Genomic DNA, 72,089 nt, shown 5'->3' with positions numbered 1-72,089 from the left:
TATGCAAAAAATTGTTTTGCGCTTTAGTGCCTCTTTAGAGAATTGAAGGGTACTTCACTTTACGACAAAACTGCCGCAGAAATTAAACCTTCAGTGTTTAGACCTAAGACTAACGCTTTACTCAAACTAGGGTGAGACAGCTGAAACTAAATTGGGAGCAGTTTCTGGAGCAGCGAAATTTCAATTTTGGAGGAGTTAGAGGCCTTTACTAAGTTGTCCTGGGAGCTTAGAAATACCCATGTTTAGCAACGTGGGGGCACCAGTGCTTACTTTAATTTGCTTATAATACAAATTACACTGAAACAAATTTTGATGGAAGTTTTTGATCAGATGATCGCTAGGTATGAACTGCACTACTTTTTTACATAAAGCACATGTGACCTATCTAACACTCGTAACACGTGAAATAATATCTAAAAATGTTTTGGTGAAAGCTAGGTTCTGCACAAACATTAAAATCTCGCCGCATACACTATCTCGTAAAGCATGTGCATATGGCACCAAGTGATAAGCGAGTGATGCTGATAACGCCTCTCCACATGAGAAACCACGCGCTAATATTATAGCACAAGTTGACCAGTGTTAATATTTTTCCAATATCTATAGGTCATCACCATCGATGAAGAACTCCCAATAATACATTGGCTTGCGATTGCTGCCCCCGCCGCTCCTTGACTCGCGTAAAGGGCTCACGCACCACAGGAGAAAAAATCCCTGTCCACGCAAACAAAGCGCTGATCGTAGAGAGGCAGGTTTTATTGCAAAAAAAAGAAGAAAAGAAAGAAAACGAAGTCACACTGCCGCCGACCGAAACACTGATTGAGATAAGCCAAAAGCTTGTGTAGTCCAGGGCCGGCACGCATGCAGCAACACCTCTTTACGCACTTGTTGCGAGTTTCGATTACAAAACGAAGCAGTGGCAAATCGCCATTAATGAAAACTGTGTCAAGTGATTGCCGATATGTAACGAGACACGAATAAAGCACCAAGGTGTCCGTTAATATTGTTTACAATGGTTTGAACACTCGTTTTGTCACCGCGGCTTCGCATGTAACCAAGTGTTTCTCTCTACCTGCAAACATTGATGTGCAGATTTCACTTGCGATGGCTTTTTATATATAAAATGCAATGAGAACTCTCGCCTGTCTAAATAAATTAGTAGCTAATGGGTGTAAACCAGAAGTAGGTTGCACACATTTTGCCGCTCACGGAACCCATTTTGAAAACCCATGTGCACGTGCCAGAGCATCCGGGAGACGCGTTGGATGCAGGGAAAAAATAACTCCACGTTTACAGTTACTCGCTCACAGCAAACACGTACTCGTAGGTGACCACATGCAGCAGTGTCAACATGAAAGCCACAGTGCCTTGAGGAATGTGCTATGCATGACAGAGAACCAGAGAGTCAACCCCGCTATGCTTGCCACCAAACTCGGTGGTTTTCGCTAGCCGACAGTGACGCTAGAACACACAGCCTAGTGTTAAGTTTGGGCTGGAAATTCATCTGGGCAGACGCCATGGTGCGTAAACCGGTCCACTGGAGAGGCTCTCAATCCCTTCGGCGCCCAGTCTGCCAGACGCTGTCGAAGATTTGAACGATTACCCAGACAATGCGGCAAGCAAAGACGAGTTCCCGTCTTTTACGGTGTGGACCTTTTTGTCGTCTCTTCAAGCAGAAGCGGTGACTGATGCCCTCGGCGACTCATCGGGCGACGGGGAAGCTGGCGTGACCGGCGCCAGAGCTGACGGCGGAGTGGCGCTCTTTTAATCCTCACTCAAGGAGCTGACCGGCCGACTGCCTATGCCCGCCAGGCATTGTCCCTGCTGGCCGGAGGAGGCGACGTCGTGTCGCCGCGACGCCACGACAAAAGAGGACAAAAGGGACGGCGTCTTCCTGGAACAGACCGCAGCGGCCACCGCAGATCGCCCGGCTAAGTGGGCGAGCTGTGCGGAGGACCCTTTAAAGTATGCTGCTTGGATCGTGGGAACTCTCGACTAGCGGCACACACACGACGAGGCAGAACCCTGCTGGTGCCACCTTGCAGTGCAGTGTTCACGTGGACCGTGCATGCTCGTCCCCCTCACCTGTGTGTGTGTGATTGGTGTTCCACTCGGAGAGGAGGAGCCCAACAGGGCTTAAAACGACGCCGCAGTGCTGGACGTCGCTCTGAACTATGTAACGGTTCAACCACCACGCTCGTGGGTTGTGAAACCCCTAACCTTTCTTTTCTGTAAATATGTGTAAATATTGCCATAAACCTGTTTTGTTCTCGTATCCATCAGCGACCTTCCTCCCATCCCTTACACTAGCTAGTAGAAGCAGCTAGCTCGATTCACGGCAGCACATTTTTGTGAGTCTAAATTTGCTAAAGTTTAAAGATTATGGCGACCATGGGAGCCTTTGTCACCAGAAATGAGGAAAGTGAAAAAAAAACACAATTAGGTGCATCTTATTAGTCAAACATGCCATTTTTCCCCACTGAAGCTGAGGTCAGCATCAAAATTCTAGCTTTCGAGGCTGTTTCGGAGCAGTTCGGTGCAATTTTCTTGATTACTATGCTTTTAGAGCAGCTTGGCGCAAAACAAAACGGAAATATATCAAAAATGCGCAATGTGAGCAGCTGTCTCACTCCTTACCAATGCATGTGTGTTGGCAGTACACGCGCAGGCCGCAACAGCCTCGTTTGCCTTATACATTAGCTTATTCCAAAGTGATCGAAGATGGATTTGCTTCATCTTTGGTACAGGAGGCTGTGTGCAAGTCATGTGTGCTCAAGGTAATGAGCAGAGTTTATGCTCAGATCCAGAGGTTTCCAACAGCCGGGTTTCCAGATTATGCGGTCGCTAGATCCTGCGAAAAAGTGGTGAGATGGATCAAACGATTCAGCAAATGCGAAGTCCGTGAGAAAAATAATGAAAGCCACTTTAGCCTGCTGCCCTACGTTCAAGTTCTTTATGGATACAAGCTCTTATTAGTACATAAAAATACACAACACTTGTTAGACTTGTTCACAAGATGGCGCACAATTAAGAGTGTCGCACCCAGATAAGATGTGGCAGTGGTATGTACGGCTCTTAAGAAGCTGGGCAGCACTTGCACACTTGTTAAACTCGGGACCAAAGGCAATACCACAAATAAAGGTGAATGTGGTCAGAAACATCGAAGCTCCTCCATTCTTTGTGTTACAGGAGTAGTGTACAAGATTCCTCAGTCATGCGCCAACAGTTATATTGGCCAGACTGGTAGGTGCATGTTAGATTATGGGGGCCAGAGAAGAAATGAGAAAAGAATGTCCGAATATCAAACTTAATTGCTTATTGTACACAACGTCACTGAAAGCTACTGTTTGACAAGATCAGGGGTGCAACAGTCAAAATACAACTTGAAGCAATTTCAGGGACAGAAAAATATTACTTTTGAAGCAATGTAAGTTTGTATTACTTTTGAAGAAATGTAAATTTTGAGCAGGTTACAGGGAAAAAGATGCGCAATTTTCATCACTGGATACCAAACTTTGAACAGTATAAATAAGAAAGCTTACATTTAGAAACAAAATATGTATAAACCATTCGACATCAACTAAATTGTGCATTGTTAACATGAGCACTGCTGTTTCAACGAAAGTGGTATTTTGAACCACCCCACTGAGCCAACAATGATAAAGTCCATATTAGCATTTGCTGTGCTTGTAAAATCGTTTGACAGACTCTGTAAATTTAAATGTGGATCGGCCAAGCTTGCGACGATGAAATTTGGGAGATTCCTGAAACCAAAGAGCAGAGGTGGTGAAAGAAAAAAAAAAACTGGTGCACAATTTGGTTTTTTTTTTTTGGAAGCAGAAATGTCATACACTGCTCCAAATTATTTCCAGTAGCATATTTAGACATCAGTGATTACACTAATACTCATCATTAGGCAGCGTACAAACGCATGAGTAAGTGAAAATTATGTGCAGTGTCCCGTGACTAGGAATAACAGCCCCTTCCAAATCTCAATACGCTTTTTCATAAAGCACCGGTGTAAAATGGCAAAGGGGGCCTATTCATGATTCCCTGCACGAGTTAGAATCCAAAGCCAAGAAATTTTCTAATCACTACGCCTCCCCTTCCCCAACTTCCCACCTTGTTTTTTTCCCACCTTGGGGTTAGGTATCGCTTTGGCTCTCTCTCGAAGGCACGTTCGACCAGGTAAAGTAACAACGGCGTGCACCCATTGACCTAGCGACAGTACCACAGATGCCCACCGCCAGGACCGTGGCCGGGACGACGCAACTTCAAGAAAAAAAAAGGGGGGGGGGGGCTCAGAGCTTTCAATGAAATAAAGAGTGTCCAGTTTTTTTTTCTTTTAAGCTTTATTCATGAACTGTGCGATATTTTACGGCAGCTCTTAGAAGATGAATCAGTTTTCGAAGCTTACCAAGTTTTCGCCTGTAGATCAAAAAAGCATTGAGAGGAAGTGACAGTGGCTATGGGCCCATCCTACAGACGTAATCTATAAGCGAAGAACCCTGTGATCTGAGGCCACAGATGGCAGAGGCCTTGCGAGAAATTTTTTTCGAAAGGGGCGCCACCTTGATTAGAATGGTTCCCAGCTAGGCAAGTAGATGTGGTAGACCATTATTTTCTGCTCCCCTATATACCATAGAAAAATATTGGGAGGGCAGAGGCACGGACCTGGTGTGCCACCCCCTGGCGACGCTACTGGTGGATGGAAACCAGTGTGGTCGAGTAAACACATAGAGAAGGAGAGCCGGGGAGGAGGGTGAGAGTGGCACAGGCTACTGTTAGGTTACCTTGGCGAGAAAAGTAGCTCTAACTGGAGCGGCACATTTATGATGTAAGAAAGAAGGTTGCGTACAACGTGCTGGCCGAACTCACATCAACGGGCAACAAAATAGACGGGAATAAGGTGAAATTACCAAAATAAAGGGAAAAGAATTGGACTCCCTAGCTATATCTAGACTCTCTCACAATTCGGACAACAACGGGGCACATTCTTGAGTGTGATGACAATGACAGCAACTTCCTGCAGTTATACACACCTACATCCTATTTCGAAATATATGTAATTGGACTGTTCGCACGTTCATTATTAGTTGTGACAGGGCTCCCGTGCGGAAACTTAAATGTTCCGCTTTTATGTGAGCATTCATGGTCGGTGCTCATGTTAACCCCATAGTTGAATAACAACCACAACACAAAATAAGAGAGGTGACAGTGGCCCTGCAAGCCGCTGTGAGAGTACCCTCACGTATGTAGCGCACTGTGGCATGTCGCCGGTAACTTTTGCTCTCTTTCCAGATTGTGTAGTCTGCAGAAGCCCACACATGAAGCCAGGACAAAACAACGCTGTTCGAAAATAAAGACACGGCAAAGTCACGGTAGAATCCCGCATGCAACCGCCACTTTTACTTTGCCAGTGTGAGGCGAGATCCCTTGATCCAACACTGCACGTCACAGCGATTGCAGCACTCGCGCCTCCGGTGGTGGACCTCACGCCCAATACGTTAGGGAAACTGCATGACCGACTCTTGGTACACTGGACGGTACAGCAAGCAATAGAGGAAAACAAGTGGTCGGTGCAGGGTGAATCAGTGGTCGGAAAGACAGTGACAAGAGACTTTTCGAAAACAGTCAACCATAGATTCTTGGCTCTCTAACGCATTTGTAAGTAGTGAAAATAAACATTTTTTATTATATAGAAACCAAATGTCAGTGAATTGCTGAGTTAAACCCTTTTATAACATACTCTTTCCTGTCATGCAAGTTTTGGTTCATGTCAAACATTAGTTGGCAAAAAATTAGAGCTCACTCAAACTCACTTATACATGCTTCGCGCCTGGGGCTCATCCTAACCCACCAAAGATTTCTTAAACCAGACTCGCTCGGCCTCAAGCTCGCTAAAATATTACTCACCCTTACTCACTCAAGCACAAGGCTAAATTTGAGTATGAGCGAGTCTCGACTAAGTCAACTCACAAGTGAGGTGCTTACCCAAGGTGTCAAGTTAGGGAGACGATAACAGAGCCCCCAAACTTAATAGGCTATATTAAATCTATGAATCAGATTGATACTATACAGACCGACTTTTTTTCTGGTGTTGCGCTGTAAGTAAGTTCACGATGGTGACAAACAGATATGGTTAAGGTGCTTTTAGTTCGCTAAAAAATGCTCTACTTTAAAGAGCAAGTGACTACCAGGAGCTCAGCCCTTAAGGAAAGCGTCACTTTGAGACTTCAGCTTTTCTGGTTTCTATGAATAGAAAGCACTTACGAGACATTTTGAAACTTGCCACTCTGTACTAGCACTGGTGTCCAAGCGATATCCAACACACTGCCCTAAACAAGCCTTGGAATGCAAACCACAGGTCAACAGCAAAAGAAAAAATGTATTTCTTGTTATTATGGCAGGACGACAACACTTGCTAGGCTAAAAAAGAAATAATTGGAAAACCTATGTGTTTTTGAAACACCCGACAGCGTTGCACAGATCTTGTGTAGAATCTGCTGCCATCTAGCAGACATCGAGGGCATCTCTGCAATGTTGAAGGCTCGGTGCGCTCCACCTGTGCAGGCACGGAATATCCATATTAACTTGTGGTGGCAGATAGGGGCGGCAATGCCAACAAATTTTCGTGGGCCATGGTGCTCAGACTGAGGAAACTGAGATGGCAAAAAAATGTTTGCAGGAGATTAACCTCTATGTTATTTGACTTCCTCGTGGCTGACGCGAAGGGCCAGATCTGTTGCTCATTTTGCTGCTTAAAATTAAATGCCTGTTTATGTTCTCCGTTCTATCCAGATGTGGGACAGCATAGGCACTCATCAGAGCGCGCTCTTTCATGCCATGCCAGAATGAAACGGTTTTGGCACCGTGTGAATGCAGGCACAGACAAACCGGCCTGGTGCACGAGCTTCAAAGTTGCACCACTGCTACTCATGCTTGCCTCTGCTGCTGTTTACAGCAATACTTTGTCGATTGCATTGCGATAACAATTACATATTAGCCACGTAGCTTCTGCATGTCATCGATTCTCATCTAATGGAATGGTTGAGCTCGAACATGTTGCTTATAGTTTCTTGTTTATTGTGGAGTTTAATAAGGTAACATTCGGTGGTGTGGTTTGCACACGCATTGCTTCACTATGTGTATTTTTTCAAGCATTCCATGTGCTCTTTCAGAGGGGGCGGCCAATTTCATAAGGGCAAACCGAATGCTGTGACCCTCCGCCTGTTATTGTTATTTTTTATACCCCAAGAAGAGTAAATATGTTATTCCAAATGGTGATCCTCCTTCATAAAAAATCTTTTATCCATCTTTGTGTGCAGTAAAATGTTAATAGATGTCTCAAGCGTGTCAACACTGTTCGAAACTGAAAAAATGCTGTTCTGGCAAATCTGTTACCCTTAACTGTGGGTTCGCTCCCACTGTTTATGCGCAAAGGTGGTTTCGCAAATGTTCAGTAGGCTATACAGAACTGCCCTGCTGCAAACGGCGTGAAACTGTAAGGTGCAAATAAGCCCCGAAAGTGATGACGAGAACCCAAATATTTTACACCTATTGTGCTGTTTACGAGCACCCCCCCCCCCCAAAAAAAAAAGGTTATTCAATGAAATACCAGCTAATGAGCACATACTTAATGGATACGCCTTTCATTTTTCTTTTTCACGCACAGAACTTAAAGTTTCAAAAAATTTACTTGTGGGTTGATGCTATATATAGCGTACGTTGATGACTACAGCAGCTAAGCATTAGTTATTTGAAATATAAACAAAGAGTAAAAAGTTTCATTTCAAGTCATATGTGTGATAAATTGGAGGGGCTATTTTGTGAGTATTCTATCTAGAACGGGGCAGACATGAAACAAAAGAATGAAATGAAGCCACACTAGATTGGCCAAAGCTATTCTCATAGTCTAGACATGAGAATAGCCATGGAAGGTGCATAGAACGGGTGGAGGCCGCGATACGTCAATAAAATGGAGCCAAAATGGCATTCGAACAACATGGATACGATTGAAATGAAGCACTTGAGCCCAAAGAATCGAATGATCCTGTTTTGCACCTGACTTACCTTAATCCTGCTGCGAAAATCACAACAATTTGACTCCTCTGAATCGCAACACCACTTAGCATCAAGCTTTGAAAAACAACGCGTGCCAATATTGATGATGTGCTGTATTCATTTTGTATTTTTACATGTGTTGAAAGCATTTCCGAATTCTCTTAGCTTGCCTACAAGCTTTTTGATCCCTCTTGTTCTTTTATTCTATTTCCTCCCATTTTAAATAAAACACTTACAAATTAACCCCCATGTCGACATAGGCCATTTCTAGTAAATTACGCTTTGCAATGGTGTAACAGAGCTTCCATAGCCCCCATCTGTGTCTCGCTATAGCCTCTTCTCAGCCATCCTGCATTGTTCCTCATGAATAGCAAATAACTAAAGCAATCCTTATTTTAAAATCCGGCGACTGCTCCGGTCCATTTACATGGCCCCTAAACAACCTCCTATAATATTTTTCAGTTGTTCGAAGTAAACACGTGCGTCATTTGCAAAATGCTGCATGATCTGTGATTCTCCACGTGGCAGCGCAACAAGCCGCCAGTGCTCCACAAATTCCAAGAAACAATCCCTCCATGCCTTTCGGGCTGGCACGTGACATCAAAAAGTTGAATCTGACGTGCAGAATAAATATGCTGCAATTGGTCAAGCAAGCACCTACGACTTCCTGTTAACCTGCAAGAAGCTGTCCACGCCACTTGTCGTTTGTCGTGATGCCCACATGCATGCACGTGCTTGCAAATCAGGTACTGCGATCCATAGGACAGGGTTCATACCGACACTATTCGTATAAGCACAGGCTGGCACAGCAACAGCGATTCGCCAACAAGCACAAAGTCGACAGAGGGTGGAGTCACAGCAACCGTACCAAGACTGTGTTTGGAGCAATATGTCATCGATGATGCATGCCGCGCAAGATTGGGAGAGGTGCTTGGCAAGAGGGCAAAGCGGCTTCGGGAGAGGTACCAACGGAAGGTAGTGAAAAGAAGAATGAAAGGAGTGATTACTGTGCTTAGATAATCAAACGCATTTAACTCCGCTATTACAGCACCATTTCAAAAAATTTTAACAGTTTTATGGTTATTGTGCACTTGCGCAGAACTTCTTCCCCACAACTGAATTTCCACCTCTGGGTAGTTTAATATTGCAACTGGTTTCTGGCTGCATGCAGTGTAGCACATATTGCATGCCAGCACTGTTCAGGTATTAAAATAATCCTGGGTGTATGGCTGTGAGATTGGTGCCCTCGAAATCAAGTGGCAAATGTTTAGACCAGCAATGCTATTTCCACTGATACACACTGTCCAACATGGGACTCTGGTGCAGCATGGCATAATCTACATTGATTTTATTAGGATGGTGCAGAAAACTTGGTTTGGCACATTTGTGCGCGGAAGCAGCATCACTCGATGAGGAATGGGGGGCGTTTACATTATTAAAACCACATGAAGCTATTAGACAAGGCAACGATAGGAATTCAGATGAATTATTACTTGAAATTTTATACTTTGTTTCTGACTCGCCACAGGTTAATTTTCAAAACGAACTGAAAAGTATTGTTGGGCTTACAAAGCAAGAAAAAACGAAAAACTAAGTCAGACCTCCTTTTGTTGTCTGCCAAGCTAACCCTGCTAGTAGTAACATAATCGCCACCACAACTTTCTTTGCTGCGAAGTAACTGACATAAATGTTGATGCTACTTTTACTTACTCGTATTGATGTCATGAAGCTTTTAAACGTCACTGCTCATTTTATCTAATGCGGCTAGCAAGTTACACAAGCCTTGTCTAGCGTACTAACCTCCCACACAGAGAACGGCCTCTAGTTGCAAAGGACCACGCCCCACGTAATGGCCACGCTGAACCCACGGCAGACTGCACTAGTTGGCCCTGTTTTAGGTGCATCGTAAAGACGTGGTTATGCCAAATGGTGCGACATGTGCTGCGAGTATGTACCATTTAGCTCACACTGCCGATCCACTGCACAAGTTTGACACCAAGGCACATAAAATTAGCATTGGTGATAGGCAGGCACTTTTCTAAATAACAACCGAGACATAGGCAGACGACGTAGGCTCCTGTCACGTTGTGGTAAACTTACACAAATTGCAAGTTAAAGGTTACCTGTACTCTACTATGGACCCTCGAATCGAAAGAAAAAAGATCGATCACTCGGGTCGCACGAACGCGACAAGCCGCAACTGTTCGTCCAACTTACTCGCCGAATACTCGCACACTACGGCGAGCGGTTGATTAAGATGCACGTGACAGGTATGAACAACAAGGCACTCGTACAGAAGAACAGTCACTTATACTCACAAATGTAATCTGGCTCGTCGCTGGCATTGCTGAGGCAGCTGAAATTTTCTTTTTTCTGTGGAGAACCCAGTTGACAAAATCAGTGTTGCCAGGTCTTCGTAAGGGAGCGTCGATGAAATCGGACAAAACCGCCCGAAGTGTGGCCAGGGAAGTACTTATTCACAACAAAACTAAAAATAGTTTCAAGCCTCTTTAACAAAAGTGATATTTAGCACTCAGAAAGGCAGCGATGGTGTAGTCAATCAGCAAATGTCAAAATCTACTGTCGCTCAGCTTGGCGAGCTGGTATTACGACCGAGGTCGTGGTTGGCGCAAAAGACTGTGAAACGAAATTTTTTTTAAAGAAGTAGCATGCAATCGGTAGCTTTCATGCAGCACCAGCTGTCTGTATAGCCAACAAAACAAGCGTACTACTTCTTACGACTGTGCTAAGCTTGCGTTGCGTGTCACACGGACTCCTATCAAAGCGGAGGGAATAAGACGGTCGCGATCTGCGCATCGCAATTTCCGACTCTAAGGCTGTGATTTAGCTAACGTCTTCACCAAACGTTTGCGTGATTCAGCGCCAAACACAACCTGAGAGGTCTGATCACGATCAAAAGACGCCGTTATAAAGCATCAGCAACAAAAATCAGGCGATCCTAGCAAAATCGCGGAAACCAGCATAAGCTGATCCAATTGCAGCATATATTTCATTTCATCATGCCGCAGTTCCGGATGGTATGCAGCTGCAGTAGTCTTGAACTCGACATGCGTGAAAAGCTATGGTTGTACGTGCGAGAATGACGCGTAAATACCAAGCGAAAATGACGGCCGTAAAGAGGTGAAGAAGCGCACAATTTTCGTCCTAATTAAACTTAGTGGTAGTATAAGGTGCTAGACGTTGCCAAAAGGTTGGATTCAAATTATACAATTCAATACAATAATACCGGTTCAGCCACACCGTGGGTTCGACGCTTCACCTAGAAATAAACACTGGCTACACCCTTGATACGTGACCCAGCATGGTCACACGTGTGTGTAATTTTAATCTCGGATACACCTCGCTGTGATTGCGACATACGCCAGACCGCGTTAACACAATACGGCAGCTCGTAAAATACAATAACTAAGCGTATACACGTGAATGCTTCATTAGTAAGAAATGTGCAAAGCCATAACAGTCCACCCAAGCCTGTCCACTATTAATTTAGTCCTAACATTACTTTGGAAAAGTACCTGATTATGTTACCAGCGAGCGTATAAGCAAAACATCGGAAAAATAACGAGGACTATGGAAGAGTTTGCACAAAACGAGCGCTGGTTTTCAGCATTTTTACAGCTTAACCGCTAAGGAAAGCTCTGCATCGGTGCGAAGCGATCAGTCAGATTATCGTGTTTTAAGGCACAGCAATTGCACCTGCTTCTTTTCGTCGCAACGATATTATAGAACACTACATTACCACTGTTTCATATATTAAACTGCGGAGCCAGTATAGGATGGTTTTTTGAGAAAGAGCTCTAGTCTCAGGGCTCTCATGACAGAGAAATAAAGAAGAAATAATTCTGCATATGGCAACTCAACCATGAAATGGATGTACTGCATAAATTATAATAAAGCACTATCTCAATTGGGCTGCGATTCAAAAGATTTTTTGAGGAAGCCATACCAAATCACGCATATATTTACAGATTTTGCCGACTTCACTCAGCGCAATGTGTGCTGTCTGTTGGTGTTACTGTGTTCTGCGAATGGTGCTCAAGTCTAAATAAGGATGCTGACGGCATAGCACCAACACTCAACTTAGCCTATCTGTTTCAACCCAGCGCCGCACATTCGTATATGAAGTCACAGATATATGATGCAGCAATTTCCTCCGAAATTCGCCTTATGTGGTTGAACCACCATATCCTTTAGGAAGATGTGTAGATTTCAAATAACATACTGGTAGTGACACCGTTCATTTTGTCTGATGTTCTATATATGCCATGCGGCATGACGAATTCCACACAGATATTTCAGCATTTTCCCCAGCCTTGAATTCTGTCATGCTTGCCTCAACAATCAACTCATCGCGAGTTCATCAGATGAGCACAGTTCACATCTGAATTCTGTTCTCCAACATCTGAACAAGGCACATTTGTCAGCGTAAACAGGTGTGCATTTGATGTCCAAAAGCTCACCTGTCCTATCCTCATGTTCTCCGCATCCAGTATTCAGCTCTACCGAGGCAGATTTATAGGTGTTGAGAGCTTCCCATCTCCGAATACTAGATGCTGATAAGACCTACAAGCTCCTTCATCTTATTTTTGTGAACTACGTACTATACTAACATTTTGTACCATGGCGCCAGGCCATTATACATATTCCCTTCACTTCGTGCTATTGTTACACAGAAATGCTACTATATTGAGCTCCCTTAGACCAAGAACTCCCATAAAAATTTTGGGTATCTACAAATGCTTGCGCGACAGTATATGCTACTTCCTGAATATCAAATGAGAGTTCCACTATACGTCATCGTACGACATCTTGGATGCAATTTGTGCTAGATCACCGACTCGTCAAAGGAGTACATATGGCGGCCATTCAGTTTCCTACGTCCTGAAATCTTATACCCACTATTTGAGCAGCATCACGGCATTTTTTTTGTGGAGACTGAAGCCAATAGATCCTCAAAATGTCACTGTATTATTTGGTTGGCCCTGTAATCCTATCCAGCAATGTGACAATGTGACTGAATCTTGAAGTGCCGCAAAGCAATCTACTCAGGTGGTACGTAAACCCGCCTGATGTTATACTACACCTTATGTTATTTTCCTGGGAAAGTCTTTGGATCTCCTGTGTACTTGGGTATATGTGAAAGACTCTCTTATTGTGATATACCTAATTGGGCTTACAAGTGGGTGTAAATGGTAAGTGCTTATGTCATTACATTATTACATGGAACAAGTTATGTGATTATGTGATTATGGAACAAATTTGTCATAGAATACGTGAGTACATCTCTTATCGGTACATGTTACACTCCCTCAGTTACAATCGTTGCATCCATATTCCCATGGACTGCAGCAGATGTCAAACATATCCGAAACATGTCATAGGAGCTGTAATCATTGTCAATGATGCCCTGTGAAATAGCCCAAAGAACATGTTGACCTGTCCCAGAGAAATATACACCTTAAGAAAGTGGCGACTGGTTGACATGACAACAAATTCTGCCATCTGCAAGAAATATAAGCTTCGACGCTGCTAGACTTTCAGTGGTGCCGTGTCATAACCAGTACTAGGAGACATATTAGATTCGACACATTGTGTGACCCAAGAACTGACCATTTATGCCCACTTGCAAGCACAATAAGGCATATTACTAGACTGTCTTTCATGCCCAAACATGCGGGAAATCCAAATGCTTCCCCTGGCAGATAAAGTAATGTGTATGGCATCACGTGGGTTTACGTACCACCCGTGTTTAGTGCTTTGCAGCACTTCAAGATTCAATCACATTGTGACATTGCTGGATATATTTGCAGGCCCAACCACTTGATTGGGCGACGTTTCTGAGGATCTCATTATGCCATTAACATACTACTGCCTTGCAACAGACAAACTTGTAGGCTTGTGTTGATTGCATGGTTCAAGGTTGGATGGAATATATTCTTACTCCAGACATTTCTAGGTCACGCACTGCTGCTCCTGCTTTTGTAGCTGCTGGCTGCATTACTCATGTCATCCTTGGTCCCGACAAATAGAGAAAGCCAATATGAACCGACAGTATTTCACCAAGCCATACCTCCCAATGAGCAATGGAAATAATGAAACGTACATGCATGTCAGTCAAGGCAGACATTAGTTGGAACACTGTAAAACTTGCTTTAGGCGTGACTGTAGGTCTACCCAGTGACCATGTTCTTTTGCTCTGATCGACACGAAGCCCAACTTCCTGCCAGTGACTACACATCTCGTCAATGTTACATCATAAATAAGCTTCTACCTATAGCTGCGTGACAGCGCATTGGAAGGCACATATGGTAGCAGTGAACTAGACTTTTGTACACGCATGCATAATGAAATGATATGGGCTAACCATCCCTCATTGTTGTCATGCTGCCAACTTTTAAAAACCTTTCTCTCAAGTAACTTTCACTGAAGTTTCATGAAAACAAGGCAGATGGTTCACTTCCTATGCAGAAGTCATCATCAGTGCACAAATGGCCTGAAGCAGCAAAAATATCCCACTTACATAACAGTATTAAACATTCCTCATAATGCCAGGATTAAAATTGCATGTTAGCTGGTTGTCAAGTCAATCTAGCTAATAAAGCTTCTCAGCGTCATTTCTTCAGGCAAAGCGAAAATATTCTTTCTGTGTTTTATGCATTTGTTATATCTGAAATATTTATTTATGTGCAGAAAAAATGCCCCATTGAATGTGTGACACCTGAGTTATGATGGCTACAAAAATTATTGAATAACAGCTGCAATGTTATCATATGATTCAGTAAAACTATGTTTTGCGTGGGTTTGTAATTGTGCTAGTTTTCGAGTGCCACAAATAAAAAGTGAGAATGTAATTCCAATTTTTCATTGCCTAGTACTTATGCTCAAGTGCTATGAAAAACAAAGTGTAACTTCATGTTTGCTGTGAGCTGGACTCCTGAAACCAGACCTCACTTGAAAAAGGTGTAGGCACTATTCTAAATACCTGAATTTTCAATCAGTTGGAATGAAAGATGGTGTGGTTTTGCATCTTGAGCTTTGTTTCTTTTGTAGATCAACAAGCTCGTGGTCGTAAGTCATGCTTGATTGTCTTTTCTAACTTATTCACATCATAAAAACAACGAAGCTTGTGAAGCCACATTTGTAAAAATTAAAGATTGGGACCGTGCATGCGCCCCCGAAGAGCAAAAATCAATATTCATGGAACCAATGTGATGAATGCTGTGAACCCTGTCGTACATCAAACGGTCCTCCAAACATTTTGAGAGGTATGCTTGGTCATAACTCTGACATGGTTTAGTAATACAACTATAGGAGCCAGAAAGCTTGAATAGAACTGACAGATTAAGTTGGTATGGATTTATGATATTAGAACAGGACATCAAAGAATATTAAAAACAAATAAGCCACAGCATCACAAGTGCCGATTTGCGACTGAAGTTTACTCAAAATTGCAGAACAGATATATACGTCCTCATGACAATATGCAAAATCGACCAGCAATACCAAAAAATAAAAAAAAACAAGTTGTACCCAAAAGTGAACTATTTGTTTACCCTTCAGTATTATTGAAAGAAAGCTGATGCATAATTGTTTTTCATTTTGACTGTACCTTCTCAATTAGTTCCATTTTTTTTCAAAACATCATCACAGAACAACTCAGGAAGCCTGTGCTCGCGCACGTTACTCAAAAGTCTTTTTTCCTTCTTCGTCGTGCCAATCTAAAAACCAGAAAGTTTACTGGATCTCAAGATTAGTTATAGTAGTTCTTACCCTACTTGTTTAAGTGAAAATCCACTAGTATGAGCTCTTTTTGACTCCAGTGTTGCCGTAATTGTTGTGTATCTTCTGCCTGAGTAGTTATTTTTTGAGTGAACTCTAGCACACCAAAATAATGCTGTTATTCAGACTCCCGGCAGCTTTATTGCAATGAACTGAAATTTTTGCTGACAGTAAGTCAATGCAGCAATATTTCCTACAGTTCACTGAATCAAACACACATTCAAGGCAAATCAAGAAAGAGGAGGGCTAGGGATAGTATTTTTCATTTTGAAAAAATTGTTCAAAGCAATGCACAGCATCAGATTTTAGGAAGGCCATTTAAATTGAGGAACTTATCCTATCTATATACACTAAATAATAATAAAAATAATGAACATGCGAGCCGAGTCTGACAGGGGGTATACAAGAAAGCACGTTGATTGCCATTCTGTGATCAGCTTCGAAGCCTCACTTTAGCTTAAGCAAGCCTGGCTTTATCCACTCATTGGATGTAGAAAAATAGTAGAAACACAGTACAAATATTGCCCTCTCATATACAAAGTGTCATTAGAGCAACAATTCGGTTTTTTTATATCTAACACAGTTCAAGTTTGAAATATTTAAAAGACATCACAAAGTTTACATGCCTCTCTTACTGATATTTATGTCTTTCATGCCTTTCATTAGGCACAACTACTACACTAACATGTCAACGTGAATATAACAAATGACTCAGGCGTGAAAGGTGGTCAAAGAAGACCATGCAGGCCATTGCTCATTTATTCGACGAACACCATCTGCATGCAGCCCCTTCAGTGCCCTCTATCTCCTTTAATTTGCACACACTCCCAGCAACGATGAAGGTGGTGAGCTTATTAGAGAAAAATTTGGTGACACGGTTTCTATAAACCTGGAAGCAAGAGTATTTTAATCACGTAAAAATAAGTTGTGCATGTGTACATGCCCCTGTTTCACATCATGGCGATGAGCAGCAGGTCGTCGGAACATTCTTATGAGATCGAGATTGTGAGATCGAGATTTTGGTTGGGAACGTTGAGTGTTCCCAGTGTTCAAGATTTCTTGCAACATCCACTCTAGCATAAGTTCATGGTTGGTGGTTGACGTGTTCATTGTGTCGCATTGTAGACTGCCTTCATGCCTCGTCCACTTGCAGTCAGCACTCTTGAGGGTATGTTCAAGAGCTGTACTGAAGCCATTGTTAGGAATCCAGGTCCAAGTATCTCCCATCAGTGCATAAGAGCTGGATTTGAGTAATGGCTTTCTTCTCCATCAGTGTGTGTTCATTTTAATGTTCTTGGGCAAGAAAGGCATCGAAGGGAGGTTTTCATGACGTTTCAGTGCTGTGCATGAACTGCTGACATGCCTGAAAGGTTTTTCCTTTTGTTGTCGTGTTGTCTCAGTCAGGACCACACAGCCGCCTGTTGCTTTATGATATTTCGCTTCTTAGGAATGCTCTTTGCATGCTTCTTCAGTACTTTGTAATTTTATGAAAGCAGGAACTAGTAGGAGTTGACTGTGGTGCTTTTCTTTGGTGTTCCACATACTTCTCGCTAGATTCATTTGTACACAAAGGAAGAAGTCAAAGTATGGTGGTAACATTCGCTTTGAGTTTTCCGTTATTCTTATTGTATTTTAGGCAAGGTTGGTGCCAGGATTGGTCTATGCCGGGGGTGCACCCACGATAAGAGAGGTCCTTCAGGAGGAGCAGAGAGGCGGGGAACTTGGCCATTGTGTTATGACTATGTTTCCTCTTGGGAACATTGTCGTAACACATGGTCATAACCCAACACAAGGGTCAGGCAAACATTTGGGAAGGGGGTGGGCCTCCAGTCCAGACTCCTTGAGCCTACCCTGGCAACACCCACGATTCCAGCCTGTGTCATTTGACTGCTGACGACCTCGAGTGACCGCTCTCCCTCACGCACTCATTGTTTGTCAGTTACTTACTCCCCTTATCAGTTGAAGGCTGTTCATGTGATGAAGACGAACCTCCGTTGGTTCTTGTTTTGTCATTTCCTGATGGCGTATCTTCAGTATTTTTTCTCAGTGTATTTTTATTTTACTTGGCAGGAAGATCAGCAACGTTACAACTTATTCAAAGATATTTCCTTTCAGTTGTGAGGACCAGTACTGACACCAGCTGTCAATTGATCCTCCTCATGTTCTGGAGATTACAGCCATTTTTGACACATTTCCCGGCTTGTAACGTGTACGTCCATTGATTTCTCGAAAGACAGCCAGCTAGCTTTAGCCTGCCCACTATAACGGAAAATTATTAAAGGACAGCGAGTGTGAAATAAAACTCTCACTGTACAGGAACCAGCTTGCCATATCTGTGCAGAGCACTTTCTTCTTTTGACAGACTTAGAAAAGAAAAGCAGGAAAAAGAAGGCGGAGAGGGGTCTGTGGTTCTGCATTTGATAAAACAACACGACGCCGTAAGCGTTCATGTTCTTGTTTACAAACGATTTAGCCTACGTGTTATGTGTTCTATGCATCAGCCCGTATGAACTCACAGAAATGTTTTTTTTTGCGCGTCGTACTGCGTAAGCTAGCTTATGTTTTGGCTACAGTAGGGCAATGTATATATGTCATCAAAATAATCAACAAAAAACGTTCCACAACAAAATTGTAACGCGCGACGACCCACGGAGACAAGGTGCCCGATGCCCACGCACTTCACCAAACTTTACCAACCGCTCGCTGCAATGTTGTAGGCAATTCGTGGGGTCGTTGCGATACTGGATGCGAGCGTCACTGCGTGTTTCAGATTACGACAAATGCTTGTGTTGTAAGATTCAATCACCGTAACGCAACTAATAACTCCAGTTCCCACACGTCGAGTACTTGAGTGCTGCTAACTGGTACAGCGCTGTGACCGCGAAAAAACCAAATCGGTCGTGGCGATAGCACAGCAGGACACACGATACGATACGCTTTGCGTCCGATGTCCACGAAATCGAAAGCGCTTGGCATAGCGTCGCCGGCGTGATGCGACAAAACGAACGCCGGCGCACGCGCGCGCAGGGTCATGTCGAAGTGGGTCACGTACGGTAGTGGCATCCGCGGTTGCTTCAACGCACAGATCTGCACGATTTTCATCTGGGAAAGCACCGCATCGGACGCCTGACAGGCGACAAACTCGAGAAATGTTTATTAGTAAAATAGTCTACCTTGTACAACTTCAATCAACAATCATGCATATCAACTAGCTGTGCATGATTTATTGACAAAAATATATTTGTCGTGTGCCCGGCATATTACTCTCTCGAACTTGAAAATTCGACACGTGAGTGGGACCAGAACAGCGCCAAAAGCAGCAGACGCAGAAATCAGCTCATACCGGTCCAATGTTATGCCAACGAAGTTGACTCTTTAGCCGACGCCAGCAATAAAGTACGAACGACAGGCCAAAATTGCCAGCCTAATTGCATGGCTCCACCCATATTGTCTGCTGGTTGTACAACTCGGTCCAATGTGGCCGTTCTAATACGCTGGCACAGCCAATAATGGCCGGAAGTTCTGAATGCTGGTCCAACATCACCGTTCTATTCGGCTGGCACAGCCATTACTGGCGGAACGCTGTCAATGCTGGTCCAACATCGCCGTTCTATTAGGCTGGCTCAGCCATTATTGGCAGTATGTTGTCAAAACTGGGCCATTCTCGGGCCATGAACTTCCGATCTACCCCAACATTGGGCCATATATATATATATATATATATATATATATATATATATATATATATATATATATATATATATATATATATATATATATATATATATATATATATATATATATATATATATATATATATATATATATATATATATATATATATATATATATATATATATATATATATATATATATATATATATATATATATATATATATATACATACATATATATATATATATATATATATATATATATATATATTATATATAATAGTGTGTTATTCCGTATCAAGAGTACCGGTCAATTTTCCACCATCTCCGATCATACTTAAAATGGTCATGGAGGTATATGTGACTATGAGAAGTGGTTACGAAGGCGTTATGAATAGACAAAATTTGTGTTACCTAGAGGGTGCGTCAAACATTTCGCACCCAAGTGAACTGTGTCATGTATGCTAAATAATTTATGCAATAATACTGGTTTGAGTAATAATACGATAAAATTTTTACAATAATATCAAGGCTCTACTCTTTCATGATTATGATAGCTTGTTCATTTGTTTGGTTTTCTTTCTTTTTTGCTTTTGCGAAAAATTCATTATACTGCATTTTTAGCAATTTTTTATAAGAACCAATTTTCGGCCAGTAATATATTGACATTCATGCTTTATTTGTTCTTATATCGAATGACTAAAACAGTTAGAGGGAAAATAAGCGAAAGTATTGTAAAATATGGTGACAAAGCCTGCAAAAACAGCATTTTGTTTGTAATGTGGCCTAATTGTTGCAGTGCAGCGTTCAAAAAATTATGGCTTTTATATTTCTGCCTAATATAGCTTATTAAGAACGCAGGTGCTGCTCTGTGTGGTGAGCAGTAGCACGAGCGGGTGGAGCAGTAGAACTAGTATAAATTTTTTTCATATCTTTTTTATTCTTTCCGTATTTCTCTGCTATCTGTAAAGCCTCACGCAATTCCTTACTTGACCTTGGCGTGCCTGTACTTGTCCGCGCTTTTACCCCGTCTGCGTGGAGAAGACTGCAGCTATTATGTGTTCGTTCTATCAATCCTGAAGGAATATTTCTACTTTATATTGCTTGTGTATGTACTAAAATCTTACTTGAGGTCACGGCTGTCGTGGATAGCTTTCTTGGTGGATTTCAAATTCATGGAAAAGCCACGTGTCTAGCATTTCGCGACCCCCGGGTCCGTGGCCTCTGACCATTGAAAGCACGCTTCACTCAACGGCTACTGTTCTCACCTCCGAAGTGGGCCATAAAGTGGGCTACACGTCCACCAGTGTCAGTGGTTGTTTTTGTGTGTGTTTAACTATGTTTTGTGCAAAAAAGAGAGCTCATAGGACTTTCTAAGACACTGCTAGCATGTTAACTATTGAGCCGCATGGACGTTCCCTTTTATTGTTTTCTATAAATGGGTTAGTTTTTTTAGTCACCAGCTCTGTTTCATTCTTCGGTATTTCACAACTTGAGTCATCGAGTTATAGGCACGTTACAATGTCTTTATCGTTTTTTTTTTCACATACGCATGTCGTGTTGCGATTTTCCTATCTAGCAGTCAGTGAAATATGCATTAGTCGTATCTACGGCACTAATAGCTAGCTTCTATACCAAAGTTGTGTATCTTTAATCGTAAACAAGGGTTTCGCGTTGTAGTTCTGCCAAGCCTATTTAAAATGTTGGGTTGGTGAATGCTCTAATCGTTGGTAGATAGGGTGGAAATATTAATGGATATAGTGAAAACTGTAGTGGGCCTAATGGCTGATAGCGGCGAGAGTGGAAAAAATGGTGGCAGAATGTGGTGGTGGTGGCGAGCCAATAGTGGTGACGGTCGAAAATACCGGCTCATGGTGGTGAGGCAAAACATGTTTGGTGGAAGGCTTGGTGAGCAAGGTGGATGACGTTGGCATAATGGAAGCTTAGTGGATGACGATGGCATGATGAAAAGCACATGACAGTATGTGAAATCACTTATTTGTAGTGTTTCATTCTTGAATGCGCAGAGATATATGTTTACAGTCAAAAGAAACCAACGCTGCTCAATATGCTTTCTAGTACGTTTTTTTATTCCCGTGGTGTCAACAACGCTTCAATTTTTGTAGAGCATAGAATATGCGACCGGAAAAATGTGTACATTTCGCGCACGTACTTACCTCAGTTTGACATCCGCGATGTGTTTCTTTGTTTTGATGCTTAGAAGACTAGAGTTGTCTCTGTGAAATGACAATAAATGTTTTACATCGGCTAGGAGTTTTCGACAAATAAATAGGCTCCAGTTCGCAATAGCCCCTTTCAATGTTAGAGCAGAACACAGTGGTCACTTGATGTCGCCAGGCTAGAAACGCAACTTTGGTGATTCTTGCACACTCTATTGTTTGAGCCGTACCTTTAGGTTAACAAAGTGCGTGCGAATATGCATAAACTTTCACTTTCGACATGCGTTGAGACGAGCCCCAGCGAATTTGACTCTCACCCTTCTGTTCTACTACCATGATTTCCACCAAAAGTTAGTCATACCGACCAAGCCCGTACAAGTGTTATCGGCGCTTCTGGGTTTCAGAATACATAGTTTTGATGAGTAAAAATGACAATACAGCACAGCTGCGGCATCATTTACCCTAAATGAAGCCTTTTAGGGGCGAAGCTCCTTAGGGCGTGGGCTGTGCGTCCCCTGTAGCCTGTATGTAGCCACCTCTAGTTTAGTTCTTGCAGTGTTCACTAGATGGCGGTACCGTCCCCTGTACGTAACCACCTCTAGTTTAGTTCTTGCAGTGTTCACTAGATGGCGGTACCGTCTCCTGTATGTAGCCACCTCTCGTTTAGTTCTTGTAGTGTTTACTAGATGGTGGTACTTGTAGCTGATGATGAAAAGATGCAAGATGTTATAAACTAGAAAGCGGTACTTGTAGTTGATGAAAGACGCGAGATCTTATAAAATAGGAATGATGTCACATATGGCGCGTGTCATTGGTTGAAGGCAATCGTTCGATTTAGTGCGGCGACGTACGCTAGGGGGAGCGATGTAATAAAATCGAGTGGGCAAAATGTACAGAGGATTCATGGTTTAGCAGGTTTACCTCCGGAGCTTCGCCCACTCATCATAATTCACTTCGTGGATATGGCGGAATTTTTTTTATTGTGTACGGTGTCCGCGCAAGAAGCGACAAACATCGATTCGACGCGCTTGCAGCACTTACATCAAAGGTACGCCTCGCCTCACCGGCAGCCGCCGGTCGCACTCGCAGGCGCTTCACTGGCTCTTATGCGAGAAAAAAGACACGTCAATTCACATTCTTACTAAACCAATATGATAGCATAATGTTTCTAGTGCACTGAATTCCTTTTGGACTAGCCGTTATGTAGCTATTTCTAGCGACAGAGCAACAGCGGTGCGCTTGCACGACTGCGGTGTGCGTGTCGCGAAAAGCATCAAAATCAATTGTGTGGACGTATCTTTCATATGAGCATAGAAGCGTCATAAAGCTTGAACCGATATATCCCTTCGGTAGGAGCGAGAAACTGATAATGAACTTGGCAGTAACCACCGATAAACTCTACCTGCTCCTCAGTTCACTGAGTTGTTTTTTTCTTTGCGGTTGTAAATTGTAACAAAAACATAGCGCTGTTGCCATTATCGCAGTGACAATCGTTACAGGCAGCAGCTGTTCGTGTTTATCAAATGTGCCAATTTTAGTCAGTGCAGATCCTGTCCCTCCCATTAAACGACAAACAGAACTGAAGTTAAACAGTGACTCTGTGAGTTGACTACTTCAACACCCCCACTGTTATCTGTGGGCATGGCGCAGTGGTTACTGTACGCAGTTAATAATTCAAAGGTGCCAGGTTCGATCCAACGCTAGTGGACCTTTTTTTACGGGTGCTTGATACATTCTTTTTTATACAATTATTTTTATTATCTCTTTAGCGGCAGCTCGTCACAGTGGCTCTGACGCTGTTTTGCGCACCAGCATTGCCTGCTGGAGCAGGCCATCTACCATCCGCTCCACCATACGCCAGCATACACCATGTGCCACCATTTCCACCGCCATATTCCCCCGAAGTGGTGGCTGGTGGAATCCACCATTCCTATGGTGGACGTTTTTTCAATAGGGCGGGCAGCACTGAAAAATATTGATCCGTGTTGTTGTATAAGTATAGATTTTTCCTTTTACGCGATAGCGTTTACGAGCTTGTTTCGCAGAATTTCCGGCGTCGGAATCTTTGGTTGTGAGCAAAAAATCATCTTATGCGTGACCTAAAACTTAGAACAATGCGAATAAAGTAGATAAATCATAAAAATTCTTGGTGCACAACGGGGACCGAACAAGGGTTCTTGGGCCCAAGTGTGCATTGAACCTAAGTCGTTTGCATGAAAAGCGGAAGTTCTACCACAGGGCCACGACTCTGATTGTGCAGAAAGTGAAATGAATTCCTCTCCTTGGAAATGCAGTGAAAATAGCTTTCATGCTTCACAAACACACGCGTCCTGTACACATGCTTCGCAATGTACCCTGAAAACTGCAGTATAATGCGTAGTACAAGCGTCCACTCAGGGTCATAATATGTGATTTTCATGTGCTTGAACGCCTGTACACAACTACAAAAAGCACACACGCCAGTGCACCTATTTCTTTAAGGCCACGTAGTCGGCGCATAGCGAATTCAAAAACGGTTAATGCACCAAGTGTTTGAAGTTTGTACTATGAACAGCATGTCACTGTCATGTTCAACTCCTAAAGGTCAACTAATTTTGTTGTTCTGGTTGTTTTTAGGGTGATACAGAATTATTTTAATGGTCGTATATTAGCTGAGAAATGGCATAAATGCATTGTGTGAGTGAATTTACTCGATGTGATGGACGTTACTTGCATGAAACGTCGATGATGTTCAGTTATGACCTTTAAATTGATTAAACGCTGGTATACATACTGCAACCGATGAACTGTATGTAGGCTGCCGTTTTGTAGTATTCACACATGGAAATAAATCTTAACATAGCGACAATCTAATATTTCTGTTATTTAAATAATTGAGGCAGGAATGCACCATTTCTTCAGCCACTTTTCTGCTTTTCTTATAAGAATCCGCAGTATTATCGAAGAAAAACAAAAGAGTAGTTAAACAACTGTATATATATATATATATATATATATATAAACAAATGTGTGTGTGTGTGTGAGCCCCCTTGGCGAATGATGGTGCCCCAAAAGTTCTCAAAGTCTATACGCTGCTTTCTTTGACAAAATCATGAACAAATAAATTACTTATATTTTTGTTATTTAGTCAATAATGCAATCGGATTGTCGCACAAGTATTCTCTGCCAATGACGTAATCAAGCTCACAACCACAGGTATAATGTCTCTCATTGTCTTCCAGGTAATGTTTTTAATGTTAAAGAAAGCACTCTGGTGTTTATAGTGTTACGTGGAAATAGGACCAATTCAGTCGTACACAACAGGAAAGCTCAGGCACGAACGTCACCTTCTTCAACTCCCTTCTCAATCGAGGCCTTTTTAGATCTGCCCCAGTATACACTAAAATTTTAGTTAAAACCCCTCAATAACATATTTTATGCCAGCCTTAATGATTGCACGTTGTTTTATGATGCCCATTCGACATCCAAGGGCGGCCGGATGCATCCGACTTGTCACGCCGACGAATGTTTGGCACGATCGGCGTTCAATCGGCCACCAACGGTGGCCAGAACAGTGCAGCCAGCGAGCGTTCGGTGCATTCGGCATTCACTCGTTCACCGACGGGTGGCCCGAACCACGCTGCTGACCAAGTGCCGACATAGCCGGCAGCGCACCTTGGGCTGACCCTTTCGAAAGTCTGTGTGCCAGAGAAATCGGCTGCTGACTATACATCCAAGCGATTCGCCAATCGTCGGCAGACTGCCATGGTTGCTTGGGTTCTCTTCTGAAAATTTCTGGTTATCTTACTAATTAACTGTACTATTCAGCAATATTAAAGCCGTATTTTTACTTGGAACGCTAAATTGCGAAAATTAGGCTGCATTAAAAATGCTGTTTCAGCAAACTTTCCCCACAATGTTTTGGAAATATTTTTGCTGAATTTGCACTCGAAGTATTTTAAGCCTTCAGTATAAAACATACAAAAGAGAAAACGTAAATGTGCTAATGGCTAAAAAATCAAGCTTTTCACAAAAAACACTAAAAATGCAGCATATAAATAATTTTTATAAAAGCGAAGGAGAGAGAAATTATAATAAAAGTCGTAACAGTTATTAAAGAGTAGCGCCTTGACGGTAATAAAAATATTTCGAATAGGTTACTCAGACCAGTAATGTTATATAAATTATTTAGCGAAAAACAGTTTCACTTGAATGCCGAAAAATTGAAGCGCCGTTAAGCAGCAAAAAATGTCTCAAAAATTAAAACGCCTGAATAACCACATTTAGGATTCACCTACACGTCCACAATTTGTTTCAGCATGATCGCAGATGATCAAAAATTATGGGGTAGACTTGATATGGGAGGACCCGTATGTGGTTATATAATATATATATATATATATATATATATATATATATATATATATATATATATATATATATATATATATATATATATATATATATATGAATATATATATATATATATATATATATATATATATATATATATATATATATATATATATATATATATATATATATATATATATATATATATATATATATATATATATATATATATAGTCAAGTAGATCCTCCGTGAGTGGTCACAACGTGGTTTATTTCGACGTTTGGGCCTAGAGTTTAGCCTTCATCAGGATTAAAGGTACAGTTTGTAGGTGCTCAGCTTTATACGATCTCAAATGAGAGGGAAAGAGGAAAAAAGACAGAAAAAAAGAAGAAAAGAAAAAGAAGAGGAAAAAGTAAAAAGAAGAAAAAAGAGAAAAAGAATATAAGGTGTACTCCTCCAAGGCGCCCCCCTCCCACTCTTCCCTCCACTTCCCCTTTCATCTCTCTCCCGTTTCTCCCCTTCACCTGTCTGACGTCAGCAGTCTGTGTATGCTTCCTTTCAATAACGCATTCTTTCCGACAAGATGGCGCCTCCTGGCTCTGGCGGTTCGGTGTAGGGCAAAAAAGAGCTTTTTTAGGAAGTTTTAAACCTTTAACTACTCGGCGCTCCGTCAACATTTCGTCGTAGAAAGAGGGGTGCCCGCGTATTGCGGAAGAGGCTGGTAAGCGGGCGCAATGAGAATTCCTTGCCCGCTTCTGGATTACGCGTGCAGTTGGGGCCTATATATATATATATATATATATATATATATATATATATATATATATATATATATATATATATATATATATATTAACTGTCTTCCTCTATCTTTTCCGCTTAGAGCTAGCTGAGCTTGCACCAGTGCCCGAGCACCTCCCCTGCTTCCTCACACTTCGCCACACTGCGACATTGAAAGGCCAGCTGCGAAATCGCTTCTGGAAGACGGCATTGACTGTTGCGCTCCGGTCTGTCTTGCCCATGCAGTGAGTTGGTCTGATGAGGTGCCAACGATGTCTCTGGGGGGAAATACTGGCTGTACTTGGGCCGTCTCCCTGCGGCACGCCACGACAAATCATGTCGGGGTGTCGAAGTTTCAGGGGGCCGGCATTGGCAGCGTCTTTGCAGCCATAGGTGTTAGCCTCGTTTCGGCTTCGCTGGCGTATGCCATCATCGCTCTCGCGGTTCTCGTTGACTGTGGCGTAGTGGCTGCTGGTCTCAGTGACGCTGGTATCTAGCATCTTAAACTGCCGATTGCGGTTCAGGTGGGCACGTCAGAAGTCGGACGCGTCTCCGCAGCTTTGAAGAAGTGCATCTACTTCGCGTCGATGCAGAACCACGACGCGAGCAAGTCGTAATATACGGCGCTGCTAAAACAGGGGTGTAAAACCAGCGAGGGTTGCACGTAAGTAAGCACACATGTAAGGGGTCCAATATTTGTGGTATGGTCTCAAAGAGGGCAGTAAAATTCCTGCGTACGTCTCGCATGTGTTTAGTCGTGTCGGTAGAAATTGATTTTTCAATCCTAACATACACGTGGAGGTCTTCCACACATTTGGGGAGTGACGGCGCTGAAGTCTGCACTAGCGTCCCGATGATGCTTAGGGCACATTGGTGGCTGAAGTGAATATGATTGATTGATTGATATGTGGGGTTAAGCGTCCCAAAACCACAATATGATTATGAGAGACGCCGTAGTGGAGGGCTCCGGAAATTTCGACCACCTGGGGTTCCTTAACGTGCACCCAAATCTGAGAACACGGGCCTACAACATTTCGGTCTCCATCGGAAATGCAGCCGCCGCAGCCGGGAATTGATCCCGCAACCTACGGGTCAGCAGCCGAGTACCTCAGCCACAAGACCACCAAGGTGAACTTGTCCGGTTCATTGACTTGCAGCACGTCAGGCACTGAACTCTCTGCAAGTCCTCAAGTCCCCGTTAACATGGACACTGCATCGCCAACAGCCGAGGCTTGTGGGTGGTATAATTTCCTAGAGGGGCGGGACTGGCGAATTCCAAAGGGGGTTGGGGTGCATGTAGTTCTTCTCGCAGCCGGTAACGGTGTCGAACACGTCTCCTTTTACGCCCACGATTTTGTCTGCACCGGGACTCCGGCTAACAGATGAACAATCGAAGTACTTCCCCTCATCAACTAGTTCACTTGCAGTGGGCTACTTGGCGGAGGGTAAAGCTGCACCGTCGGGACAAGGTCTTTTGCGAGCTAGGGTGTCGACAGGTGCACTGTCGAGTTGGTGAATCACAGAACTCTCATCCGCGGTAGAGTCTAGGTCGGAGGAATAGAGAAGCGAGCGAAGCACATACGTTAATCTGCAAGATCATTTTGCTCAAGGTGGCTTTGCAGTTTCCTTTAGGCTGGCTTCTGTTAACGTCCGACGGGTGTTTTGTATACCGCATTCATCCTCTTAAACTACTGCTGAACTAGCTGCAATTGATGTTGCGCAGAAATAAGCACTAGAATGGTAACAATAACAAAGGGTTGTCAGAAACAAAAATGTTTGTGCTGCCCTTAGCAGATTGTTGATAAAAGACTCCATTTCTCAATAATATACAGCATCGTTATATCTGCCGCCAAACATTATTTGCCAGTGTATACATTCGCATGTTGGTATTTCTAGAAATGAAGAGGCCGATCGCTTCGCTCTAACTTGTGCCCAATATGCCTGTCAGTGCCAAGAAATTTCATGCCGGTTTACCAGCGCTCTCTTGCGAATTCAACGACATCTTTTAAAGCAGTATCTTTTAAAGCAGTGTCGCAAGTGAATTGTTTCCTTCTGGCATTCGTGCTCATAGATTGAGTCGTCATGAGAGATCCCTGTCGCCTAAGCTAAAAGTTGGGTCTGCGTCAGTGAGTCAAAAATGTGAGGGAAGTTCAAATTGTTCCAAGTGTGGCTGCATTAAGACACTAAAAGGCGCTACTTAAAAGTGCCCCGCATTAGTTGTGTAGCAAGCACTACTAAAAAAGGACTATGGAGTAACTGGACTTAGATGGGCAACCCTTGACGATTGCTTGTTCCTAAGAGGATGTGCTTCTATGTGTGACCAGACTCATAGAATCTTTCAACTTCGTTAACAAAGAGAAACTTAGTGTCGCGTTTGTTGAGATTTTATGCGACTATTTTTTGCGTGTTTTTTACCTATTTTCTTTACTTTCCTTTTTTTCTCTCCTTCTTTTTCTCGCATTTTCTCTGTGTCTCCCCTTGCTGAAGGAGAAGCAGGCATTGTGCCTGTATAGGTGGCAGTTGTCAGCCTGTTCCCTGCAGATGTCCTCTGCCTTCGTGTTTTTCATATGTACACAAACCAAATACCGGCCAGGATTGTTGTCTAAGGCCTTCGTATACTTCTGCTGGGATTTGGCAGCGTCGCAAACGTGGCCGACAGCCGCCGGTGATTTTCGATGCTCTGACCAGGCATTGCAGGTGCCGAAAGAATTTACCGTTTCGATCAATAGCTGCGCATCATCCTGGAGTCCTCAGAACTCTGGTAGTTCTGAAGGAACAACTGATGGCAATGTAGAATACGAAAATGCGGAAGTTCTCAAGGTGAAAACGTCTAGCTGCTGGACAAGCAAGGACGTCGCCCACGTGACGTCAGTGTGTTGGACGGTGAGATGCCTGAAAAATTAAGGGCGACAGCAGTTGGGATAATGGTGTTTCTAGCACTCACAGTGGTGGTTCAGACCCGGCAGTTTGAAAGCGTCAAGCAAAGAACTTGTTGACCAAGCGCACAATCTTAGCAGCATCGTCGTGTGAGCCACTTGGACAGCCCTTGCTGGTGGCAGCGGAATATGCCGTCGTCGCGGCAATCAGTGCGGCGTTGTCATTAATCAGTGAAGCTGCGATGAATGTACCGTTGAGTTACCGACAGGCTCTGACGCCTTTCCTGAGTGGTACTTGTAGCCAGGCAAGAAAGCGGGCGATGAGGAGGCTAGAGCGCCATTCTTGTCGAATGGTGATTAGCGGCTCCTGGTCACTGGATCCATGCCACTAGGAGCATTGAGCGAATTCTCACAGAAGAGAAGCCCGTGCGATGTCTTGTCGTGAAGTGGTTTTGCAGTAACGATGAAGGCAAGTTGAGCCGACGAGGATGCCTGGACGCCTTCCCCAGACAACGTTGGTAGTGCCGGTAGGTAAGCGTTTGGCGAGGAAGATTGGACGCCGTCTCTGCCGAACTGTGCTTCTTGTCCAGTGGGCTTACGGTTTCCACATTCTAGAAAGTGCAAGCCATGTTCCCGGATTGACTTCTCAACAAGACTGAACACGGACGAGCACAAGTGCGTTCCGCTGCGATGTTCAGGTGTCTACTGCACCATTGTAAAGATACTCAAACACAGCAGTCTTTTGATGATGATGATGATTATGATGACCTCTGAAGAATGGCGCTCACCCAAAAAGGAGGACGGGACAAGAACCGGGTGGCAAGATACCTAAATGAAGCTAAAACCAGTCTGAAAAAATGATCTAGAGATAAAACAATGATTAAAGGAAAATAGTGGCTCAGCAAGTGGTCAAACCATCTCTTGTTCCTAATAGACATAACTGCGGATTATAAACTAAGGATCCTGAAAAGTTAGGATTCCTTAGCATGGTAGTCTTTTTGTTGCTTTGATGTAGTCCAACACAGTAGAGCATACATTCCTGTGGCAGTAACCAGATTAAGTGCCGCCAAGTGCTAAACGTACTGTAACGTTTGCTTCTATTCCTAACTTAAGCAATGGGGCTTCTAAAAATCTTTTTCGATGAGCCAGCTGTTCTTTTTCTTACTTCCCCTTTCTCTTCGGCCTCGAGGTAGCTAAGCTTACACGACAGTGCCCAAACGCCACCCCTGTTTCTCATATATATATATATATATATATATATATATATATATATATATATATATATATATATATATATATATATATATATATATATATATAGACGTAGCGAAGAAGGAAGCGCACTGGCTCCGTAGTAAAAACGGAAGCGAGAAAGCACGACATACGAGGAAACACTTTTATTAATCACATACGTCAGCGTCCAAGGCTGGCCCACCAGCCGAAACGTATGTGAATAATAAAAGTGTTTCCTCGCACGTCGTGCTTTCTCGCTTCCGTATATATATATATATATATATATATATTTGGTGTTTTTCTTTACGCCTGCCGGATTTTATCTGGCGCGAGCTGAGTTAGCTAGAAAGAAGACGACGAGAAGGATGAGGTAAGACACATCGCAAGAATTACAGGAAAGAATAAACTAATTAGATCAAGGGTTAAAAATGGATTCACAACGCGCCTTCCAACATCAATTTGCACAACAGCTACAACAGCTATTTTGGGTACACAGTAGTATAAATTTCCTAATTCGATCAGGCTATGTTAGGGTACCAAACTCAGCATGAGGGCCTGGTAGAATTACAAACCTGGTGCTAAAATCATATCAGGATTTGCCTAAGAATATGTTCAGCCCAATATACTACTGCCTTAAGAAGACATAGATAGATGATAAGTGCAATATTGCTGAAATCATACCAGTGCTTTAAAAAGAGGGGGCTGCATATAACATCGACATTAAAGAAGCAATACATTAACATCAAATGTTATGAAACTTATTAAAAGGATGCGTCATGGTCTCATAATATTTGTATATGTTAACCAGCTTTTGAGCCCCAGCCGAAATTGCTTCAGATCTGGACATTCAATTCGGAAGGCGCACGTATACCTTGACAATCGGATTCTCTTTGCCCGGCATAAAAAACATTACGCTGCTTTAGTTACCTAAGACATCAGTAAAGCATACAATCGTGTCGAACTTTCCTTGTTAATAAATCGTTTACGCTGTCATTTACTCTCTTCTTTTATTGTAGCATGGGTGACAGACTTTTTACAAGAAAGTTAGTTTTACTGCGTTAGAGATGGCTTTCTTCCTGCAAGCACAAGCGGACGCGAGGTGTGCCCCAGAGATCAGTACTTTCACCAGCATTATTTAACATCTCGCTGTGTACTACTGCTATTCTATCAGGCGTGCAGACTTATCGTTCTGCAGACGACATTGCGGTTTTCCATATGGCTGTTGACGTACATCGCCTTTACGAAACTTTACAGTCATACTTGAGTGAACTCGAGAAGGGAGTAGATGGACTACTGTTAGGTCTTCATACCAGTAAGATGCTAATATGGTGTTTCCGGTTAAACATCCAGTGAGAATATCTCTGAATTACAAACTCCTGGATATCCCGCAAGTGTAAACGTTAAAATGCGTTGGAGTCATATGAAACAAACATTTAAACTGGCAAACTCATATTCAGTATAACAAAATAAAATGAGCATGGGCAATGGGTGTATTGCACAGGCTGAGCAGCCGCTGATCGGGTATGAGAAGAAAAGCACTTTTGATGGTCCCCGAATTGTACGTACGACCAGTATTGGGGTTCGGCTGTGTTATTTTTTCCGGTGCGCCAGCATATCAGCTTCGGCCACTAGTCCTATTAGAGGGAGACGCTTTACGGCTGTGCTTAGGCTTTCCAAAGTATGTGGCGATTGCAGTATTGTACCTGGAAGCGAGGACACCACCCTTGTTAAGCTGATTTAAACAACTTACAGTGCAGACTTTCTTAAGGTTGTACAAAACACTCTCTAATTATACTCAAATAAGTTTCACCTTCTATCCCGATTTATTTTCTCCGATCACTTGCTTTGATTCTGCAAGCCACAAGTCATATACGTAAAAAAATACTCGATTCACTAAATGTACAAATTCATGATGTGCGTCCTTTGACCATGCAACCGATATGCACAGACATTGTCTACCCCGATAATTTTCCGAACCACGCCAAAACATTACCTCACGGATTTTTAAGTGGACTGTTACAAGAGCATCTGAATAATCTACCAAAGAATGTGGTTATTGCAACAGATGCGTCGCAAACTGAGGAAAAGGCTGGCATAGCAATATTCTGCCCTCAATTTGACTGGTATTTTTTTTACGACTGCCTGATTTTATTCCAGTTTTTATAAATGAACTTGTGGTCATATAATTAGCTCTACAAGAGTTACCCAGTTTAAGTACAGTCGTAGCAATCATCACTGACTCCTTATCTTTGTGCTCTTCTCTCTCTGCATCTGGCGAAACATCCATTCTAAAGTTTTTCAGAATACTAGTTCCCACGAACCTACATTGCCTCCACTTAAGATGAGTATCAGGAGACGATGGTTTGTTTTTAAAGAAAAGCGCACATTCTTGAGCAAAGGTGGCGCTTTTCGCGCCCATCAATTTGGTTTTTTCACATAAAGTGTAAATTACAATCGCACAATTCTACACCCTAACTTTCAAAAAATCCTTATCAGACTAGGTCTTGATAGCTTCTTCAGAATATAGGCACCTATTGTTTTCGTGGAAAAGTGAGTTATCACGGTCGAGAATAATGGAAGTGGCCATAACCAAACTTCGCTGCCGGGTTACCTCCGTAAGCTTTTACCAGCATAGAGGAAGTCAAGGGTTGTTTCTTCTGTGTCTCTTCTGTAATGAGGAAGAAACAATCAGTCAATACTTTTTATCCTGTCGCTGGTATACAACATTCTGAAGAATATTCATAGCACCACCTCTTTGAAACTTGGGTCTGGAAACATCCGAATCAGTTGTTCTATCATTTGGCACCTCTACTCTGGGCTACAGTTACAGGATCTTTGCTACTCCATAGAGAAATTTTTCAATCAGATAAAAAAATATTACGGAAGTTCTTCATCATTTTAAACATATAATATTATTATTCGGTAATTACTTGTTGTATTACCTGTCACTAGCATATAGGAGTAGTAATGCAAAGAAACACACAATAGAAGTTCGCGTAAACTCAGCCCATCCGCTGCACTGGGTAAGAGCCATGAGAGAAGAAGAACAGGAACCGCCGCAGCAAATGGCCGCTGTCTCTGAGTTTCATCCTTTACAAAGGCGCAGTACGACACCTGAACCTGTGCTCGCCCATCTTCAGCCTGGTGGAGCGGCAGTCTTCACTTCCTTGTATGAAAGCCGTAAGCCTGCTGCCGCAAGAAGCCCAATACGGCAGGGACCACGTCCCCGCCTCCTCGTCAGCCGCTTACCTGCAGGCGCTACGAGAACCATCCAGGGAAGGCGTCTATGATTCCTCGTCACGTCAACACCTTCCAGCACTGCGAATGCCGTCCAAAAATGGCGTGCAGGCCTCCTCGGTGGCTAAACTTTCCTTCATAGGCGCTGTGACACCTGTTCGCATCAAGACACCGCACGGGGTCCTTTCGTCTGGGAACGGGGCTAACGTTGCCATAGGAGTGTATTCCGTGAACTGGACTCTGTCATCACAGAGTACCACCGCAGGCGTTAGTACCGGAGCTGTCGGTTGCTTTGCAGACACCAGCCCTGGCGTTCCAAGTGACTTGCACGAGAACGCCGGGGAGCTTTCGGGTGCAGTTGCGCAGCATTCGCGTGAGCAGCACCAGATTGCCTCACTTCGGTGTGAGTTCCTGCCGGCATCCTTACCGTATTCAACCCATCCAATATTGCGGTGTTCCATAGCTTCCAGGATGACCCAGACGCCTGTGAAGCAGCTATAAACGCGCACGGCTTGCGCCATGCCTTGTCCAAAAATGAAAATGTGGCTAGTGGCCATGGACCGCCCGCGTGGTGTTGCAGAGGCCTGGCACAAATATGAAGGTGTCCAGCATCTTTCCTGGATGAAATGGAGTCACCAACTCATTACTGTTTATCCAAATTTACCACGACACCTGCGTGAGGACGGAACTTACGGGAACCCCTTCGAGGCGGCATCTGTACACTGCCGCTCACAGATTGGCAGCTCAGAAGCCCTACCTCACGAATACACCAGACTTGGCTTGTATTATTTGGCGTTCTAGATAGTGGACACCTCAACGAGTTTCAGTGGCCGATTTGACGTTAACCCACCACATATAGGGCACCGAGCTACACAACACTCAACGCTGTCGCTTCTAACGGTGGAGGTCCACGTGGCCGGAGTCGGTGAGCTTACGGCTCTTGTGCACACGGGAGCTCAACGCACCGCGCTACATTGACGCCATGCCCCAGCCAACCTCCCAACTTGGCCCTCGGCGCTCTTGTGTGTTCTCGGTGATTTTGCGTTGGCTCTCGGTGCGCTTGACCTGCATTTCGAAACCGAAGCAGGTAACGTGTTCCTTACCAGCCTTCCGGTATCGAAGGACTTGCCTGCAGACATTATCTTAGGAGCCGACTATCTCCTATCTCGTAAAGTTGACCTCAGAATTGGCTATGATGGAGTCTACCTGAGGTGTTTTACTCCAAGCATCGCATCGGCTTAAAAATCTCAAGGCGATAGACCAAAGCCGGAATGGCCTGTAGATACGAAAAGCACCTTCTGAAAGCAGTCAGACAGATCGGCTGGCTTCACGGTAGTCGCTGGCCGAGATCGCAAATGTTTCTCTTAAAATGCCAACACAGAGGCTGTCGACGTGTCCTGAGAAGACGTGGCTGACATCGGCCATCCCGGAAGCCTCGCGCTACAGGTTGATGGCGCCAGCATTAGCCATTCCGGTGTCCCCGCGTGCATATCTGCTGACGACGGCAAGTTTTTTGATCTGGCATGTCATGTATCGTGTGGGTGCCGCGCGGGTCAGCTCGACGTGACTTTTGCCATGATGGTTTTCGCCATTGACTGGTTGGGCGGTCACGATCTCGACCAAAGCAGTGAAGTGCCTTCGAAAATTTTCAGTGGCTTCGACGTGGGGCGCAGCTCTCTTGACGTTCTTGTGTGCCGACGTGGTACACAGTCATCAAAGACCCCCATTTGTCCTAGTTACCGCAGAACTAACTATAACGTTGAGTGCAACGTAGACGCTGCTACGTGAAGTCACAATGAAGCTATACAGCTTGTCTGACCTTGTATGCATTTTTCACTGCGTAAGTGTTTGAATGTCCAAAACGCCCACGCGAATGAAGACCAGTACCAAAAACTGTGTTCGGCTGCACTGTTAGCGGCTGCACTGTTCTGGTCACCGACTGTCGCCAGAACAGTGCAGCCGGCGAGCGTTCGGCGCATTCGACATTCACTCGTTCACCGACGGGTGGCCCGAACCACGCCGCCGACAAAGTGCCGGCATAGCCGGCAGCGCACCTCGGGCCGACCCTTTTCGAAAGTCCGTGGGCCAGCGAAGTCGGCTGCCGACTGTACATCCCAGCAATTCGCCAATCATCAGATGTTCGCCATGGTTCCATGAGTTTTCTTCTGAAAGTTTCTGGTTATCTTACTAATAAACTGTACTATGCGACAATATTAAAGCCGTATTTTTACTTGGAACGCTATATTGCAAAAATTACGCTGCCTTCAAAGTGCTGTTTCGGCAAACTTTCTCTATGATGTTTTGGAAATACATTTTGCTTAATTTGCTTTCAAAGTATTTTAAGCCTTTAGTATAAAACAAATAAAAGAGAAAACGCAAACGTATTACTGGCAAAAAAACTAAGCTTATCATAAAAAATACTAAAACTGCAGCATATTACAATTTTTTTACCAAAGCGAAGAAGAATGAAAATATAATAAAGTAAATGAACTCTCACAGTTATTAAAGTGTAGCGCCTTGAGCTTAATGAAAAAAATGTTTGGTATTAATTACACAGACCAGTATTGTTATATAGAATATTTAGCGAGTAACAGTTTCATATGAATGCCGAATGCTTGAAGCACAGTCTAAGCATTACAAATTGTCTTTAGAATTAAAAGGCCTAAATAACTACTTCTAATGTTCACCTATACGTCCACAATTTGTTTCAACATGACCGCAGCAGATGCTCAAAAATTGACGGGGAACTCTTGATATTGAAGGACCCCCCGTATATATATATATATATATATACATATATATATATATATATATATATATATATATATATAAGGAAAGAAGTGTATACCTAAGGGCTCGGTTTTCCGTGTTTTTACGAGCACTTTGGTATACAATTCTTTCCTTATTCATTAACGAGGGTCTTGTACTGGCAGACTTAGCGCCTTTAGGTTGTATACGAGGGACTATTGGTCAGCTGCCAACTCGTAACAAGTTCACGTGCTACGTGACGCCAAACAGGCTCAAAAGAGCGTGCCACACTCGCCGCCATGGCTACTGGTGGCGCTGACTGACACTTTCACGTTGAGGAGGAGGAGGAGGAATAAATGAGGAAGGACAGGGAGGTTAGCCATTCCCATGTTGAATTCACATATAAACCCTATAAAGTGAATAAGGGGATAGCTGTCGTGGTAGCTCAGTGGTAGAGCATCGAACGTGTCATTCGAAGGTCGCAGGTTTGGATCCTGCCCACGGCAAGTTATCTTTTCACCCACTTTTCTTAATATTTACATTACAATTTGGTCTAATATCTTCCCCTATACTTTCCTTGACATTAAGGTCTGTTAGATCTCATATATATCTATATATATATATATATATATATATATATATATATATATATATATATATAGATATATATATATATATATATATATATATATATATATATATATATATATATATATATACATATATGAGATCTAACAGACCATAATGCCAAGGAAAGTATAGGGGAAGATATTAGACCAATTTCTAATGTACATATGAAGAAATACGAAGAAAAGTGGAAAAGTGGGTGGGGCACATTGTGGCTGAGGTGGATTTGTCCGGTTCATTGACTTGCAGCACATCAGGCACTTACCTGTCTGAGTGTCCTCAAGTGCTTGTTAACATAGAGACTGCATCGCCAACAGCTGCGGCTTTTGGGAGGTATATTTGTCTAGTGGGGCGGGAGTAGCGAATTTCTAAGTGGGGTGGGGTGCAAGTAGTTCTTCTCGCGGCCGGTATCAGTGTAAAACACGCCTCCTTTTACGTCCGCGATTCTGTCTGTGCCGGGACTCCGGCTAACAGATGAACAATCGAAGTACTTCCCCTGACCAACTAATTATCTGTAAGTGAGATACTTGGCAGAGGGTAAAGCTGCACCGCCAGGAAAAGGTCTTTTGCGAGGTAGGTTGTCGAGAGGTGCACTGTCGAGTTGGTGAGTCACAGAACTCTTATCCGCGGTAGAGTCTAGGTAGGAGGAATGGAAAAGCGGGCGAAACACATACGTTTACCTGGTAGTTCATTTCGGCCAAGGTGGTTCTGCAGCTTTCTTTAGGCTTCTGTTAACGTCCGACGGGTGTTTCGTATACCACATCTATCCTCCTGAATGACTGCGGAACTAGCTGCAATTCATTTTGCGCTTAAATATGCACTAGAAGGATAAGTGTATCAGAAGGTTGTCAGAAACACAAATGTTTGTGCTGCTCTTCGCAGATTGTTAAGAAAAGACCCCATGGTTCACTTATATGCAGCATCGTTAAAATTGCCATAAACCCTAGTTTGCCAGTGGATACCTTCGCATGTTGTATTCCTAGGAATAAAGAGGCCGATGACCTCGCTCTAACTTGTGCCCACAATGACTGTCAGTGCCAAGAAATTTCATGCCGGTTTACCAGCGCTCGCTTGCGAATTCAACGACATCTTTTAAAGCAGTATCTCGATGAGCGTGTCGCAAGTGAATTGTTTTTTCCTGGCATTCGTGGTCATGAGTTGAGTCGCCATGACAGAGCCCTGTCATCTAAGCTAAGAGTTGGGTCTGTGTCAGTGAGTAAAAAACATCAGGACAGTTCAATATGTTCGAACTGTGGCTCCATTGAGACAATAAAACACGGCATTTAAGAGTGCCCTACATTCGTTCTGTAGCGAGCACTACTCAAAAAGAACTATGGAGCAATTGGACTTAGATGCGCAACCCTTGACGATTGCTTGTTCCTAGGAGCATGGCTTCTAGGTGTGACCAGTCTCATAGAGCCTTTTCAACTTTGTTAACAAAAAGAAAGTTGGGGCCGCGTTTGATGAGATATTTATGCGACTATTTTTCGCGGGTGTTTTTTATTTTCTTTACTTTCGTCTTCTCTCTAATCTTTATTCCTGCATTTTCTTTGTGTCTGTCATTACCGAAGGAGAAGCAGGCATTGTGCCCCTATAGGTGGCAGTTGTTAGCCTGTTCCCTGCAGATTTTCTCTGCCTTCGTGTTTTCCATATGTGCACAAACTAAATTCCAGCCAAGATTGTTGTCTAAGGCCTTCGTATACTTGTGCTGGGATTTGGCAGCGTCGCAAAGGCGGTCGACAGCCACCAGCGATTTTCGATGCTCTGACAAGGCATTGCGAGTGCCGAGAGCATTTACAGTTTCGATCAATAGCTAGGCATCATCCTGGAGTCCTCAGAACTCTGGTAGTTTTGAAGCAACAACTGATGGTAACGTGGAATACAAAGATGCGGAAGTTCTCAAGGCGAAACAGTCTAGCTGCTGGGCAAGCAATGATGTCGACGACGTGACGTCAGCGCGTTGGTCGGGTGAAAAGCCAGAAAAATCAAAGGCGACAGCTGCGGGGATAATGGGATTTCTGGTACTCCCATCGGTGGCTCAGAAGCGGCAGTTTAAAGGCGTCAAGCACTAAAGTTGTTGACCTAAGCGCACAGCACGTCTTCACCTATGATCTTAGCAGCGTCGTCGTGTGAGAAACTTGGAGAGCCCTTGCTGGCGCCAGCAGAATATGCCGTCGCCGCGGCAATCAACGCGGCGGTGTCATTAATCAGTGAAGTTGTGATGAATGTACCATTGTGTTACCGAGCAGGCCTGGACGCCTTTCCTGGGCGGCACTTGTAGCCAGGCAAGAAAGCGGGTGATGAGTAGGCTAAGGTGCCGTCCTTGTCGAAAAGTGATAGCTGGATCCTGTTGACGGAAGCCATGTCACTAGGAGCGATGAGCGTACTCTCACAGAAGAGGAGCCCGTGCGATGTCTTGTCGCGAAGTGGTTTCGCAGTAACGATGAAGGCAAGTTGAGCCGATGAGGATGCCTGGACGCCTTTCCTAGACAGCGTTGGTAGCGCCGGTAGGTAAGCGGTTGGCGAGGAGGCTTGGACGCTGTCTCGGCCGAACTGTGCTTCCTGGGGCAGCAGGCTAGTGGTTTCCACATTCTAGTAAGTGCAGGCCATGTTCCCGGTTTGACTGCGTCAGAAGACTGAACATGGACGAGCACAAGTGCCTTCTGCGCCATTGTAAACAGACTCAGACAAAGCAGTCTTTGATGAGGATAATAATGATGATGATGCAGATGATTATGATGACCTCTGATGAACGGCGCTCACCCACGAAAGGGGACGGGCGAAGAACCGGGTGGCAAGATTCCTAAATAAAGCTGAAACCAGCCTAAAAAAATTATTTACAGATAAAACTATGAATAAAGAAATATGGTTGCTCAGCAAATGGTCAAACCATCTCTTGTTCCTAATAGACATAACTACGAATTATAAACTAAGGATCTGGAAATGTGAGGGTTATTTAGCATGGTAATTTTTTGTTGCCTTGATGTAGTCCAATACAGTAGAGCATACACCCCTTTGGCAGTAACCAGATGAAGTGCCGCGAAGTGATGAAAGTATTGCAACATTTACTTCTATTCCTATCTTCTGCAATGGGGCTTGTAAATATCTTTTTCGACGGGCCAGCCGTTCTTTATCTTACTGCCCCACCCCTGCTTCCTCACAATATATATATATATATATATATATATATATATATATATATATATATATATATATATATATATATATATATATATATATATATATATATATATATATATATATATATATATATATAGGTATGGGATATGGCACAACGGGAGCGTTGTCAACAAGGATAAATATATTTATTTCCCAACAGTTTCGGGAGGGGACCTCCCTTCATCAGGTAAATAGCCGACCGACCCATTAACGAGAAACCTTTCCTTTACACACACCGCCCGCCGCCCGCCGAACGACCAAACGACCAATTACGGGGAAACCCCTTTCTTTAGGCACGCCGTCCCGGACCCTCCCGGCACCGCGGCGACAATCTTGGGTGGCCCGACACACGCCAAGAACCGAACAGCACGTGATATGAACCGTAGGTGGATGTAGACGGACAGTTGGCTTCGTTGTCAGTGTTGACAGTGGTTCTTCCTCTTTTTTACTTTCTTTCTTTTCTTTCTTTTTTCGTCTTTTTTCTCCATTTTTTTTCCTTCTTCCAGTTCCCTCTCACTCTCGCAAACGTCTTTCAAGGCGAGAGGGACGCGGCAGCAAGGAAGTTCATGTCAGTATAACCATGGTCCTTCAATACTTTTTTCTGGTCATGAAACTCCCGCGAAAGTTTCATATAGGGACACAAGTGGCCACCAGAGGCGCCACCGTAAACAGGAGGGCATCGATCGGCCGCGCTTGGCAGGGCTGTAGCGCGTTCGCGGAAGCGTTTCCCATCAAATACACTTCTTCAGATATTTTCCTTCTCCGTGTTATCGCTAACAAATCATAGCAGCTATTAGTATTGTCAAAGTGGTCCATGATGCGCGTTGTCAAATTGCCTAAGTCTTTGACTGCTGGCAATGTTTTAACTGAGTTCGTCTGTCAAGTGACGCGCATTCGTAGCGTTCCTAAATTTCTCGATTCCTGCATAGCCGCTTTTGGGGCTTAAACCGAACACTGTGACTGGTTCTAGATGACTGAAAGGTTAACATATTTTGCGCTAGAGATTGCGGAGCAGCCGTGCTCTGGCTGCACGTAACGTTCATTTTCGGAATAACTATCACTTTATTCCATATGGCATCACGAAGCAGCCAATAGAAGTTCGCGTGCCAATAAACAAATCTGTGTATCAGGGTGACTTGACATTAATAGCCTTGAAGTACCTCTTGAGGGATATCGTTAGTGAAACATAGCTGAAAAATTAAAAGCTCAGAATGAGACACCACAAGACAGAGAGGGATGCTCAAGTTGTGCTCTTTTCTTTTTTTTTCTTTGATGTCATAATTAGCGCCCCTGATTTTAAAGATTAAAAAATGAGATGAAACTGTTGTGAGCTGCTAGATATAGGCACTACGTGCTATTTCGAAGCGAGAGCTTTTGTTTTTACGCATGCAGATTTGATAACGCAGCCGAGTTTTGATATACGCGGCTTTTTTTTTATCCATTCCCATGTACTCTCCCAATGACCACGACTTCTAAGTCCGCGTTCTAATTAGCCACCCTGTTCCTTCTACGCGCACATAGAAATCAACCAGGATCTTCCTTCAACCCAGTTATTCAGTTTAAACGAATCAGTTGTACATGAAACTGCATTGCTCTTTTTGAATATTTCTAGAGATTTTCTTTATGCACTTAGATATCTCTTTCAATCCAACTTGAGCTTTTTATGTGCGAGATATTTCTGCCTAACGAAAGCAAATCTGTGTGCCACTTACCTAGCAGGGGGTAACATTTTGAATTTGGCAACTACGCTACGCGGCAATCGTCGAGAATTCGAAACTGCCATGAGCACAGGCACATAGTTTATTCAAATCTGCGTTTCAAAACTGTGGATGAAAGTTGGGAGACGGAGTGGATGACACAACAAAAATCATTGAAAAAATTTATGTCCCTGGTTTCCTCCCTCCTTTGGCCGGGCAGGATAAACGACGTCCGCCAGCACGAAACAGTTTGTTCTGCTCACGCGTAAAAAAATGCAGACGGCACTTAATAAAAAAGTGCACAACTTCTGCCGTAGTGCTCACGAAATGTGAGCCACAGCCAACACTGGCCGAAGAAGTGCGGTCGTCCAGCAGGATGTTCTCAACAATGTTCATGTAAACACTGGCACAGGCTATTTTGTCCACCGTGCACATTTCCACATGTTCTTCCACAATTTGCAAGAGCCGCAGTAATTTCTCCGATGGCACTTGCAAAAATCCTCTTGTCTTGATTTGAGTCAATGCAGTTGGCTCTCGGGAGTTGCTTCTGAGTGTTTGGAGGCAGTCCTTGCAGCTTATTTTAGCAAACTTTTTTGCTACATACCCACCAAGGTAATCCAAAATACAGTCCCTCGTTGACTCGGGATGAATCATGTCTTGCATGCATTCAGCAGGCTCCAGCAGTATATCGTCAAAAAGAACTGCCAAGGTATCAATCTGAAACATATTTTGCGTTATCACAATGGCCAGAGTGAGAAATTTGTAAAGTAAAATATAAAAATGCAGAATAAAACTTCTAGGCGCTTAAGCAAAAAAAAAAAAAAAAAAAAAAAATTTTTTTTTTTTTTTTTTTTTGCTTAAGCAAGTGATCTTATCTTCTTTCTAATATATATATGTGTGTCGTAGTAGTAATAAATCAGTTGAAAGTCTGCGCTCGTCCTCGTCTCTTATGTTAGTTGTCTGAAGTTTTACGCGCCTAGAAGTTTTATATGGATTACCAACTAGCCCAATCCCACACTTTACTTAAGCAGAATAAAAGTCTGTTCTATATCATACGACCAGACGTGCATGTCATTAGCATCAAAAAGCTAGACGACATTCAGCACGTTTACGATGCACAAACACCCTACAAGCAGCATTGGTGGGTGCTATTCAAATGTTTACCTGATTAACAGTAGGCTCTTTATGTTGAAAGAGATCCTGCATTTTCAAGAGGAGACGCGGACCATCCCCTTCAACCGAGGCTCTCTGTGGAGGACGGATCAAGTTGTTCACCGAGAGCAACCGGTAAATGAACAAAAATTGCTGAACAGTTGGCTGTCCCCCTGCTCCAGCGACATGTCTTGCGATGCCAAAAAATCTCTGAAAAATATAAAAGTGTGAAGAAAACGTCTTCAACGAGCAAAAACGTTTAAATGTACCTCGAGGTGGTCTTGTCCAAAGTTGCCAACTAAAACATAGCGAAAGCCACAATTCAGCAGCTTTTCAACAAGCGTCACTGTGCTGTGCAAAGTCATTCTCAAAGCATTGCATGTTGGCTTGCTGAGAAAGAAGAGTTGCTTTTGCTTTGGTAAACTCTGGTTGTAAGTGTGCCACCTGTCAAGCCATTCGATGTTCTCCTTCAGCGTCTGAAAAACAATCTGATTTAAGTGGAACTTCAAAGGATGTGACAGTAGGTTTGAAATATTAGGGCTTACAGAAATGTGTTCCGCTTCATTGTACTGCACATCTTGTGGCCTTTTAGAATTGAAGCAGTCGAATAGACTATTCATTCGCCTCGCAAAATCCGAAGTTGCTTTGGAGCCACGAAGTTTCACACATTCTTCTCTACTGCGATAGAAGTCCATTGCTGAAGCAGTGCTTTCACTGAAGAGCTGAAATGTTTTAGAGAAGTTATATGGCAGAGTGTTGTATTCTGATGAAGCAACACCACTTTTTGTTACACATACTGATTAATGACTCATGCTAGAGCAGCTGTTATGTCTTACCTGGACAGCAAGTCTCACACTCAGTTTTTGGAAAGCGTTGGGGCTGATGTGAGCTTTCGTAAGCTTTGGCACAGCCCGAAGTCCAGCTTGCTGCTCCTCGTAGTCCAGCAGAGCTTCAAAGTGGGAATGCTGTACTTCTTTGTCACCAGGCAACTGTTACATTTATAAAAAGGCTGTGAGACAAAGTTAGCCAGAGCACTGTGATGACTTATCTTAAACTGTTTTACGCACCAGGAACTTTCCGGCCTTCAAAAGGTTATTCCTGATGCACTTGAAGATGTGCGGCGGGTCAATTATAGCCTGAATGACTTTGGAGGAGTCACATGGATGCTCAAACGATGTTGATACTCTTGTGACATCACCACTGACACCTAAAAGAAAGGCATTTCTATTATTAAAATCACTTACTAAATACCTTGAAAATAAATAATGACTGCAAATATTTACCCAAGGAGTTCAGTGCTGATCGGTTCGAAGTTGAGTTATCGCAAGTGACTGCCTCCACAATGACGCCGGCATTCGATAGGAGTACAATGCACTGCAGGATCAGTTTGGCAACAGTGGATCCTGGTGCAGCCCCGGACGTGCAAAACGCTCCGACAGTCTGCGACCAGCCACCAAGGAATGGTCGGAAAAGGAACACCAACACGTGGTCCCCATCTTTCACTTGGTCAGTCGGCTTCGTGTGCTCTGCTAAGTCCACCTTTCCAAGCAGTGCCATATCCGATTCCCTGACGTGAAGGCTCTTTCTCACGCTCATCTCATCAAACATGAGGACACCTAAAGAAAAAAAAATATTTCAGCTCTTTACCTAGAGTCCAGAAAAATCAAATGCAAAAGAAAAAAAAAGATAAAAACCTCGCCGTTCTCTCTTTGGAATCTTTTCCACTTTGTCTTTGAGGATGTCAAATAAATTTTCATCAAATCCGAAGCCGGCCTTCAGATTTTTCAGATAGGAGTAGAGTGTGCGAGGGTGTGGTAGAGGCAGAAAATTATTCTCGTGAAGAAATGTATAAACTGCTGTGGATTTGATTTTCAGCAGTAAACAATCGTAAAGCCATTCCTTTTTATACCTGCAATAAATAAAATGCAATTTTTGTGGTCACGATTCTGCTACAGCTCAAGCAAACAGCACCATCAAAGTAAAACAAAATATTGCGTTTTGTCCCACGGCTTCACTTAGTAGTTTCTGTCAATATCCAGAAAGCAAACGAATGCGCACCGAACATCGCACTTCACATAAAATTGCACACACACACAAACTTTACAAACCGGATCTTACCGTGCTGCTTTCGCAGACTTCATATTTGCTTTCATGATGCACTGGTCTATAATGAGCTTCTCGCGGTCTGAAAGCTTGTGAATATCTGCATACACTCCATTCTTTCTATTCGCGTGCGCCTCCGCTTTTGTGAGTTTCCGCTGACATGACTGAAGCTGTTGCTTCACGCTGCGAAGTTGGGCCTTCACTCTCTGTAGCTCCGACGCTGAACAAACGGTGACCTCTGTTTGACACTCTGCATCAGCGTAGCCATTGCGATTCTCAGTTCTCACAACATCTGCAAAGAGTGAGAAAGGGCAATATTTATAAGGGAAGGAACCAATTTGGTTAGCGTAGTGAGCGAATTTTGTTAGCGTGGTGAGCGGGTAGGATACTTGCAAACTTTGTGCCAGACTTACCTTCGATTTCTTTGTCGGCTGCACTGGAGACGTCTGCATTCGCGACTGTCGCATCACAATCCGGAGAAAGCTCTCGCGGCCTTTTTAGAGGTGGGCCCTTCGTTGCACGCGAACGCTGCTTTGGTTTCGAGAGGTAGGAAGGCAAACCTTCAAAAATCCTTGGTACGGCGTCTTCCACCAGTCTCGGTCGTTCTCGGGGCAGCGAAACGATGTCTCCGTTCACAGTGCACACGTCCGCACGTACAATGTCACTGGCGTCGAAATGTTTTTCACACACGCGAGCGTACTTTGATTCGAACGAAAATCCGGCAGTCTCCTGTCGCGGGATCGCACGTTTCCACCTGACGCGTTGTTCTGCGTTGGCTGGTAAACAGAACAGGGAAACTTTTTCGACGGTGCCCTTGTATCCAGAATGACAGCCCGGCACGCAGCAGGTGTTGGGCATCGCTGTCAACACGATGCGACCGCGAAAAGCTAAAAAGGGGGGCGATCAGCACGACCACCACAACTCCGCGCCAACAGTCCGCTAATGGCGGCCAACAGAGCAGCCGGCCGGGCCGGCTTCCTCGTCCCCCGTCTAGCTACGCCAGCGCCGCGGCGCGGAAAGTGCGGGCGGTATATGAAGCTCTCCCATTGAGTGACGCGGGAGTTTCATGACCAGAAAAATATTGAAGGACCATGGTATAACTCATCCCCTGATGAAGGGAGGTCCCCTCCCGAAACTGTTGGGAAATAAATATATTTATCCTTGTTGACAACGCTCCCGTTGTGCCATATGCCATACCTTCACGAAGACTAACTGGCCCATTGAATTATTACTCCCACTATATATATATATATATATATATATATATATATATATATATATATATATATATATATATATATATATATATATATATATATATATATATATATATGTATGTATATATATATATACATACATATATATATATATATATATATATACATACACTTCCGTTCAGGCACACTCTGGAGATGGCGGAATTAGAGAGAAATGTGATGGAAGGTGACAGTGTGAATTATTCGGACCACATTCGTGAGTTGCAGCTTGAGATTGAAGTGTTAAAGTTCAAGCTTGAGATAGAAAAGATGAAGTCATCGCGTGCCTTGTCAGAGGAGTCGAAAAACCAGAACCAGCATTCTAGTATTGCACGGTACGCAAAAGAGGTGAAAGCAGTCCTTGCACCCATGCCCAGAAATGAGCCAAAGATTCCAGCCTGGTTCAAACATGTGGACGCTCTTTTTACGGCATTGAGCATATCCGAGCAAACTCAGGGCACGATTATATTGCCATTCTTAACTGACAATATGCGTACGTTCGTTGCCAATCAGGCAGAACCTGGAGTGATGCCGTACTCGGATTTGAAGTATAGAGTGTTAAAGGAGCTGCGTATGACTCCGAGCGAGTACCGCCGTATGTTTGTGGAAATCAAAAGATAGAAAGGTGAGTCTTGAAACCAAGTGACGGCGTGCCTGCAGACTATGTTTACTTACTACATTAGAAATAGAGAGGTGGAGTCATTTGAGAGACTTCAAGAATCACTGATAGCTGATAGGCTAAAGCAGGTAATTCCAAATGATTTCGGCTCACTTGTCGTACAGCAAGAAGTGAAAGGCTGGTTTAAAGCCAAGGATGTCGCGCAGTCAGACACGAATTTCGAGAAAAGCCTAGACAGCAGCAGGCAGGGTAGTTACCGTGGTGCGGAACTAGGGCATTTCAATGATGGGCCACAAGTCAAACTATTTACTAGAGCGAATCTCAGCCGTAAATCAGGCGCGTGTTTTGGCTGCGGAAAACAAGGCCACTTTCAGAGAGATTGCGAGCTCTCACGTAACAGTGCTGCTAATACAGCCGAAATTTTATGCGTAGCTTCCAATAATAAGCGACCATTTGAAAGCCGAGTCTCACCGTCTTGACACTCTCCCATTGTGCAAAACTCGCTTATTAGGGATGTGGAGACTGCGATTCTCGTGGTAAGCAAGTCCTGTTTTGCACGCGTTGACACAGGTGCGGATATACCACTGGTACGAGAGAATGAAGTGTCCGCTGAAGTTTTGAACCAGAGTACGGGCACAATCAGGCTAACTGACGCTTTTTGTCATGGTGTTACTGCAGGTCTGCTGTACGTACTCTAGCTCTCCCAGCCTCATCGGAAAGCGCTGCGCAGCCTGTGAAACTGAGATGCACAGTAACCAATAAGTTAAATACGACTGTGCCAGTATTGCTTACACCAGGAGATTAGGAATGTCTTCGTGGTCATCGGCAAAGTCACTGAATTATCAAAAGTAGAGTAATGCGATAGACATCAGCTGTTTAAGACAGGGCATTAGTCAGGAGCCGTATGCACCAATGCGGGAGCCAGAACATGTGTCTCGAAGCAGCCCAAACGATGTGCAGTTCACAATGAAGAAACAGGACAGCTGAGCAGGAGAGCCGAAGCGAGATGAGCCTCTGCCTGATGTGCGGTATCAGGTGAAAAAGGGGTCGCCCGTCAAGGTAACTGATAGGAAGCAGTTAGACCGGAAGCAGCCATGCCAGTCAGTGAAACCTAAGTCGTGCCGAGACAGTGTTAACATACGACTCTTCCGGTAGTAAATTGTCTGGAAAGAAGATGACGAAGCGTGTTAGCACATACTTTGCCAAAAAGCATCTGGCGTTGGATTTCGGCGGTGGAACGAGGGGGTTCCACGTTTTGCGTATTTCCCGTTTGAAAGGAAAAGTGCCCAGATTAGGACCATCGCGTGCCCGACTGAAGTGTAAAATGGAGCCGTAAGTTCTTTGGAGAATAGAACCTCCGGATTTGTTGAAAGACATTTTTTTGCTGCGTTGTTTTTAAGGTATGAAACAGTTATCTTACGTGACGAGAGTTTATTTTAGTGAGAAGTATTGCGTTTTCTTTTTTTAGTGTTTAGGTATGGCGTTTTATCGAAGAGTGGAGACATGGCGACGGGCTTTCAGTGAAAAGTCGGTCAGTTCTCGGTTACGGTGGTTCGAGAGTGTTGAACACGCTGCTGTGCAACGTAAAGCAACAGGTAGCGTTTGATGGAGCCAGAGGGCTTGGTGTTATTTTCTGAGTTGACGGCAACCGACCCCAGCAAAGCTTTTTGTTTCGCGTGCTACGTGCTACGTGCTACGTGCTACGTGTGAGTTCACGTGCTACGTGATGCCACACATGAGCACAAAAGTGTGTTTCACACTCGCCGCTTGGCCTATAGAAGGCGCTATAGGTTTATAGAAGGCCTATAGGCTTATAGAAGGCTTATAGAAGGCCCCTATACATTCCTTGGCAATACTGTCTGTTAGATATCATTAATATTGCGCCAAAACACGAAAAAACGAGCCCTTAGGAATACACTTCTTTCCGTTATTCATTAACGAGGGTCTCGTACTGGCAGACTTGGTGTCATTAGGTGGTATATGAGGGACTATTGGTCTGCTGGCCGCTCGTAATAAGATCACGTGCTACGTGACGCCACACATGCGCATAAAAGGGTGTTTCACACTCGCAGGTTGACTTATATATGGCGCTGACTGACACTCCGTCTTCTAAATTCACATATAAACCCCAAAAAGTGGATGTAATGAAGGCCGCCATGATAGCTCAGTGGTTAGAGCATCGAACGCGTTATTCGAAGGTCGTAGGTTCGATTCCTGCTCACGGCTGGTTATTTTTTCACCCACTTTTCTTTCTTCTTATTTACATTTCATTGGTTCTAATAACTTACCCTATACATTCCTTGGCATTACTGTCTGTTAAATCTCATTAATATTGTGTCAAAACACGGAAAGACGAGCCCTTAGGTATACACTTCTTTCCCTTATTCATTTTCGAGGGTCTCGTACTTGCAGACTTGGTGTCATTATGTTGTACACGAGGGAGTATTGGTCAGCTGTCCGCTCGTAATAAGTTCACGTGCTACGTGACGCCACACATGCGCCTAAAAGGGTGTATCACACTCGCCGCTTGGCTTATAAATGGCGCTGACCGACACTCCTACTTCTAAATTCACATAAAAACCCAAAAAAGTGGATAGAAGGAAAGTCGCTGTGAGAGCTCAGTGGTTAGAACCTCGAACACGTTATTCGAAGGTCGTAGGTTCGATTCCTGCTCACGGCTGGTTATTTTTTCACCCACTTTTCTTTCTTCTTATTTACATTTCATTGGTTCTAATAACTTACCCTATACATTCCTTGGCATTACTGTCTGTTAGATCTCATCAATATTGTGTCAAAACACAGAAAAACCAGCCCTTAGATATACACTTCTTTCCCTTATTCATTAACGAGGGTCTCGTATTGGTGGCCTTGGTGTCATTAAGTTGTATACGAGGGACTATTGGTCAGCTGCCTGCTCGTAATAAATTCATGTGCTACGTGACGCCACACATGCGCATAAAAGGGTGTTTCACACTCGCTGCTTGGCTTATGATAGCACTGACTGACACTCCTACTTCTAAATTCACATATAAACTTAAAAAAGTGGATGGAGAGAAGGCCACTGTGATAGATCAGTGGTTAGAGCATCGAACGCGTTATTCGAAGGTCGGAGGTTCGATTCCTGCTCACGTCTGGTTATTTTTTCACCCACTTTTCTTTCTTCCCATTTACATTCGATTGGTTCTAATAACTTCTCCTTTACATTGCTTGGCATCACAGTCTGTTAAATCCCAATAATATTGTGTCAAAACACGAAAAAACGAGCCCTTAGGTAAACACTTCTTCCCTTATATATATATATATATATATATATATATATATATATATATATATATATATGTGTGTGTGTGTGTGTGTGTGTGTGTGTGTGTGTGTGTGTGATTTCGAGACCAGATTGTGTGTCCATGTTCTTTCCTATATTGCGTTTCTGTTACCTCGTAATAGGAGCGCGATGCCGTGGTCTGTATCGCTTTGCGTTGTAACAAATTAAAGTTTGTCTTGCAACGGACTCGCAAATTTTATGACACGTTACACTTGTGCGTACTGCAGAAAAATCACTAGTTAATTGTGACAGGTAAAGCTGTGCCAACAACAATTGGCACCAACACTGTTTGTAAACTCATGCGTTTGTTGCTTTCAAAATACCGATTGATATACTTAGCGTAGGTGGGTGAGAAGCACTGCATGCACCACAATATTCTGATCTAGTCCTCACTAGCGAAAAAAAAAGGTGAGAAAGCTGAACCTAATTTTAAAAACCTTTCTTTTTGTCTGAGCTTTTGACATTGGAAAATTTCGGTAAAAACAAAAGCTTAGGAAAAAAAAGCATTTGTTGCTTGCAATACCATGTTGCCTGAGTATGGCATACAAACTAGCAGTGTACTTCATTGACACTGAGCATCGCTCTGTAAAGGTAATTAATCATAGAAGTGCTGTGCATGTTTACAGGCTCGTTGTCTAATGCGTTCATAGTTCATAAGGAATAATATCTTCATAACGATAACTACTCCTGCACAAAAAATTCAACTGCCTTTTAGTTTGCAAGAGTGCACGAATAAAACTGGAGGTAAAAAGCGTCAGCTGCAAGCAAAACCAATGCAAGCACTGGCTACATTGGCATGGTAATACACTTGCTTGAAGGTCAGACATTCAATTTAGCACGGTGCGCATTGTCTCAAGCCCAGATTTTCTCGTGAAATTTTCTTCATCCTGATATGAGGATCGTTTCTGGGTTGCTTGTTTTATTAGTTATCTAGAAATACTGCAGGTCAATACTTTGGCTTGAGCAGGGGGGGGGGGGGGGGCATTATAACAAGAGAAAAAACAGAAGAAAATATATATATTAGAAGAAAAACAATGCAACATGAAATGAACGTAATGTTGGAAAAAAGGCAGCAATCACCCCTCGACTTAACCGAAAATTAACAATTCAGTGAATTCAAAGTTCAGTTCAATCGAATTAGTTTTCACACTATTGCTAACACAACTTTTTTTGTTTTTCCGGTAGTGATATAGGGCTGCAGTAGATTGATTACCTGCACTCTGTTAAGAAAGTGCCTCACATTTACATTCATTCCATTTGTTTTTATATTTTGCAGGTGCATCACCGCTTGAAAATGATCTAGTTGACTGCAATTCAACACAAAAGAAGGTGAGGTATGCCGGCACAGACAACAAAGAAGAACAAGACAGTGAAAATGCAGATGTCAACTCAAAAGGCACCCTGTGCTCTTCTAGTGAGCAACCATTTTGAAAAAATGGAGGCGATCGAGTTGACAATTTCTTAAGAAAGGCCTCAGAGTTTTACGAAACATTTTCTAGACATTGCCCAGCACTTGAAGATTTTTGCTGGCAGTACTCCCCTAGATAATAACGACTGTTCCTAAAGCTTCGATCAAAACAATTTAAGGTTGTAAACTATAGCATTGCCACATCGTACCTTAGGTCCTCAGTCATCAAACAGTGTGTGCACAAAGTTAACGACAGCCTTGTAGGGACACTAAAGGCAAATAACCATTTACATCAGATTGAAAGCTCAATGTATGACAACATCTTAAACGACATTATTATCAACAGCAGTGCCCTGCTGACACAAAAAAAGTAAATGCACAAGAACACAAGCGCCGCAGTAGGGCATTTTCAAAATAATCCCGATGTATTCAGACGAATCGCCTACAATTATTCACTAGTGAGCCATCTAACTGTACTAAATGAAGATGTTTCGTGCAATAAGAGACGCAAAAAAGGCTGGTTGTTTGTTTCTGTTTGATTCATGGAAAAAAAACCACCAGACGTTACTATGTGGAATAAAGCGAGGGATTCAAAAATTCAATTTTCGCGTGGCTACACGAGACTGCTGGTGCCATCTAGCAGGGTCACTGCTCACTTAGACCCGATATGCAAACTTTTAGTGCGCATCATCACTTCATAAAGATCAAGCCGTAAAGTACAAAGTATATTGTAAAAGTACAAAGGTACAGGTATAAAGGTACAAAGTATATGTGAAAAAAGAATTTCTGCTGTTTACTTTAAGTCATGTAAGGTCTCGGATAATACGAGTTATACTTTTATTCAGTTTGCGTATTCGCCGTGGCAAAGCGTATATGCAGCTTCAGCAATGCTAAACATCCTATAACTCATGTGTAGTCGTATCTTTAAGCCCGGAGATCATGTACTTTTTTTTCTGCACACAGCGCAAACACTGAGATGTACCCTCCCGCAGGTGATCGCGTCAAATGCGTTTTTACCTTCACTGAAATGTCGAATCATGAAGTTCCGTTCGCGACCTGTTAGTGCCATAAACCCACAATGAGTGGTAATGTTTTTGCAAACAACGTGCATCGTTATTCATGCAACCCCCTCCCCCCCCCCCCCACACACACACAACCAATATTCTCAGTTTCACCGTCCATGAAGGTGAACCAATATTGTCGATGCATTTCAATGTACACTGCATGCCATAATAAACATTGCGCATTTTCAAAGACAACGCTGCCGTTCCTTGCAGAGGCCGCTACATGTGTTTGCTTCTCCAAGATAAACAAGCAGCCAACGAGGCAAATATTTCGTCACGCAGTTTACTTCACTCTTACTTGTTTTTTGACCCATAGCACAGCTAATCTTGCTACTTAAAATGAACTTTAAGCTTCAAAAACAAAGAAAAAACTTGCCCCAAGCACCGCACCACTGTACCATGCTGAGGCACTAGCGGCTTTGTACATGCGCCGGTGATATCCCACGGTGATGCACCCCGGTAGAGATATATTGTTGTTAAGATACATATCTTCCATACAATGTACTAGTTCTAGTCGACAGCTAAATATCTAAGACATTGTGCTTCCACGACTACAACTGCTCAGTATTTAGGTTCTGGTACAACATACACATGGCTCAGCTAGCTAAAGGGTACTGACACCTTTTTTCTCATGCATGTTTACTCAGCCATACAGATCTCCTATATACAAAGACGGCTCTTAGCCAGTGAGACGCTTAGTAAACGCTGATAAGATACTTTATTATAATATAAAGTAAATTTTCTCGCAGCTCACTTATCCAAATTACGCTAACTTGATGTCAGACTACAGTACTACTAATCCCGATGACCTCGCGCATTAGTCTGCCTAGTTGAGATGACGTCAAGCTCCAAAATACAGAAAATGGCAGCTTGCACGTCGCCTTCTCGATCACCTGCTCGCACCTTGCGATCGTGCCATTGCTTTCATACAGCGTACCAGTGAAGCGAACTAGCGGAGTCTAGAATAGTGTATGTGCACGCGAATACAAGATATATGCTTATCCAAGGGTAAAGAAATCCTTTATTTTCAATTTCTCGTCATGGCACTAGTATAAATAAGTCTTGCGTGAACAAGTTTTTCATGAATAAGCCTTGCGCCAGTGAAACAAAAAACAATAGGTGCAAGTTCTACCGATTCCCATCCAATCCAGCACTGAGACAAGTGTGGGTCGACTTCGTTTGTCGCGGCCCAGGCGCACACTGAACGCCAACCAAGCGGAGCTTACTCTGTTCACTGCACTTCATTCCAGACGAGTACATGCGCAACATGCCGTTGCTGACCGACTTCAGATTGTCGATGAAGAGCAAAGGGGCACAACTGAGATGCCATACCCTTGTTTTGCTTCCTCCCGCAACAGTTTTCACCCATGCAGACGAAGCAGATGCACGGACGAGGATACGACGCAAAAACCTGCAAACGCACATACTAATAGCAGGTATCACTGCTTATTTTATGTCGTGATGTCAGGGTACAGTAGCAACTGGATCTAGCTTTAAAAGGCATGCTTTATTAACGTTTCTGAGCACACTCAAGCTTGCTGGTACATTTCCTAAAGCTTGGCCTGTCATTAGACGAGAAAAAAAAACGATAAGTGAAAAATTTCGTGTTACGCAGTAGCTTTTTAAGGGCTTCCTGGTACTCCAGGTAGCGCAAATCAAGTACTATTGATCAAGGATGAAATACTGCCTGTTGGATGGTGCATCACCATCATATGCTCTGTATGAAGGCTATTTGCTATCCTTGGGAACAGGGGGAGGGTCAAAAGTTCCCAGGCCACACTGCCATAAGAATACAGTTGAATCTCTGTAAACGAAAACCTTTTAACGTGGAATTCCTACTAAAATGAAAGAACTATCTCCAATTGGTTTAATACTAACATTCTGCACCTTTGTTCATTTCTCAGTAAACGAAACTCCTGTTGAATTGAAGATACTCTTCCAGTTCCTACAAGTTTTGTTCAACTAGAGTCTATTGGACACAGCACAGTGACCTGGGTGCTTTTGACAGGCCCTGCACACCTAGTTGGCCCCCTACAGCTTTAGCTGCTCACATCTTATGTATGCTCATTTTATCCTCTCCTCAGACTGCCTAGTAGTCAAAATGCATTCTGCCACAACGGACCACCAATTATACATGAAACACATTACGTGGACCCGTCAAATCCACTTCATCCTCTTCATGAAATCTAAGATATCAGCCACCCACATATGTCACACCAATGTAATATAAGAAACTAATAGGAAATTGATAGTATATGAATATAAGTTAGAATACACCTATAAATAGGCTTAAACTCACCTGTGGATCTTTCCTCGAAACCTAGGGCAGCCTGAGCATCAATATCTGAAATGACAGTGCCAATGAGCAAAATTCTAGTAGGTAAATAATAAAAACCCATTACGTAACAGACACCTGATTGCATATTATGCACACATTGATTACACGCTGCCTGTATAACATCTAAAGAGTAGTAAAAAAATATATAAGGGTTTCGTTTGTGTTAGGCATACAGGACATGGCATCATTTGTAAAATGCATTACCCATTACTGATACGCCTACCAGCAACAGACTACTGATGTCTAATGATTGCTAGTCATAATTGCCATTTTGAAAAAAACAAAAAATCAACACGAAATAGGAAAAACTAGCCAAAATGCAGTCAACTAGAGCCAACAGCAGTAAAAATAGTCAAAAGTAGGCGCACATATGTGAAAACGACTTCCACACTATTATTTAAATGTCGAAGAAGCGTATCCACGAAAACGTAATTATACACTGTATTCAGTGCTCACTTGAACAATCGAATATCCCATCTCTCATGTCAATGAGTGCACAGAGCCATGGGTGTGGATTGCTGTCGATTCCTGTTCCCTTGAAATCGTGGTTTAAAGCTGACTTCAGCAATGAGTAATCAGCAAAACAAGACCACATACAATCGTTTTCAGCAAACAGCCACTCAAACGTTTTTTTCTGTATTTGTGTGTGCGAGGCCTGCTTCACTAAGAGGTTGTAAATGTTTAGTTTTCATATTTATTGTAATAATCAACCGTTTACCCTTACCCCTGTTTAGGCCACTGCAACCTGCCATTTTTATTCAAAGTGCCAAATTCTAATTTTGGAGCTACAAGCACAGTTTGACTACAGCGTTTTGTCACCGTACTCAAATAATACAGGCTGCGACGTCACCAGATATTGCTAATTATGCTCAAGCTGAGGGGCGAGAAAATAGCCAAAAGGAGTCAAGTAGACAATTTTTCTTCCACCACCGGCCTAAAAAAAGGTAGCCGAATTGGCTCAAAGTAACCAAACTTGGCAACCCTGTCTCTTCTCAAGGAGTTCTCAATGCGAACAAGCAGAATTCAGTAGAATGACATGTTTTCAAGACATTTGCAGCCATGTTGCAGGGCAAGGAACAGCATAGCTTCGGAAGTAATGAAACTGCTTTTTATGGTAGCAAGTTCTGGAAAGCTTCAGCAGTAACAAGTTGTGAAGGCGTACACTCAAACCTAATTATAACGAGGGTTGTTTTTTACATAAAAATAAGTTCATTAAACCAAAAATTTCTTATAAAAGTATACTCTACCACTAGGTCTATTGAAATACTGTTCACTTACTTTGTTATTACCGATACTTCATTATATTCCGGTCCTCTAAATTGAGGTTTGAGTGTGATTCCACGGTCGCTGAATAAAGAAGGTGAGGCCTGTTCCGTGCCGCTGAAGCGGAATCCCGGACTTGGTACACCTCACTCCCTCTCTGACTTCAACACTTTCCGCCACGAGAAACTCTATCACACGCATTGCTACGCGCGACGGTAGGCCGTAAATAATGAATTTCCTGAGACCACGTCACAAGTTCTGTTTTGAATCGTTATTAGAAGTACCTATTGCAACACATATGTGAATAGTTTGCCCTAGGAGAGCGAATCTTTAGTAGAGTAGTCCTTAATATTCCCCATGAATACTGCCCGTGTGACTCACTTGAAATGTCAAAGGTCACTCATTTCGTTCATAGAGAGGCAATTGCCACCAAGTTTCCAAGAGCTGATATGTTGGCAGACCGAAAAATATCGCAAAAGCACGTACAATTAAATTGTAGGTTCTTTTAGCTCACCAACAATGCCGGCTGTGGCCCAAAGACATAGTTAAAACCAAAAGTTTGCAACACAAACAAAAAAGTATTCCTAATAAAGGCATCAAGCCTACTTCTATACTCGCCACGTATAAAATACAAATGACAAAATCACTGAGATGGTATTTAAAAACACGGGAACAAACTTACCACGCTACAAATGCAATTTCATGCATAACTACAAGCTGCGCAAAAACACACAGAGGTCTTGAATATTGAACACACGTGTGTATTCCACAACTCTTCAAACATTTTTCGAATATTTCTCTGCATCGAAACAATGAAACTAACTCTAACTCGGAGCGTTGTCCCGGCGAAAATCTTCGAACAGTAATTCCATGGCAGCATCACTAGATTCTTCAATATCAACTGACCGCACTACACAACTCACTTGAACTGCTCAAAGATCACAACTTCTTGGATGAGTTCACCAACCATCCTCCCCTCCGTCACCTTTAGTTTGGATCCTTCCCGGTTTTTCCAACATTTCAAGTAATTGAACGGTGACATGGCGACAGCCAGGGGAAGGGGCTTCGCCTCGCCGGTTTGTCTGCAAAAACGGCTGCCCCCAAAAGAGGCCCCACTTCGATGTCTCGACTTCTCCCCATCTGTGTGGGCTGTCACATGTGTATAGAGAAAGGGCATGGCCTGGGCGCCTTTTGATGCTTGTTTTCTTGTTTAGTTGTGCGTGCCCAGGAAGGGAACAGTTGGCACAATGGTCTGATGCTGTTGTCCGATGGTGGTGGCAGCGACAGCCCTCGCATGTGATAAAAATAAGTGCTCTGTTATGAATAATACACACCAAATTATGCTTCTTGACATTGTAGATCCCAGGGGATTATGTTGTACTTCTCCGTTGCATCTTTTTGCGCGTTCAATATGCTCAGTGGCACACAAAAGCTTTGCGGCGTCACACCACTGAAAAACAAGTCTGCCACACATGCGCACACCAAGGAATCGTACTTGAGCACAGGAAACATAAGGCAGCCTACCCCCCCCCCCCCCACACACACACACACGTTCACATACAAAAAAATGAAAAAGCACACGGACGCGCACAAATATTCACGCAATCCCACTGTAATGCAAAGAATCATCCGCTTTAATGGTTGGAGTGTCAGCGCCCTCACCAAAAAAGCGGCCGCAACTGTCAGCTCGGCATAGACGCGCTCCATCATTGACCGCGACGCTACAGGCCACGCGCTCTTTTCATCTAGCGGACGTAGTAATTATTTCCAAATTAGTGAAGCCAACTCCTTTATGTCGAATGCAAAGAGGCTACATACATATGTCACTATTACAGTAAGCGATCTATTTGGGATCTACCTATTGAGATCTACCATAACTTCGCCACTCACCAGCATCAGATACACCAAAGCGTTCCTTCAGGTATGTGCTCCTATAAAGCACAAAGTGAATGTGAAATTATGCCACAAGACTATCCAATATCACTGAAAATCAACCCATTATTTTGCCCTTAGCACAATGCACAAGAGATGAGCTTTTTTCAATGTAGAATTTCAATGTTACATTTAGAAAGAAAGCTAGAAAGAAAATACATGCTGACGCAGCATAATTCACAGATTTAAATTATTTTTTAAATGCATGCACTATTGAGCAACTGCTTGTGACTGCCATATTATGTTACAGGAAATCTGGTCGCTAACAGTAATGTTGGATCTCATGTGAGGGTTTTAGTCAAAATTATGCTATGTCCCCAACTGCAAACGATGCAAACTTCATTACATGCATTACTTTGCAATAAATTTTGCATTACAATCCACCAGTAGTGTACTCGCGCTGATATATCCATTATTAAGAAAAGCAGTCAGCCAGCTATTTCATAAAAATAACAAGAACATAAATTCCTTTGGCTTCCTTTATTACCACTTATCCAAGCATTTTTATGGCTGCGACCAACTTCAAGCAGCTGATGATACAGCAAAAGAGGAGAGGGAATAAAAGGCAAGATGTAGACGTGTGCTGTACTCCACCATACCTGTCCACCCTTTGCCTGCTATGCTATTCTCCCCAGAATAACACACAGCCAGATCACTCGCACTATTTCTATTATTTGGCCCAGCTAGTACATGCTTGCTCTTCACTGCTAAACAATGCTGTTCCCCAAGCGTTCTTGCGCATCCTTTATCGTGGTGAATGAATAAACTTTGAGCAAAAACAAAAACAACTCTGCAAACTAGACAACACACCTGCAAGAATAGTTGTCAGCAAGGTTAACACGAATACTCAAAATACATGACGATAGTTATAGCACGAGAATAGAACGACGACAAAGAGACAAGAAGGACACGAGTGCTAACTTCAAACTGAGTTTATTGTGCATATGTTTTCGCGCTCTGCGCAATGAACTCAGGTGGATGCTAGCGCTCGTGTCCTTCATGTCCTTCTTATGTATTTGCGCTCTGCGCAATAAGCTCAGTTGAAAGTTAGCGCTCATGTCCTTCTTGTCTCTTTGTCGTCGTTCTGTTCTCGCACTATAACTATCGTCATACCATACCATGTAGCCCAAGCTGCCACACTCTAAATACAGTATAGACCGTTCATAACGCAGGTAGCGGGAGTCGCGAATATCCGCACTGTAAGCGGTACCGCATTGAGCAAGCAGCCTCGCGTGTCAGAGGATTGAAGCATGCAATGCATGGTGCTTAAGTTTTAAATTTTTGAATGTTAAAAATTAGTAGTGTCTAAAAACACGCGTTGTTAATAAAATGAACACGAAAAGGGGGTGGGAGAGTTTAACAAGAAAAAGTATCATCCCGAAAATTCGCCGATTGCTTCTCAAACCACCACGATTATGCGCAGTGCACATAATGTCGAATCACGTCCGAGACTTCACGCTTTGAAAGATGCCAATCATTCGATTTTACAGGCGTGCTCCAGATTTTAAAACGTCACAATCGAATCGCGAACGTCTTTACGAGCACTACATGTGCCACTCTCGTTTTTATTATATCTATCCTTTCCTGTCAAGTACAGCCATTGCAAAGAGTTTCGTTGAATACGTACCAAACCATGAATGGCTTTATTTACTGAACCTGTTAAAATCATTCAACGCGCGAAAGTCTTATCATAGATTAATGACAAAAAAAGAAAACGAAACTTTTTCTGGCGAGCTATATGCTGAGGTTAACAAATCTTCATGCAAATTAAAATGAAGTTCTCGCTGATGTTCTTTTTAACCCACTGAAAATTTATGCAATTTTAAATCAATAACCTAATTATATTTGTAAACTTTGGCACAGTCACCTCGCTGCATCCGATGCCCACAATGTATTTCCATGCTTACACTGCTCACTTAGACCCGATATGCAAACTTTTATTGCGCATCATCACTTCATAAAGATCAAGCCGTAAAGTACAAAGTATATGTGAAAAGGTACAAAGTATAAAGGTACAAAGTATATGTGAAACGAAAATTCCTGCTGTTTACTTTAAGACATGTAAGGTCTCGGATAATATGAGTTATACTTTTATTCAGTTTGCGCATTCGCCGTGGCAAAGCGTATATGCAGCTTCAGCAATGCTAAACATATTATAACTCATGTGTAGTCGTATCTTTAAGCCCGGAGATCATTTACTTTTTTTTCTGCACACAGCGCAAACACTGAGATGTACCCTACCGCAGGTGATCGCGTCAAATGCGTTTTTACCTTGACTGAAATGTCGAATCATGAAGTTCTGTCCGCGACCTGCTACTGCCACCAACCCACAATGAGTGGTAATGTTTTTACAAACAAGGCGCATCGTTATTAATGCAACCCCCCCCCCCACACCCGATATTCTCAGTTTCACCGTCCTTGAAGATGAACCAATATTGTCGATGCATTTCAATCCACACTGCATGCCATAATAAACATTGCGCATTTTCAAAGACAATGCTGCTGTTCCTTGCAGAAGTTACTACATGTGTTTGCTTCTCGAAGATAAACAAGCAGCCAACGAGGCAAACATTTCGTCACGCAGTTTACTTCGCTCTTAGTTGTTCCTTGACCCATACCACAGCTAATCTTGCCACTTAAAATGAACTTTAGCGTCTCTCATAATCATGTAGTGGTTTTGGGACGTTAAACCCCACATATCATAAAATGAACTTTAAGCTTCAAAACAAAGAAAAAACTTGCCCTAAGCACCGCACCACTGTACCACGCTGAGGCACTAGCGGCATTGTACATGCGCCAGTGACATCCCGCGGTGATGCACCCCGGTAGAGATATAATGTTTTTAAGATACATATCTTCCATACAATCTACTAGTTCTAGTCGACAACCTAATATCTAAAACATTGTGCTTCCACGACTACAACTGCGCAGTATTTAGGTTCGGGTACAACATACACATGGCTCAGCTAGCTAAAGGGTACTGACACCTTTTTCTTCAGGCAAGTTTACTCGGCCATACAGATCTCCGATATACAAAGACGGCTCTCAGTGAGTGAGACGCTTAGTAAACGCTGATAAGATACTTTAATATATTATAAAGTCAATTTTCTCGCAGGTCCCCTATCGAAATCAACGCTAACTTGATGTCAGACTACAGTACTACTAATCTCGATGACATCGCGCAGTAGTCTGCCTAGTTGAGATGACGTCAAGCTCCAAAATACAGAAAATGACAGCTTGCACGTCGCCTTCTCGATCACCTGATCGCGCCTTGCGATCGTGCCATTGCTTTCATACAGCGTACCTGTGAAGCGAACTAGCGGAGTCTAGAATAGTGTATGTGCACGCGAATACAAGATATATGCTTTTCCAAGAGTAAAGAAATCCTTTATTTTGAATTTCTCGTCATAGCACTAGTATAAATAAGTCTTGCGTGAACAAGTTTTTCAAGGATAAGCCTTGCGCCAGTGAAACAAGGGACAATAGGTGCAAGTTCTACCGATTCCCATTCGATCCAGCACTGAGACAAGCGTGGGTCGACTTCGTTTGTCTCGGCCCAGGCGGACACTGAACGCCAACCAAGCGGAGCTTACTCTGTTCACAGCACTTCATTCCGGACGATTACATGCGCAACATGCCGTTGCTGACCGACTTCAGATTGTCGGTGAAGAGCAAAAGGGCACAACTGAGATGCCATTCCCTTGTTGTGGCCCCCTCCCGCAACAGTTTTCACCCATGCAGACGAAGCAGATGCACGTACGAGGATACGACGCAAAAACCTGCAAACGCACATACTAATAGCAGGTGGCACTGCTCATTTTATTTCGTGATGTCAGGGTACAGTAGGAACTGGAACTAGCTTTTAAAGGCATGCTTTATATTACTTTTTCAGAGCACACTCAAGCTTACTAGTACATTTACTAAGCTCTTGGGAGCTTGGCCTATCATTTGACGAGAAAAAAAAACGATAAGTGGAAAATTTCGTGTTCCGTAGTAGCTCTTTAAGGGCTTGCTGGTACTCTAAGTAGCGGAAATCAAGTACTATTGCTGAAGGATGAAACACTGCCTGTTGGATGGTGCATCACCATCATATGCTCTGGATGAAGGCTATTTGCAATCCATGGGGAGAGGGGGAGGGTCAAAAGTTCCCAGGTCACAGTGCCATAAGAATACAGTTGAATTTCAGTAAACGGAAGCTTTTAAACGTGGAATTGCTGCTAAAATGAAAGAACTATCTCCAATCAGTTTAATACTAAAATTCTGCACCCTTGTTCATTTCTCAGTAAACAAAACTCCTGTTGAATTGAAGATATTCTGCCAGTTCCTACAGGTATTGTTTAACTAGAGTCTATTGTACACAGCACAGTGACCTAGGTGCTTTTGACAGGCCCTGTACTCCCAGTTGGCCCCCTACAGCTTTGGCTGGTCACATCTTATGAATGCTGAATTTGTCCCTTCGTGAGACTGCCTAGTAGTCAAAATGCATTCTACCACAACGGACCACCAATTATACATGAAACAATTTACGTGGACCCATCAAATCCACTTCATCCTCTTCAAGAAATCTAAGATATTCTGTTATGGATAATACACACCAAATTATGCTTCGTGACATTGTAGATCCCAGGGGATTATGTTGTACTTCTCCGTTGCATCTTTTTGCGCGTTCAATATGCTCAGTGGCACACAAAAGCTTTGCGGCGTCACACCACTGAAAAACAAGTCTGCCACACATGCGCACAACAAGGAATCGTACTTGAGCACAGGAAACATAAGGCAGCCTACCCCCCCCCCCCCCACACACACACACACGCACGATCACATACAAATAAAGAATGAAAAAGCAAAGACACACGCACAAATATTCACGCAATCCCACTGTAATGCAAAGTATCGTCCGCTTTAATGGGTGGAGTGTCAGCGCCCTCACCAAAAAAGCGGCCGCAACTGTCAACTCGGCATAGACGCGCTCAATCATTGACCGCGACGCTACCTTCCACGCCCTCTTTTCATCTAGCGGACGTAGTAATTATTTCCAAATTAGTGAAGCCAACTCCTTTATGTCGAATGCAAAGAGGCTACATACATATGTCACTATTACAGTAAGCGATCTATTTGGGATCTACCTATTGGTATCTACCATAACTTCGCGACTCACCGGCATCAGATACACCAAAGCGTTCCTTCAGGTATGTGCTCCTATAAAGCACAAAGTGAATGTGAAATTATGCCACAAGACTATCCAATATCACTGAAAATCAACCCATTATTTTGTCCTTAGCACAATGCAATAGAGATGAGCTTTTCGCAATGTTGAATTTCAATGTTACAATTAGAAAGAAAGCTAGAAAGAAAATACATACTGACGCTGCATAATTCACAGATTTAAATTATTTTTAAATGCATGCGATATTGACCAACTGCTTGTGACTGCCATATCATGTTACAGCAAATCTGGTCCCTAACAGTAATGTTGGATCTAATGTGAGGGTTTGAGTCAAAATTATGCTATGTCCCCAATTGCAAACGCTGCAAACATCAGTACATGCATTACTTTGCTATAAAGTTTTGCATTACAATCCACCAGTACTGCACTCGCGCTGATATATCCATTATTCAGAAAAGCTGTCAGCCCGCTACTTTATAAAAGCAACAAAAACATAAAAAGACCTGGCTTCCCTTATTACCACTTTTCCAAGCATTTTTATGGCTGCGACCAGCTTCCAACAGCTGATGATGCAGCACAACAGGAGAGGGGATAAAAGGCAAGATGTAGACGTGTGCTGTACTCCACCGTACCTGTCCACCCTTTGTCTGCTATGCTATTCTCCCCAGAATAACACACAGCCAGATCACTCGCACTATTTCCATTATTTGGCTCAGCTAGTACATGCTTGCTTTCCACTACTAAACAATGCTGTTCCCCAAGCGTTCTTCCGCATCCTTTTTCGTGGTGAATGAATAAACTCTGAGCAAAAACAAAAACACTCAACTGCAAACTAGACAACACACCTGCATGAATAGTTGTCAGCAAGCTTAACACGAATACTGAAAATACATGTTGATAGTTATAGCACGAGAATAGAACGACGACAAAGAGAGAAGAAGGACACGAGTGCTAACTTCCAATTGAGTTTATTGTGCATACGTTTTCGCGCTCTGCGCAATGAACTCAGTTGGAAGTTAGCGCTTGTGTCCTTCATGTCCTTCTTATGTATTTGCGCCCTGCGCAATAAGCTCAGTTGGAAGTTAGCGCTCGTGTCCATCTTGTCTCTTTGTCGTCGTTCTGTTCTCGCACTATAACTATCGTCATACCATACCATGTAGCCCAAGCTGCCACACTCTAAATACAGTATAGACCGTTCATAACGCAGGTAGCGGGAGTCGCGAATATCCGCACTGTAAGCGGTACCACATTGAGCAAGCAGCCTCGCGTGTCACATTATTGAAGCATGCAATGCATGGTGCTTACGTTTCAAATGTTTGAATGTTAAAAATTAGTAGTGTTTAAAGACACGCGTTGCCAATGAAATGAACCCGACAAAAAGGGAGGGGGGGGAGTTTAACAAGAGAAAGTACCATCGCGAAAATTCGCCGATTGCTTCTCAAACCACCTCGATTATGCGCAGTACACATAATGTCGAATCACGTCCGGGACTTCACGCTTTGAAAGATGCCAATCGTTCCATTTTACAGGCGTGCTCCAGATTTTAAAACGTCACAATCGAATCGCGAACGTCCTTACGAGCACTACACGTGCCACCCTCGTTTTTATTATATCTATCCTTTCCTGTCAAGAACAGTCATTGCAAAGAGTTTCGTAGAATACGTACCAAACCATTACTTAGATTGCATGTAGCCACTACGGAAACACAGCCAATGCCGATATGGCCTAGCCTGCCATTCGGCATGTTGTCGTGGGAATTTTGTCCAAGAAATGAAGATCTGACATTGAAAAGATGACATTGAAGCACTGAATCGAGAAAAGCGTGCGTGATATGACGTTTGCAGCCGGCCGATCAAAAATGACACAAACCCGCCAAGCTTACAAAAAACAGCCCATTGGCATCAAAGGCAAAAGTACGCGTCATTAAGCTGTAAAAGGTTTTAAATTTGCGTACGAGGCAGCAAACGTAATATCTGTAGCACGCAAAATTACAACGAGCCATTTCCCAACTTAAACTATCAAGCTCAGTTTATAGGGACGGCATTGCACTTGCCATCTGAGCTGCATGCGGCCGGAGCCATGCTAGCAATATAGCTTATCTGTCGCCGAGGAACCCACCTTCCTCCCCAAGCCCGCACAGCGTGCCAAGGCATTTTTTCCTTTTCTTTTTCTTCCCTCTGGCCTTTGTTCGTTTACTCCATCGTCCCCTCCTCCAAAACAACTTCGTCGCTCGCTCTCCAGCGGTGCACCGAGAGCCCCTCCTTTCAGACGCGCGCTCGTTACCGCGATTGTCACAAAGATTTTCCGGCAACCGCATTATAATCAGTATCTCATCTTGAAGGACGGCCCAATAAATAGTATGCAGATACATTAAGTTCTATGGGAGGGTGAATGGGAGTTGAAAAAGACCGTATCGTAGTCAGTTCTCCCATATAATTTGTTACGTAAAAAGTGGTCTAAACTGTAGTTTGATTGATGCTAGTTCCGCGTAGCTTTAGGTTCTCTTGCTGAGATGTTACCCATGCATGCCGACATACTATCCAAGCATACCGAGGCGTCAACTTCGCCACAGCACCAAGCACTTCGCAGCTGGCATCAGTCAAGGTAGTCCAGGTCACGCGATGAAGCGTTCGTGTTAAAATAACATTGACATCAAATTTCCTCATGTCAAAATTTTTGCGTCAACAAGTAGCTATCAACCCCCTAGTAGCGATTCGCGACGTAAAACGTATCTGAGTGACGAATGAGTATCTGTAATATTGATTATTACATTCGCTATCGAACGTTGTTCAAAATGGGTAGAAAGCCTGCCAAATTGCACTGCTGGCAGCACTACCTCGCGGCCACTGCACAGCTGATGCCGCTTTCACAAAAAATGGTGACATCACACTAGCGTTTCGTCTGCTAGGAACGCATGTACAGCCAGTCTAGCTGTGTCTCTGAAGGCGTAGACATGCCTCTGTGGCCTACATCGTCGTCCTCGCCGTCGCCGCGGTGAACATTAGCAAGTGACAATGACAGTGATCTAGAATTGGGTATCGCCGCGATTTGCGACGACCCTTGCTTGACAAGCTCCGCGTTAAATGCAATGCATTTATCAGCCCCGGCCGTACTGTCCGAGCTAAGGAACACCTACGATGCACCTCAGGTCGCGGACGTTTGGCGAGTGATTTCATTCTTTCAGCTTCAGCAGGGCACACGGTATACGAATAGCGCCGGCCTCGAGAAGAGGCCTCCTACTGCCAGTGAAACCCTACTGGTTCGCCAACACGATTTACCCTGTAGCAGCTCGACGCAAAGTGAAGCGAGCGAATGCGGCTGTTTTTTTACGTCATTCAGTCGCTCCGTCCACCGATGCGTACGAAGTCGACCCACTGGCTGCGTTGAGGTTCGTGGCTGGGAAAGGCATGAAACGCCACGCAATTCCCGCTTTTTCTGCGCTTCGACATGCAAGTTGACACTACGCAGCGGTTCCCCGACATTCTGGCACGTATTGTTGTTCTGAATGATCGTACTCACATGCAGTAGAGCACAGCCGATGCAGTGGAGCACAGTCGATGCGACACGATGAATGGCACGCAAGCTTCAACCCAGCAAGGAGAGCCACTAGTGAGAGCATGGCTGGGATTTGGCTCCAAACGCACTCAGAGATCATCGACGTCATCGTTACTAGCGTATTGTCACTCAGAATGGTATTTGCGGAATGTATCACACCAAACACATAGCACTAGTGTAGATGATGATGATGATGATGACGATGGTAGATTTTAGTGGCGCAAGGCAACTCAGGCCAAAGAGCGCCAAACACGGGGTTTTTCGTTGGTTCAAATATGGAAAAAAATCTCGGGGTGGCGAGAATAAAAGAGTGGGGCATATGGTTTAAACTTAAGTGTAATGACTATGCGTGATGAGTTTAAAACGGTCTAAACCTGTGGGTTTTAAAAAAGTCACGCAGTGGCGGCAGTGGTCCTTGTCAGGACAAGGAGTGTGTGCTGCATGACATTTCGTAAAGAAGTCTCAGCGGTTCTCTCAGGATCGAGAGAGGGCTGAGATTAGTGAGAATATGTAATTAAGTGCAGGAATACAACATAAGCTAACAACTTTAAAACTAGTTTTACGGGAAACATGGGATCGTCCCCAAGAAAAAATAAAGGGTGAGGCGGTATGTGGCATTTGTATAGCTTTAGGAAGTGATGCAGTCTTTGTGGTTCAAGGTATGGGCACATAATTAAAACTTGAACGACAGATAGCACATTTTCCAAATTACGGTGCAGGAGAGTTGCTTAAAAGGTGTGTGTGCGTTGCATGTGTATGACCGATCCTGAGTCTGCACAGTGCAACCTCTTGATGCCTGTTACGTTTTTTCAGGAGCATATCTACCTATTCTTGGCTTTACTGTGTGCAATTTATTTCTAATTGCTGCGTTCCATTCCTCTTGCCATTGCTTATGCATTCGGTTTCTGGTTAGCGGCCTCAAGTCCTCATATGGGATGACGACTACGTCTACTGTTGGGCGGAGTGCATCGGACTTCGCAAGTCGGTCCGCTGCCTCATTGCCAGCTATGTTGCAGTGTCCCGGAATCCAGCATAGCTTGATTTTAAGCTTGGATCTGTAGGCTGACATGAGGCAGTTTAGAAGGGTATTAGTCACTGGGTTTTTATGTGTCTTTGCAGAAGACAACGCAGTCACTGCACTGAGGGAATCTGTGTATATGATGGAGGCTGGTTCTTCTTTAAGATATGCCTTATAGCTAACAGTATGCCATAGCACTCAGCAGTAAATATGCTGGTATGTTCATTCATTGTTGCAGATTCAGAGTACGCTAGGCCGTATGCAGCACATGCGATGACCGAGGACTTGGAAGCATCAGTGTAGTACTCAGCACACCTGTATTTTGCCTGCAAGTACACAAAATGCTAATCGATTGCGACTGGAAGGCCATGCTTTCCTACCTCTAGGAATGACAAGTCGCAATTGATAGCTCACCTTTCCCATGGTGCCACAGTGTCCTTGTGGGAACTTAGTTGAAGATTAGAGACCGGTATATTAAGATTTTCAAAGTGTGAGGGCACTCTGATGGGATATGTTGGCGTAGCTGATGATCGCCTCAAGAACAGGTGGGCGTTTGCTGTATCCTGCAATAGCTCGCGAGATGGGGGGTCTACATGAGAGAGCACCTTGGTTGCATACTTGATGCTTGTGAACTGCCGTCGTCGTTCTAATGACCACCGATCTGTCTCAACATACAGGCTGGCTATTGGGCTGGTTCGGAAAGTGCCACTAGCCAGACGAAGCCCATGGTGATGCACTGGGTCGAGCATCTTAAGTGCGGATCTCGATGCTGATTCGTATACAACCTAGCCCTAATCAATACGTGAGAGCACTACACTACTGAGAAGGTTCAATAGACAGTCACGATCTGTACCCCATGACTGATGCGAGAGAATCTTGAGCAAGTTTAAGGCTTTCAAGCATTTCAGTCGCAGGTGCTTGATGTGTGGGACAAAGCTGAGCTTTTCATCCATCACAACACCTAGCAATTTATGATCCTTCTTAGTAGCAATAGTGTGTCCGTTCATTGAAATGTTGGGGGACGGGCTTATGCCACGTAGTTTTGAAAAGAGTAGGCAGACAGTCTTGTCACAGTTAAACTTAAAGCAATTTTTGTCTGCCCAGCTTGAGAGCTTATTTACTGCCAACTGAATCTGACATACGCAAATGGCTAGGTGCACGATTTAAAGCTGATCTGAATGTCATCCACATATAAAGAGTAGGAAATTGTTTTAGGCAGTATAGTGTTTATGGAGTTCATTTTTACGATGAATAGTGTGCAACTAAGTACGCCCCCTTGGGGGACACCATTTTCCTACGTAAACGACCTTGAAAGGACATTTCCAACACGAACCACGAACGTACGTTCAGAGAGGTAGCTTTGAGTTGTATTCAGCATGTTCCCTGACACTCCAAGAGATTGCAAGTCACGGAGAATGCCATAACGCCATGTCGTGTCATAAGCCTTCTCCAAGTCGAAAAATACAGAAAGGCAGTGTTGTTTGTGAATGAAGGCATCCCTGACGTAGGATACGAATGCTACGAGTTGGTCAGCTGTCGACCGGATTGATCTGAATTCAGCTTGACGACGGTCAAGGAGGCCATTATATTCAAGGTAATACATGAGGCGGTAGTTTACCATTTTTTCAAATACCTTGCACAAGCAGCTAGTCAGGGCGATAGGCCTATAACTAGCGACAAGTGTGGCTTCTTTTTCTTGTTTGAGGATGGGTATTATAACTGCCTCTTTCCAGGCCTTGGGTAGACGCCCGGAGCACCATATGCTGTTGAACAGTAAGAGAGTGACATCAAGGGTGTGTTCGTGTGAGTGTTTCAGCGTGCCATATGTAATCTTGTCTTGGCCTGCAGCTGAGTTGCCACATTTCGCCAGCACTGCCTTCAATTTGTCGATGGTAAACAGAGTATTGTAGCCTCCAGCAGATGGCCTTCTATCGCGGATAGGCTTACGTTCCTCAGCAAGCTTGTGTCGTTTAAAGGAGACTGTATAATGTGCTGAGCTGAAGATATACTCAAAGTGTTGGCCTATGGCATCTGCCTGGTGTTCTAGCGTATTACCAGCAGTACTGCCGAGTGGGACCGGATGAGTGTTGTGCCCTTGAACTGCTCTTACTCTGTTGTACACCCTATGCGTATCAGTGTAGGAGTTAAATGACAAGAGAAAGGACTGCCAGCTCTGCCTCTTTGATTCTCGTCGGATACGCCTACCATTTGCTTTCGCACGCTTGAAATTCATCAGGTTGTCAGTTGTCGGGTACCTGCGAAATTTTGACCAAGCTTTGTTTTGGTTATCGCGAGCTTTTTTGCACTCCGCATTCCACCAGGGTCGTCGTTTGTTTCGCGTCTTGTCAGATGTCTGTGGGATCGATCGCTCTGCGGCCTGTATGATATGAAGTACGACCAACGCTTCACAGTCTTCAATGTCTAGGTTTTCAATAGAAGAACGCGACAGTTCTGTAAGCTCTCGGAATTTTGTTCAGTCAGCATCTTGTTCTCTAAACCTGAATTCACTTGTAGTCGTCTTGTACTTCCTGTGTGTTTTAGGGAGACAGGAAAATAATCACATCCATAGAGGTTATGAATAACAGGCCAAGCTGTGGTTGCCATGAGTGAAGGGGAGCCGATAGCAAGAGCTATGGCTGTGTATGAGTTGCACGCTGCGTTAAAATACGTTGGTTCTTTTTTATTAAATATGCAGGAGCAGGAGTACAAGAGGAAGTTTTCGATTAAGGAGCCTTGAGAATCTGTTTTTCTGCATCCCCATAGGGGATTGTGCGCATTAAAATCTCCAACCAAGAGGAATGAATGCGGGAGCTGGTCGACTAGAGTTTCAAACTCTTTAGCAGACAAGTGGTAGTCTGGAGGGATATATAATGAGCACACAGTTGTCATTCGTCCAAAGATAAGGGTTCGTATTGCCACTGCCTCCAAGTCGGTAACCAGAGTGAAGTTTTGGGACGGGAGTGCTTTCTGCACCACGATAGCGACACCACCGGATGAATGGGCAGTTGCCTGTCCTTTCGGTATACCGCATATCGTCTTAGAAATTTAGTGTGTGTTGAGTTTAAGTGTGTCTCCCGCAGGCAAAGTATGTTAGGTTGGTGTTGCGCAATTATTTCATAAATGTCATCCAGGTTCTTCAGTAGACCTCGGCAGTTCCAGTAGATGATACTCTCGGCAGCCATTTTTTAGAAGGAAGAAAGGTAGGAGGGTTATTCAGACTTCGGCGCGTTTGTCAGGCGCCTGGACTGGAGGGTGTTTCTTCCCCCTGAGGTGTTCTGTTGGGCTCCGCTTCACTAGGATGGATTCCGTGAGCATCGGAGATGCTGAGGACGCCGGTGTCACATCCATTGCCTCATGTGAACACTCGGAGGCTGACGGAGGTTTCTCAAGAGGGACAGGTGCCCTCTCAGTTGTCTGCGTCGTCCCCGAGATCTCACAGAGGTTGACCTGCGGGCTTTGGAT

At 43.5% G+C, this 72,089-nt stretch overlaps 1 long non-coding RNA gene and 1 other non-coding gene across 2 annotated transcripts; one reads left to right on the top strand and one right to left on the bottom strand.

Annotated features, from left to right (window-relative positions):
• Window positions 1-37,360: 37,360 nt before the first annotated feature.
• Window positions 37,361-37,432, top strand: TRNAT-UGU (transfer RNA threonine (anticodon UGU)). The gene has a single exon. It is a non-coding gene; the product is annotated as a tRNA-Thr (tRNA).
• Window positions 37,433-54,352: 16,920 nt separating this feature from the next.
• LOC142777482 (uncharacterized) lies at window positions 54,353-55,696 on the bottom strand. Its single transcript, XR_012888130.1, has 2 exons — window positions 55,654-55,696; window positions 54,353-54,765 (listed from the first exon to the last, which is right to left on the bottom strand). It is a non-coding gene; the product is annotated as an uncharacterized LOC142777482 (long non-coding RNA).
• Between the last annotated feature and the right edge of the window lie 16,393 nt (window positions 55,697-72,089).

The sequence above is a fragment of the Rhipicephalus microplus genome, chromosome X (assembly GCF_043290135.1).
Source record: "Rhipicephalus microplus isolate Deutch F79 chromosome X, USDA_Rmic, whole genome shotgun sequence".
In the NCBI taxonomy this organism is placed as follows: Eukaryota; Metazoa; Arthropoda; class Arachnida; order Ixodida; family Ixodidae; genus Rhipicephalus; species Rhipicephalus microplus.
This window is presented reverse-complemented; position numbering and strand designations above follow the sequence as displayed.